General features: G+C 29.5%; 3 protein-coding genes across 3 annotated transcripts; all 3 read left to right on the top strand.

Annotated features, from left to right (window-relative positions):
* The first annotated feature begins 39,392 nt into the window (after positions 1-39,392).
* LOC118067009 (zinc finger protein Elbow-like) lies at positions 39,393-42,923 on the top strand. Its single transcript, XM_035083516.1, has 2 exons — positions 39,393-40,082; positions 41,291-42,923. Exons 1-2 carry the CDS (start codon positions 40,020-40,022, stop codon positions 42,779-42,781), a joined length of 1,554 nt encoding a protein of 517 aa, XP_034939407.1. The 5' UTR covers positions 39,393-40,019; the 3' UTR covers positions 42,782-42,923.
* Positions 42,924-61,698: 18,775 nt separating this feature from the next.
* On the top strand, positions 61,699-66,332 carry LOC118067016 (structural maintenance of chromosomes protein 4-like). The gene is made up of 2 exons (XM_035083523.1): positions 61,699-61,869; positions 61,986-66,332. Exon 2 carries the CDS (start codon positions 61,987-61,989, stop codon positions 66,208-66,210), a length of 4,224 nt encoding a protein of 1,407 aa, XP_034939414.1. The 5' UTR covers positions 61,699-61,869; position 61,986; the 3' UTR covers positions 66,211-66,332.
* Positions 66,333-66,685: 353 nt separating this feature from the next.
* On the top strand, positions 66,686-71,699 carry Sec31 (secretory 31). Its single transcript, XM_035083521.1, has 7 exons — positions 66,686-66,808; positions 67,001-67,210; positions 67,304-70,124; positions 70,625-70,693; positions 70,758-71,015; positions 71,129-71,200; positions 71,288-71,699. Exons 2-7 carry the CDS (start codon positions 67,008-67,010, stop codon positions 71,474-71,476), a joined length of 3,612 nt encoding a protein of 1,203 aa, XP_034939412.1. The 5' UTR covers positions 66,686-66,808; positions 67,001-67,007; the 3' UTR covers positions 71,477-71,699.
* Positions 71,700-72,089: the final 390 nt, after the last annotated feature.

The following is a 72,089-nucleotide window of genomic DNA, read 5'->3' as shown; positions in this document are numbered from 1 at the left end:
GTCAGCTTATACTCTTTTGCGCACTATTTTGGTTCGCGCGGTATTCGCTCGTAAAAGTCGCCTGAGGCGCGGGCATCCATCCTAATTAACAACCGTACAACCAGCCACGGGACTGCATCTGATAACAACGTCGAGGAGTATAATCCGCTCGTTACCAACACGAAGCTCGACGGGCGCCAGAGGCCAGTTGAGATAGTGTAGCTTTACCTCCATGGAGGATGCATTTCCTCCTCAATATACTGCTTGAGCAACTTGTTTCTTTTCTCTTCTGCACCATGCGATAGCACTGCAGTGGCGCCTTTACCAGACCCAAGAGACAGAGCCCACCAAGATTTACCAGTGTCTAACAGTGTATAGACACGTTATATCTCGTTGTAATCACCATTTTATTGTTATGGCAGTCAAGTAAATGCTTTAAATAATTCATATTTGCTCCATGTAAGGCATTGGCTTGATTGAAATTATGTTGTGCTAAGCTTGAAAAGTGAACTTAAAGTCATGATTGGTGATAAACAATAATATATTATTATGTCTACATGTGTTGACAATTTTTAAGAGCACTAAATTTCTCTAACATTTTGTTATTGCGTTTAGATATTTATTTTTTTAATACTTTTTCCATTTTACGTTTTTTATCGCTATGAGAAAACATGATATTATCGTAAAATAGATTTATTTATTTTGTTATTATATTCCATATGCTACTGATAAATAATTTAGAAAATGGTAATTTTATCATCTTGGCTAAAAAATTGTTACATCAGAGAAAAGAAATTTTTCACTCGAATTCTTTATTCAAATAAATAAACTTATTATTTAAAAATATTCTATGTACCATTCGATTTTTTATTAATCACTCTTAAAATTTCCCATAAAAAATGACTTGAAAAAATCATTTTACATAATTTTTGGTCTACTAATTTTTTAATTCTATAGGATCAAACGCTCGTTAGCAAAATTAATGAAGAAAAATTATCACATAAAAGCGTTTGAATCAAAATAAACGAGTGAAGGGTTTACATATGTAAACTTAATAATTTAAAAAAAGAATACTTGTAACCTCATCAGACATTTTCTACCCTTGCAATTGGGGTTTTTTTTAAGTATTTTCTTCGTCCCTGTGAGATGTATACGTCCCTCCTTCTCTTGCCACATCTTTGAAGCACATTTATCTGCTCGAGTTTTCGGTAGAGACGTTACAGTTATTTATGGGCTCGTTTATCAAGGCAGCACTCCTTTCCCCTATACTGGGTTTAATGCAGACTATCCACCACTGGAAAGCCAATCCCGAGATACATCACTCGTGTGATACTGATTCACGAGTCACGAAAGCCGTTCCCGTTCGCTCTCTACAACTGCTATTCAACAAACGTGTCGATTTTTTCCCTAGTAACAAAGTTTGTCAATATACAAATTGCCCTTCAAACTTTGACGATAAGTGATGACCGTTATGACTTAATATAAAGTGAAAATCAATATTTGTAATAAAAAAATATGCCTTAGGTAATTCAGGAAGCTCATGCTACTGAAAAATAATACTTTCATATCATATTTTGAAGCTGAAAATGTGTTAAAATACATCTTTTGATAAATAAACATCAATTTTCAACAAAAACAATTTTTTAAAAAATTGATCAATATTTAATGATTTTATCGTAATGAAAATTTATTTAAACTTTTTTTTTATCGATTGAAATGTAAATCGTTAAGGTAATTTATTGTTTTAATTTAAATTGAAGCCATTAGTTGATGGTAATCCTTGACCTAAAATAAGTTCTGATTTTAAAGAGTACTCTGTCTCATCCGTAATTGTAATTAAATTCAGTTGATTTAAGTATTTTTTCATCGACTCGATCGATTCGTTTCACAAGAAAGGAATTACCTGATTTCAAGATTTATTACTTGTCCTCCAGATCTCTCTTATTTGCTCTAGAGACTGAACGACAAATGAATGGTTGATCAATTTACAGCTTGTAAGGTCAGGTCACTTGGGATAAGATAGTTCTCGATTCACTCTCCAATTCGGATGGGATTTAAACCCGTCTATGTCTATGTCTTTATCGTCGTATTCTTTTGTGTTTTACTTTGCCTTTGAAAAGGGTATCAAAAGAGATTCATCAGATTTATATTGCAATATAAAAGATTGTTTTTCTCAGAAGATGCTCGTTCATGTAGACTATTATATACGATTTTATATCGCGTTTTTAGATTTTTTGATACTACTACAACGATAATATATTTATTCAAAGCAATAAAAATAATAAAAAAAAGATTATGTTCCCTTTTTTCAGTAAAAAATATTTGTTTTAGTACTTTTTTCTTGGTGAGATATTCTCACTACTCCATTTTTTATGTAATGACTTTATTTTAATAAATTCGAATTTAGTTTTTAAAATACATGTCTTGTTAATTCAAAAATCCTTCATTTAATGATGAAGGTTTTTAATGGACTCATAAATTTTTTAATAATTCAACATTTTTCATTTCTAATATCAAATTAAATATTTCTAGTGCACTTAAAGATTCCATTTTTATAATAAAATGCTAATTAAAATTGACTTATTGATTAATCGTTTATTTCTATTTCTATTTGTTTCACTGTCAAACTGTGATAAAAAAAAGCTAAAAATATTTTGAAGAAGAAATATGCACACCAGAAAAAGCTATTAAACTTACAATATCAAAAAAGAAAAACAAATATTAACAGAAGTGGGAAAATTAAAAATAGTGTGAAAACTCTTAGTGTCATCAGGATTTATGCAACTAAATCATTCCATGATTTTTGATGTAGTGATATTTATAGGTGAACATGTCTCTTGGTGTTCTGTCTACTTTTCGAATAGAAGCCACATCAAATCGTTTGGTGGCAATGTAAACCATCCCACAGCTAAGAATAATAGAAGCACGACCAGGAAAGACATGCGGTGTGTAGATGCTGTAAAGACAAAGATAAATAAATGTAGGAAACGGCGTGTTTGCTCACAAAGGCAAGCAATATCTTCTTGATGTAGCCACCCCACGTTGAACCTACTGGCAACCAAGAAAATAAGAGAAACGAAGGAAGACAGCTAATAGCGATAGTACAGGTATAAACAAGTCGTTTTACTGTGGAAATATATATGTATGGGCACCATTTACGTGTTTCCATACTTACACATTTGCATTTATACATATACATATTTATGAAAGTTATCGTTTATTTTCACACTTTTTCACTTTTATACCTCCCCTTTCCGCTTGATCACGAATATTGTACCGACATTCACTGATACTTCTATTGTTTTTACAGTCTGCAGATCTAAAATATACCCTTGCTTTTAATCACCTCTTATCACTTTGTGGAGATAATTAAGGACTTTCCGAATATTTTTTTTTTAGTTTCCTTTCATTTATGTTCTCCATAATACCACTAACAGCGGATCTGTCAATTTTCGATGTCTTTAATCTTAGTTTTACCATTTACTTTTGTGTCTATTGATTAACGAAAGTTTTACTTGTTTATCTTTTACTGAAAAAAATTATATAAAATATGAAAATAATAAAAAATAAAATTTGCTTTTCTATTGATATAACTATAATAATTTATTGTTTTTTATCTGTCACTTATCCTCTATTTACTTGATCTTATTGAGTTTACTTTGTTGTCATTTCGCAACGATAAAATTATTTGGGCTATAAAATCTAAAGATTTGAAAAAATGTTATAAAGGTTTTTTAGTTTTATGGTTTAAAAAATATTGACACAAGTTTATGAAATATTTATTATTATATATATATTTATTATCAAGATAAAAAAATATGTTGAGGTATCATAATATTTAAAGAATGATTGAAGAGCTATGATGACAACAGAATATATATACGAATTAATTAGAAATTCTAGGCATGGAATTCAGTAGTAGAATAGTTAGTGAATTAACGGCAAACAAACCAAAAAAATTTCTGATTAAGTTACTTCATTCGAAGAAAAAACCTCCTTCTTCTTGTACTGGAATTATACCATAGTTAAAAAATTAATCATTTTGTTCTTAATTTTTTTTTAAAACGTGCTTGTGTCTCCAATCAATGAATTTTGATATCAGTGGAAGAAATCAGATGAAAAAATTACCTTGGATGGTAAAAATTTTAGGACAAGATAACAGAAAATGTATGTAAACTTATCCAATGCTTTTTCATTTTTTGCAGTAATTGATAACAACTTATTTCATTACAGATCATACTACTTTGACTTCCAAGTTTTTGCTAAACGTTACAACAATTTAGAATGTTCGTTGACGTATCACTGTGGTGAAGAAAAAATGTTAAAAAATACCATGTGATTGAAAATATCAAGCCTTTCTAGTCTAGTACCAAGACAATTTAGTGATTTTGATCCTCAAATTAATCAAAGAATTCTCAAGCAAGTAAAAAATATTACGAATAAGCTCAACAATCATCATAAACAATATATCAATGAAAACATAAATTTTTTGTTAACTTAGAAGCTACATTGTTTACTCCAATTTTTGTAAAAAATATCCATCGACATGACAAGATATATCATAATTTTTATCGCCTTTCAATAAACAGTAGTAACGGTTTCAAATTGGCCAATGATCATAATCAAATAGAGAAATTTACTGGAGACGATTTCAATGGACAAACTTTAGTAATAATTTTTTTCCTTAAAATTGTGTTTTTTTACTGCCTCTCGATTATTTAATATCACATGGGCAAGAGGCGTCGCTGTGGCAACAGTCCAGAGACCATTTTCTGCAACATTCAGGGTAAACCATACGGTGGATAGGGTAAAGTCTAGACTTTATTTTCCCATTTACAATATATACTTTACAAAAAAAAACTTTCTGTCATAAATGTCATAGAATACATTATAATTAATATTTTTAATGTAAGATTAATAGTTGTTTCATAAAATATACAATTTTTATAAATCACTTATACTGTGAACATAACAAAAATTGAAATTGTAGCAGTAACAGAATATTTTTCTTTACATAATTATTTAGAGTAATAATACTTTATCACACTGATACCTTGTCTGGTTTATTAGGATTATGTTGGAATCCCGTAGGTTTGTAAATCCAAACAGGACAAAGACCGTTGGCTTTTAGTTGGAGAGACAGATTTTAGAATAACATTCGCCAAATATGAACAATTTTTTATGGCTATTTTTACTTTATTTTTCTCTTTTTTTTTTTTAAGTTACTGCCTTGTCAACATGAATAAAAACGGAGTCTTTTTTCTCAACAATCATATTGTTGTAAACGAGCAGAAATGGAATCTCACAATAAAATTCAGGTCTTTTTCGTTTATTATCAATACGCACGAATTGTTTTCATTTGATACTATCATAAAGGATAGGTATCCGAAATTGGTTCATTTATGCTACAAAATTTACACTCAAAAGGTTTTTTGATAAATCTATTATTTTGTAACGTAATCATGCACATTACGCAGACGAAGTCGCCCGAATCTGCTTGTTATATCTAAAAATAAAACAATTTTTCTCAACAAATACTTTATTACTGAAAACAAAAAAATAAATAAAATTTTGGGTAATTATTTAGTTTAGGTTGCATACGCCCGATTACCTTGAAATTTTAGTATGTTGTAGAGAAAATTATGCTGATTAATTTGATATACATATATGGGGCGCGGAAAACATTCCTTCACATACTTTTTCAAGGTATGCAACCTAAACTAAATAATTACCAAATTTTGCATATGATAACTCAAACAACAAGTAAACAACGAAATGGAGTACTATGAAAATGATAATTTTTTGGAGCGTAACGAAAATTTTTCATTTGTTTGTCATTTAAATAATCAATGATGCGTTATGTACAACATTTAATGTTTTATCAAGTTTTTTTCAAATTTATATTAAACGATAAAAAGAATTAAGACTTAATTAGAGCAAATAATTTGAATAAATAAAAATTAAACAAAAGAGATGCGTGTTTTTAATTCAATGATCAGTATTTATTAAAAACCTTGTTGAAGTTATTTGATTTTCAATTTGTTCAAACGTTTACTGATAAGAATGTCTATTTTCCTGTCACTAAAATATATTCACCAATTTAAAATGTACATAAATTAATTTAAAAAATAGCATGAATAAATATAGTGAGACGTGACTAAAGATGATAGTTGTTTCCTCGAGTTATCAAATGAATCATGAGGTTTCAAGCAGTATTATCGCGATGGTAGACGCGCGCGAGTAAACCCAGAGAAGGAAGATAGGGTTGGTGGAGCTAAACTAGCGGGCAAGAACTCGAGTGATTTAGTGTAGGGTGGCCACTCGACGACTGACCGAGATAACCTGCCTGTCTACGGAACAACCCCATTTGTCCAATGTCTTCCGCTACAAAACTATCTCGTGCCCTATGCCAGAGCGTCATTCCTCTTTGTTCACAGCAAATACAACACTATAAAACAATATGTGTTTTCACCAATTATCTTGACATTTGTCATGTTAACCAAGATCTTTGAATTAAGATTGAATTGACCATTAAAAAATATTTGTCATTTTTTATGTGCTTTACTATCATGTAATCAAATTCTAGTTTCGGTTTATTTCACCAAATTTACAAATACATTTACTCTAAAAAAATTTTTATTTATTAAAAAATGAGTAATAACGAATAATAAAGTAGATTTCATTGTAACGTTTTTTTTTGTTGAAGAATAAACAATTGTATAGGGTGCATTTTTGTAAACAGTTATCTAAAATATTGAAATTAACAATTCTATTAAAAATAATAGTTGGAGAGTAAGTAATCTCCAACTTATTGATGTTTTTATGCAACGAATTAATTAAAAGAATCCAGACTTTAGCAATAAACAAAATGAAATTAATAATAGGTATGTTAAAAATGATGTTTGCATGTTTCTAACAAGCTAATTATACATGGCAAAAGAGAAAGGGCTAAAAAAAACTTATGTAATAAAAATAACAGTATAAGATCCGGTAGTGGCAGGCAACATGTGGAAGAATCTATATCAAAAGATACCTACAGAGTACCTTTGTATGATATTCCTCTCTAGAGTCGAATATACAACAGCGAAAACGCGGTCTACCCGAGGTAGGACTTAGGATTTATATCCCAGACAGGCACTTTGAACCATCAGCGGCTCGTTTGAAGTGCGTTGCGGCCACGTAGACGTTATAAAGACAAACTATGCCTACGGTACCGTCATTTTATAGCCCACCACTTTATACCATAACTCGCGGTGGTGATTCTCCCGAGAAAGATAACAAGAGGAGAATGAAGAAGATGGGACTTTCAACTTTGTATTTGTATTGCATTGTTCTTTGTCTACATATTCAACATACAGACAAACTTACATGTACGCAAGGTACGTGTTTAGATACACAGAAAGACTCTCTTTCTCTCTTATTGTTGGATCGCCGACTCATCCGTTGTCCACACAATCCTCACGAGAAACATCCAACGAGTGTGTCAGTATATGCGAGCTCACGGTCACCTCACGAGCTCTCTGGTCTCGCGCGCTCTCTTTACGGTTAGTGCCCGCGGGTAATAAAGATGGTTCTGCTTATATACGCGATGCAGCAAGCAATGACGGGAGGCGGAGCCAGTCTGTCCGCCGTGGGCAGGACTAACCCAAATGATTCTTCCGCGCAAGATGGCGTGCACGAGCGAAAGAGAAGCGTGCCCGCGAGGTAGGGCTTTTATATTTAGCATGCGTCGTTGCTCTTCGAGTAAGATCCTTGCGCGTCAAGAATGCGCTGCTCAAAACACACTCCGGGATTCACACATGCACTTACGAGTAATTGCCCAGCTCCAAATTACTACAGTTTTTTTACCTCATTTCCCAATACTATATTGTACCCTTTGAACGCGCGATTTATCAAAGCCCCTTATTGTTTTTAATGCATTCGCTAAACAACTCTTGTAAATATTATTCCAACCAAAACGGTACCTTTTCAATTATCCGCTTCATTATTTACATTCACTGATTCTTTGCTGTTTGTTTGTTTTAGTTTCTTGCTAAAGATTTCAAGTAATGTTGTGTATTTTGGAGCTTTTGTACTCTCGTCTTCTTATTTTTTACCTAGTGATCACGGCATTAGTAGAATAGCTCTCATTTGGTGTTACTTTGACTTCATAGAGAACTCAGGTTTGTAAAAAACCCAAATATTTTTGGAGCCAAAATGCGAAAGCTTATTTTGTTTTTTCATTTCACATATTGTTTTTGAGTTGAGTTATTACTCTAAAAACAGAAATTTATCTTCAAGCCTTCGTTTTACTGTAATTGAAAAATAGTTAAATTTTAAAAATTGCCGAAAATTTACAATAATTTTTTTTGGAGCAAATGAACATAATAAATATTTAAGCGTCTGCTACAAATTGTTAGATTCTACTGAAATTCTAATAAAATATTTCGAGAATCTTTTGAAAAAATGCCAATTATTTTTCCGGAGTATTATTTAATGTCAGCTTAATTAATACCCAAATTTCAAAATATTACCGACCACTCTGATACCAACTAACAACGTCTCATTAACAAACGTCAATCAGTCTGCAAATTGTTATCATCGTCATGTGATTGTCGTAAAGTTATGGTCATCTTCTGAGATTGTATATGTATGCAGTCAAGTTGATTCTTGATGGTCAGAATCAGAAACCAAGAGGAAGACGAAGACGACAAGGGTGAGGCTCAGAGACGTCGGCTGCTTTGTCGGGGACCACGGCTGTTCGTCTACGTCTTACAAGGATTGATGGCACGCCAGGAGTTATACGTGCTCTCCCGTCCACCAGCGCGGCACTTGGGTTCTCTTCCATCGTGAATCTAACATTTATGGAATATCTTGAAATCTCCGCTCTGAAGTAGACTAACGGGAGCAGTTGGCAATCGAACGATTGTCTTCAGCAAGCTCATTCGTTATGTTTTTTTCTTTTTTTACCTGCATTCTACTTTGTATTATTTTACAAAATACCAGGCCGAGAAACTGAGAAATTCAGGCTAACTCTTGAAGATATGATTAAAACTTCAACCAAGTTATAAATCTTCACTAACTTCTAGCTCAAGAAAATCAAGTGAAATATGTGATAAATTGACAACCAACTATCATATTTACTTAATGTTTTTTTTTAGAAGTACTTCAGTGATGGAAATTAATTCAGAATATTCTTAAGCGGTTTCAAAATTAATCTGATATTAAAAATGATAAATGAATAAAAAAGCTGAAAATCAATCGGACGTATTCATGTCAAATAACCAGAATTGTGTTTAAAAATAAATGTAGACAATTCCAGAATATCAGATGAAAAATGGAACATTTTGGAGTGATAAATAAATAAGTAGAAATTTAAACAATTGAGTCGGGAAATCAATCTTTCAGAAGAGTTTTTCAGATACCACCTTCAATTAAAGATATTTCTTAATTTGATGTAGCATCCATTTCTATCTAATAAATATGTGATTATTACCAATTTATGAAACACAAGTCTTATTTGGAAAACAGAATATTGAAATTAAAATTCATGTTTCTTGATTGCATTATAATTTTACCAGATAGCATATATTTAACATGAACAACTACTCAATTTGACGATTATTGTAACTTTATTAACCGAAGTTAATGTTCATTATTGATCACACAATTTATAGATCAAGTTTTTTCGAATCTCATGTGATCATTATTTTTAATTAAATTAATGATAATCAATATTTAAATAAAATTAAATCGAATACTGTTACTGGTAAATTTATTGATGGATAATATTTTTACAGCTTCATATTTGTTCCAAATGGAGCAGAATTCAGCTATTATTTTTAACCAAATTCCAGAGTGTTATATTTAGTAATAAATTATTCAATATAGCTGTTTTATTTACAATTAACTTGCATTTGATTTCACGTAATTAATCCTAATATTTCTCTTTTTTAAAATGAGGATTGCAAAATGGTGAATAATAAATGGAAAAATTAGTTTGAGCTTACACGATAATTCCCGTTTTATTCCAAACATTAAATATATTTATGATGATTCACAAATACAACATTTATATTATCCACCAAAAATCATTAATCAAGAATTAAAGCATTAAAAATGAAAATGATTCCATGGCTATAGCCAATATATTGTTTCAAGATCACACAACACGAAAATTTATCTTAACTATTAAACACATTTATGATGATTCATGAGTGCAAAATACTCGTGTTATATCCTCATCATGTTGAGAAGCATCATTCATCAAAAAATTCATTACAGCCGAAATGTTTTTATGACTGTTTTATCCACAGGGCTTTCGGGAACGATGTAAGAATACTAAGCAGTTTCCATTGGAAGCTGTGAAGACGTATAGACGTAGATCGATTGTCAGTCGAAGTATAGATGGAAGGCTGTCGAAACCTTGACCTTAGCTTTTATTTCTTGAGTTTTCTTTGGTTCTGTTGACTTCAGAGGCATGTTGCTTGTGCAGCTTTAACACCAGACCGCGCTGTCGTCGTCTGTGAGATCTGGCTCGACTGTCTGCTCAGATAGGAATCTTGCCAAGCTTTAATGACGGGCTCGTGACGGACGTGGAACAGGTAGAGAAGGGTAGGAACGGGTTAAGACGGGCATTGAGAATTGCGGCGGAAGACATAAGAAACTAAAAGAGTCGTGTCACATCAACGGCGCCGCGAAATCTACGACTTGCGTTCCACCGTCGTCCGATTCTTTTCGTTTTGGTGCGTCCCTTTATGTTGCAGGTCGATGCCAATCCAGTCTGCGGATTGCCGAGAGACGACAACGCCGAGAAATGTCGTTGCCCAGCCAATCACCACTGTATATCGGACTTATTCATGTGAATTATTTTTTGGGGCATTCATTCCGTTCTCTTTCGTGTTTTTCATTCAGATCTTTATACTTAAACTATACTCTCTTACATCTCTTTGCTCCACGTTACTTTTTTACCCGCACGGAAATATATATAACACACTGAGCTTATTCAATCATAATAATTTATTACACAGCTGCTTTATTTATATTCTTACTTTCTTTAATTTAATCCGTTAACTCTGTATGGAAGCTATATCATTATTCAACCCATATACGTCTTGCTTCTTAATTAATGGCACTTGAGAGTTAAATAAATCAGTAAAAAATTTCTCACATTCGCGATTACTTTTATTTTATGGCAGTGATTATTATGTTTGTGCATTTTTCAGCATTTAATATTTATTATTATTGTACTGACTGAAGTATTTCAATTTTTAGTTTCTATTTTATTATTTGTGAATCAAGAAAATACTTCTGATAAAAATATTTTATTAATTAACTTTGGTTCATCTGTTAATTTTAAACATTTCTCTAAAACTTTATGCAGTGAATCTTTTTTTGTATAGAATGGAACTAACGAGATAAATATAATGCTTTACTGAATTGAAAAACTGAAGTTATTTTTATCATTGACTTGATAATATTCTTTCATTATTTTGGCACCAAAAAATAAGGCATATGTTTTATCCAAAATCCTTCATCATGATTTCTGCTTAATTTTTCTTCATTTCAAATTCAACATATCTTGCAATTTAATAATTCAGAGCATTTGTATTCTGCAAATAAAATTTTCGGTCTCAACCTCATTAAACTTCCTTTAAAATAATTAATAAGTTTCTTCAACCAAATGTCAAAGAGTTAAGAATGATTTAATAAAAATCTTTAACATAAAAATGATAAAAGTAGTTCTAGTTGTTGCTAAAATAGGATTACAAAATTATTCAAATGACTGTCAATATATGTACCATTCTAGAGACATTTAACTACTGTGATCTAATTATAAGATATTTCTACTTGTACATAGAACTGTATAGTTGTGACGCTAGATTACTAATAGACATGTAAATGATGATAGATGCAGTCTATTTCTCGATCTTGAAAGTAAGTACTAAATAACAAACATCTACTTTCCGTTCATTTTGTACTTTTAATTATACTGCTGATTCATAGATATTGGTTCAATGCTGATAGAATTAAAACTGTCAGTACTAAGGAGTAAATTAGTAATAAACTGTAATGTATATGAATTCAATAACAAAATTAATAAAATATTAAAAAAAATAAAATATAAATTATCAGTGCTCTCCAGTAGTCTAAGTGCGACCCAAAAAGTCCACACGACTAACTTCCTAGTGGAAAGAATGATGAGATTTAGCTAGTTTATAATTTCTTTCAGTTTAATTCTTCGTAAAAAATGACTGAACCGACTTGACTGAAAACTTAATCAGTTCTAAGTTATGTAATTATGCGTCGAATGCAGTTGGTCCCACGTCGATATCATTTTTTGTTTTCGAGATAATTGAGGCGAAAAAGAATTCCAAACACACATTCGAACATGCACACACAGACATCCACTGGAAAACTGTCACATTCAACTCTGAGGATCTTAAAACGTGGAGACATGTTAAAATTCGGGATTTGCAAAATCGGATCCATTACAATAACCTCCCAATGGGAGGTTAACAAGCGGAGAAAAAAAGATGGAGATGAGGAAAAAATCTGATTAATTTCGGAGTAAAACAGGTTAAATTATCAATTTTAGATTTAAAACCGAGAAAATTTGGTGACTCGGGTATATTTATATTAAATGGTATACTTGTTTTAATGTAGATATTTTTTAATGATTTTTTTCTACAACATATCGTGATGATGATTAGAAAAATAATTAATTTATTCATAGCTGCTGTGTTGATATCAAATTAACACTTCGTCATTAATCGCATGCAGCTTTTAACTCTTATTATCTCTACCTTCTCTTTCTTCATATCTCGCTCTCTCTTTCTTTCTCTTGAGCCGTCTCGTAAATCCTTATATATATACTAACGATCGGAACGCTTGGTGCAACTTGCACCTATCTTTGGAAACTAGGTCTCATTTATTACTCGCCAGCAACGACTCATTCTATTCGCACTCACTTACGAGTCATTAATTTTCAATTGTGATAATTTAATATAATTCCTTTCTTCTTTGATCTATGGCAAATGTATTTTATTTGTGAACAACCTTATTTCTAATGATGATTGATGATTTGTCAAATGATATATTGAATACTATGAGATTTCAAAAAATAGAAAAATATAAAATGTGTTAGATACTTTGTTAAATTTGGAGTCATTTGATAAATAAGCTTTTGATATTGTTGAAATATTGTTATAAGTATCATTCTGAGAATTTTTATTATTACTTTTATCTTAAAAAAAACTATGAGTAACTTGAAAGAAATTAAGTTGAATAATATTTAAAAAATATAACTTGTTACAAATATTTAGAAAATGAATAGAAAATTATTAAATTAAAGTCAAAATAAAGATCCAATGATTTTAACTCATGAGCCAATAACTGAAAAGAAAAAGAAAATAAATGATTTTGAAAAAATATAGATAAAAATTAATCATAGAATAATTTTTTCCATTAATTCCAATGACATTTTAATTCAGCAATAAATCTCACAAAGTGAGAAATAATTCATTGCATTATTGTGTAAATGTATTTAATATCTAAACAACATCATTCTTAATGATGATTGATGATACTCAGCAATATTTAATTCTATCAAACCCCTGAGAAAAAAAAGAACAAAAATATCTCGCTAATTTCTAAGATGAAAATAAATAATCTGAAATATCCCACTCAGTTGATTATTTATATAGAGCTGTCGTAGACCTTTGTAGCCCTCATATTTGTAAATGATCTTTATGAAATATGAAATATGTTTTTTTTCGAGGGGAATAAATCAATAAAATTCGTTAAAAATATCAGCTAGTAAAGTCATGGCTTCTATATATGTTAACTTAGTAAGAAAGTAAAGTGGCGAGAGCAAAAGAAGTAGGAAAGAATGACGTTCAAACAGGCTGCAGAGCCATCCTTAGGGTAGAGAAAAGGTAAAGAATGGGATGAACAGGGTCGACCATTGTGCGTTGATAGATGTGTCAAATCCGGGCCGCATTGTGCCCGCAGAGATAAATGAGGCTAGAGTGAAGAAGCAAAACACACGCCTTTGTTGTCGGACCTACTCATCGAAGGTAATTTAGAACGCTGCGCCCACAGCAACATCCGTCCAACAGCTTTCTCACGTCTACACCACGATTCTGTTAGCGTTTGTTCTTTATATTCTTTGCCTTAACAATTAATCGATAATTCTGATATTGCAGTTTTTATATACATCTAATATACTTCTACCTTAATTACTTTTTATTCTCGTTTTAATCGCTTTTTTCAATCTAATCGTTATTCAAGTTGTGCTCGTAAAAACCTTGAGCCGATAACTGATTCGACAAGACTAGAATAATTAATTAAATGTTAATTGTTTCAATGATTTTTACCACCACTTCAAAGTAAAGTATACTTTAGTTTTATTGCATTTTCCAACAGCAATTTAGCTTGATAATTTTTAAATAATTCATGTATAGAAGATTGAAAAAAACAATTTCCAAGTTATAACATTTTTTTAGTGCTGTCAAATTTGAGCTGAAATGTTTTAAATCGTAAAACAATTTAGTAAATTCTATTTTTGTTTATAATAGCCAAAAAATTTCGCGAGTTTATATTATCTGCAGAATATTGACAACAAGCAGATATTTTCAATTTTACAAGAGTAGTCTTGCATTATAAACATAATATTATTTTTTTTCAATATCACTTTTATTTTATTGTGATTTATAAATTGTTAAATGCATGAATAAGACAATTAAAAATACATCAAATGTGATTTCGGTAATTTATTGCTCATAAAAGAGCATCACGTAAGAATTTCAAGAATTAAATCAGCATAAAATTTATTGTCAACTTTTTAAACTGATTTTTCTTCTTAAAAACCTTTTATAAAAATTTAACATGCATTCCTATCTTTATTGCTTGTCTTTCTTTCCGAAAACCTAAGTAAATAAAAGACAAAACACTTTCAGGTTTTTTTAATTAAATAAAAAGATCGTCATATCTTAGAAAGCATTGATACCAATGATTAAGATAGAAATTGATACATTTAATTTTTTATTTATTTCAGCATATGCCTAGGAACCCGTAGAGAAATAATATTATGTTCGTGTGTACAATATATCCACAAAGATATGGATACAGTTATGTATTTACGAGTAATTCTGAGAGGCTATACGATGAAAGCATATAGAAAAGCAAGAGTTGCAGCAAGATATATCCATCAATTTATTTCAAAGCGCTCGTTTGGCGTCCAACAACAAAATCGCCGCGGCCAAGTTCACTTTATGAAGCTCGAATAGATTAATGCTCTCGTTTGTTCAGTAATAGCCGCGGTAAATTATCTTAATAGTCGTATCCCGACTATAAATATATTCAACGGCGTTGAGCTTCTCTTATATATGTTTGTTTTTCTTTCACTCGGCAATTTTTATTTCCCTTTCTATATAGCAATATAGGTATAAGGTAATCGACTAGCTCTTGACACTTATGTAACGTCTAAGTACATAAGAATGTATTTTTATGACGATATTCTTTGCAATTTGGTCCTGCTATTCAATCTGATAAGAGATATTGCAGAGAAAATTTTGGCAAACAAGACCATCATGAAGAAAGATATTACTCTGGGTTATTTCAACAAGAATTAGCTCCAAAAATCGTAATGTATGTGCATAGATTCCTGAAGATATTATATTTAATGTAATAAAATTGTTTGATGATGCCGCTATCACCCCCTCAACCACTTCTAACAGTCACGATTTGGAGGCGCACACCCAGACATACACTCACTTCACCCCCAACTTCACCAGACTCGACACTATATAACCGTGAATTATTCACTTAATACACCCATTACGAGTTTCTCGATGGAGTTTCATCCTGATTTACTCGACAGGCATTTATTACACTTATTTGTGATATTAAATGACTTGTATTGGGTCGCTTCATTTCAATTTATATGCAATGCATAAGAATATAAGCCGTAAAGAGAATCATTAGAAATCTTTCGCAATAAATTTTATTGGATCATAAATTTCTTTTGTTCAAAAATTGATTGTAAATTATTTTTTATTTTATTATTATCATTACAGTAGGGTATTAAATTTCGTTTGATGATATTTAAATTTAATACTGTACTACGTTCAATTTTTTTTATTGGCTGAATTCCACTATTGTTAAAAATAGTAAAATAAGTATATGATTGATTAAACAGTTATTTATAAATAATAGGTTGTAGTGAAAGTTGTTCGAATGATATTTAACGTTTTTTATTTGTGTAATAAATGAGTTGAAAACAATTTAAAATCAAATTAATTGACACACTGCATAGCTGCGTTACATTTCAATTTAATCATCTGCTTAGTAACAACTTTACTGGTTGACAGAAGCACAAAGGAAAAATAAACACACGATCTGTATATAGGTTAACCGCCCGCAGACGGACCGCATTGTTTGTCGCGAAATAACATTCCCTTCTGCCGGCTGTCACCGGAAACATTCATTACAGCACGTCGCCTACAAGAAATCGCTAACATATATGGCTATGCAGAATGGGGGCTGAACTAAAACGAGAAGGGTCCAGAATCGGCCCTTCGGAGAATTGGGAATTCATATCGACAAAAAAGCGGCGACACGCCTCATTGTTACACAACCAGATGGAATATAGTCACCGTATTGTCTATTTATTTATCGTCAACTTTTTATGCAACATATACTTAGCCATATTAAATTGTTACTCTGGAAAATTTACAAATTACTGGAAAAATATCTCGTTCGAGTGAACCTTGTATTTTTTTTTTTCAAAAAGCCTCTTCTTTTCTTTCATCTTCAAGGAAAACATCTTTACACTATTTCGAAATACTATTTAAGAAATGCTCAAGAGCTATTTTTTGTGATAATTTATGGGTATCAATAAAAATTTATATTTAATTTAAATCGATAAAAATGATTATGAATATTTTAAAAATAAATTTTAAGTTGCTTTTTCTCGCTCGTTGAATTTTTATTTAATTTAAAAATAAGTATTCTTTAGTTTAAAAAAGTATAAATTGATAAAAAAAACAACAAATCAAAGGATTGGAAGATAATAAAATCTGACATAGTTGGAGTATTAATTTATCGATAAGTTACTTGGAATAGTAATGAAAATGTACGAAAATCGAAATGTCACAAGGATTCAACGATACGTAGATCTTGCTAAATTACAATTGGCATAGAGTCGTCTGGCTTTTATGGAATGCCAATAGATTCAAAGGTTAGATATCACACTGCGAGTTAGGTGTCGACATGTCGTTTCCTCTTCGCATGCGATCTACTGCAGTGAATGAGGACAATTCAGTATCGGAATGCACCAACTCCATTTCTATCGCGACAACGACATGCCACTTCTTCATGTATCAGGTTCATGCCACACATATACGTACATTATAGCTTTTACAAATTCCATATAAGATCAAACTCTAATGTTATTCTCTGCTTCATACCAATACAAACTCTCATGCCATGTATCATAGCTATTTTGAATTTTTTGAATTGTTTATTTGTCTATATATATCTACTTTTTTATAACAGCACATATGTCATGTTAATCTTTTTATTTACGACCTGATAACTAATCTCATTTAATACTACACTGCTAATTTACAAATAAATTAGTAACTAAAATTTGTACAATTGTCAAAAAAATTATACTAGATATTTAACTTGTCGAATAATATTTAAAATAATGTAAAAGATAGAAAAAATTTTTTTATATAATGTAAAGGATAGATAAACTCTGATTATTACATCTTTATTATCACATAACTTCATTTCGCACATACTTTTTTTTTCTTAAATATTCATAGTAAATATTATTTATTATAAAGTTAAAACTCTATTATATTTTCAACCTGGTCTTTTTTTCTAGAGAATATATTTTTTTAGCCTACAGTAATAGTTGTAAAAAACAGATACCAATGGATGAACTTTATTCTTTTTTAGAAAAAAGAGCAAGAATTTTTTGAAAGCTATCATACTCTTTATAGAAGCAATTGCCAATATGGCAGCTTTCATAAAATCCTCTTTTTTTTATAAAAAAAAAAGCACAAAGTAGTCGACCATATATTCATGTCTTCATTTTTTGAAGCTGTTATCCTATCTGGGCGTTGCTATTCAACCTCATAGAGAATGTGGACTATTAATAGAATGATCCATTTAACATAACTGTCGTGATAATGGAGCATTATCCTGATAGATATATCTGTCAATACATTATCATATTAGGTCAATTACATTCTTCGATGCTTTGGAGCAGAATTAGCTGCTCCAAAATTAGAAAACTTCATATTAATTTCCTGAAAGCTTAAATAATCAATAAACATTTTTATATTTTAATTAATTTTCTCCTTTTTCAAATGATAGATATATTTTTGTTTTGAAATTATTGCAAAGTTGAGTAATTTTTTACCCACAAATCTTGAAAATAAATGTCGATGTATATTATAAGATAATTATGTATTATAAATTATATAAGTTTCAAATTATATGTTTTAAATGCTAATAATCGTATGGTTTTAACTAAAAACTTTCTAACATGAATCATTTCATTGATTTATAACTTAAATAATGAAAAATATCGAACTGATATCTTGATTTTCAAGTTTTGCGGCTTAAAAAAATATATCATGCTGAAAATTTTTAATTATAATTTCTAGAATTAAATGTAATATAAATGATAAAAGTTAATAAAATTATCAATCGCCATTAATAACTATTTTTATTTGTCTAATGATAAATTATAAAAATTTAAGGGAAAAAAATCAGGGGATTATGAATCATGATCCTCTTCAATATAAAAGCAATAAATTTATAATATGTACGAAATTAAATTTGCATAATACCTAGTCTATTGAAGGAAAGAAATTATAATAAGGTACCAGTAGAACATATGTATTAAAATTATTAATGTAGCAATTTGTAACCTAATAAATTGCATTTCCTTTCAGGTGTATTATTATCCTACATTGGAGAAATTTTAGTAGTCAAATCGACAGACACGAAATAAGTGCTATTAAGATTAAGTCCATATATAATAATTACATAGAAATAGTTTTAACGATATACGATGTACTGCTATTAATAAATATTATTATTAAAAAGCATTTATTAACTATCGCAAAACATAGATAGTACAGTTATAATGTTAATACTTTAGGAGTTATATCATTGGACGTAAATGAGTAATTACATAGAATAATGAATACATATATCGACTAAAAATGTACAAAAAATCAAAAACTGTAGTAGCTTTTGCAATATACATTAATTGCACTTAAGTATCATAATCGTATAGAGTGAAGCAAAAGAAGCAGAACAAGGCTAACGAGACGAGAGAAAAAGAAGAATATAAGTATAGGTAAAGATGGAAACAAGATCGCGGACTTAAGACATTAATTTGCTCTTATCCGTATGAACAAAATGTCAGAGTGTCAGTTGATAATACGCGGCAGATAAATCAAGCGCGCTGAAAAGATGACGGTGATAAATGTAAACACGCCTGCCAGGCGGTTACGCTGGAGATAGTTACCACGATACACGGGGACCCCGCGGGTCATGAGTGATGGCGATGTCATGAAATGGCGGTATCATAATAATTCATGAGTACCACGGTCCCAGCTTAATCGTTGATTAATGAAGCAACGGCTTCTTTTTGATTTGGCCTTTACTTATGAACTTTTTATTTATTTTTATGTACAGCTTGGATAGCCACTTATTATTTTTCTTTCTGTATCAAAGACCAAGCGAATCACGTCTAATTAGTGTCGATAAAATGTTATTATAGAAAAAATATTTTTTTTTTCATTCAACCGTGACAAGAGGAATGACTTTTAAGGATTGCACAAAAAATTTAAGAGTAAAAAACTGCATGGTAATGATAATGATGAAATGTGAGACATAATGACATCCTGGAGCAAATGAGCCCTTTAGAAATTTTATTAAGTGGTAATCAAGTTTAAAATAAATTACTAAGCTTTAAAAAATTCGATTTAAAGATTAAGATAAGAATATATTTTGATTCTTAATGTATGTAGACGTATTTTTCAGTAATACAGAAATGTATTAATTCTTTTCTCATAAGCTTGACATCACGCCAATGATACAAAAAATTTTGTTCAATTTATTTTATATATTCTTTTCCTTCAAAATAATGTATAATTAATTTTTTTATAATTTTAATGTTACTTTAAATATTTTATAAATTATAAAACAAAATGTTGATAATGATTTAAAATGATTTCTGTTTAAATATAAATAATTTTCTGAAATTAATCCATTAATCATTCTCGTCAGGATCATTTACAACTGAATATTTGTGTCAACTATAATCTAGTTCACGATAAACCTCAATATTCATAAATTTGAAAAAGCATTTTTTACTTAAAAAAATGATTGAAAACTTGATAATACTTTGCTTCATCTTCACGTATTTTCAACTAAAAATTTCTATTCTCAATTCTTCTAAGAATTTTACCGCTCTTAAGTTAATATGTATTATTATGCCTAAACCACTGTAATTTGAAAATACGAAAAATAGCTTCTTAATCAACGACAATCACATTAATTGAAGAGATAGAAGTTCACAGTCATCATCTCATTACCATGAAATAATGATTAACGAGCTAAAAAAATTTTTCATCATAGATAATTTCATCTTCGTGTCGAATACAAATAGTTTTCAATATAAGTACATATTATTCAGTATACAATATAAAATGTATACAAGATTATATGGATATACAAATAGGTATACGTATAAGTATTACATATTACATACAGCTGCTAAAACTCAGAAAGCACATCAGAGCAACTGCGTGCCTACCGGTAATCACACCACAGAATAAAGTTATTCGAGAACATAAATAACCAGCGTGCCTGAAATAAGGCATTAATTTATGTTATTTATCACCCATTACGTGGTAAAGAAACATTCGTGCAAGGTAAACACTATATCATTCTCTGCACGCATCTATCCCTAACTGTCATTTTCCAAGCTCTTATAAATATTCAAATATCGACGCTAATTTGAGGATTATTCCTAATAGCATGTTAGCAATCTATCAAAAGCTATAAAAATAATGTTTAAATAGGGTGGGCTGGGCATCAAATGAACACCGAACATATATCCATTCTTCCTATCTGTATATAATTATTGGCATTCAAAATTCAACTTAAGTGCAGCTTTAGCATGGATCCGAACTCAAAGGTGTTGTTACATAGAATTTTCATATCTATAAATATAATTATGATACACTTAATTATTATGTTCATATGTATTACCATGAGGAAGATTAATCGACTTGACATGAATTATTTACTATAAACATTTTTATTTATTCATTAGATGCAATCAAAACATTTATATGATTTCTGTGATAACATCTAAAACAGTCTATTGACAGAGTAGCAAGAATGTTTCTCAAGGTGCTTAAAGAGCGCGAAAATTTAAATTGAATCATTAAAGAATATATGCCAAGAGAGTAGTAGCTGCGTATATAACACCAATTTTAATTTATTTATTCAATTTAATTATCTTGTAAAGTTGATAAAACAATTTCTATTCAATTATTCTGCTTTTTTTCAAGTGAAATGTATAGTAATAAGAACAAAATAATATTTTTTCATATGAATAAATGGCTAGAGTCATGAATAGAAGAATAAAGGGAAAATTCAGTCGTGAGAGGAGTGATTTCCATAATGATTTAGTTGAGTATAAAATTATTTGAGCCTTATTAATGATTTATCAAAGGATTAATAATTGTGATAATAAGTAATTTTAGAAACAAATTTTCCAACCCCCAAATTAATTGATAAGTCAGTATTAATTAATAACTGTATTATCGAGAGTACAAATTTGGTTGATATATTGACGTGAGGGCAATGTAGAATTGGGGCAGCATTCACCCTAAATATAGATGACAAACGATACGGTATATTAAAAAGAATGTGAAATGTTTGGGTGTTTTGAAAAAGCGTAATATGATTGTGACGTTGAATAGCTTGTCTAACTGTGTGACAGGTCGTAAATAAAAAAGTAACAAGTGATGACAAAGAACGAAAAATTTATAGTCGACAACCGCTAGTCGGTTAGCCGACGCTAATTGAGCATTGTTGAGCCGTTTTACAAGCGTTACCACAAAAGGAAAGTAAGTGAGTAAAGGAAGAGAAGAAGACTGGTACAGGGTGGTTGTGGTCCATGCGGACAGAGAATTTATAGTCCGGAAGGACGAGAGAAAAATAACGGTGATATATCCGAAGGTCTTTTCTTCTTCTCGTCGTTGCCTTTTTCCTCCTCGACAAGCAAGAATACCCAATTCACGCCACGCCACTGGAGCATATCGCAAAGCAGAGTCTAAAGGCAAAGCACCACACTGAGCCCGTCGGGTGTAACTTTCGACTCTGTGGGCAAACCAATATTTCAAGCTGAAACGGAACCAAGATTGAGGCTAGGAAGCAATGGAGGCTGCTGACCGCTGAGGAGATAAATTTGTTCCGCAATTGAGACGGGCGTGTGCAATAAATCTTTCTCTATTAACGATTAGTACGATATAGGCACTTTCTCACTCTGTAGATATATATTTTATTTTATCCTTATATATTATTATATACATCTCTTATTGCACTACTTTGCTTTTTACATTATTTTTGTATTTATCTACACCTATCTTACTTATTCATCTCCATAGTTGTATACTCCGTAAATTATACAAACTGTCTTATTTCAAAAAACACTTCGATATATCTCATACCTACATCTATATCCTGCTTTTGCGTTTTTACGATTTGGTACAAGTGTGACTTTCGATATCTCGTGCACTTAGTGCAGTGCATAAATTTAGATTAACTGATGATTAATGTCTTAAACATTAACATAGAAAAGTTGATATATTTCTTGAATCATTTTGCGTATTAATATTCATATCATTATTATCTCAAGAGTTGCAGAAAAGTTTAATTTTTCAGTTTAACTCATTATCATTATTCTTGTCAAATAGAAAATATCCATTTGAATATATAATTAGAATAATTCGTAAAGTCTTACAAAAATGGAAATTTTCAATACCATATCAGATCATTTGAAATATGAGAAATTTAATTTTTACTGAATTTAAATAATTATGAGTTTTAATTAATAAAGCATGCCACTAATTATATCCATTTGTCATTTATTCTAATGTAGAATATTAACTTTCAATAAAAATTTCATTACTCCAATCAACTACTACGTACTGATTGGTTTATTTATTTTTTGTGTCATAATATTGAAGAAGTTTGAGCGTTCCTACAGTTAAAACTTTAATTTTTTCTGGTATAATAGCGTAGTTTTAGACAAAAATTATGTGATTTCCATAAAAGCCTATGCATAAGGATTGATTTTAATTATTCATAATTTAAGAGCATTGCAATAAAATAGTCTCAAAAATACCACACTATTTTCAATCGTACTGATGAATATTTTTTCAAAATTTTCTTAAATTGATTTGACTTCTCACTCAACCACAGAAACTCTCGAACCTACTTAATAGGTAGTTTATCAATAAAATATACTCTAACAAAGAAGATGTTTAAATATCACTCATTTAAAGTATTGATCATCTTTTAAAAATCTCCCTTTATAAAATATATTTATAAACCTTCGTTGAAACGAACTCTAACATTTGTTAAAAAACTCAAACCTCTTTTAATCCCTTTTATTTTTTATGTATTTCCATTATAAGGAACAAATATACGTTCTAGATATTGATTAATTTCAATACTCTGAAAGCTACTATTTTTCAAAAAAGTTCTAAAACAATTTTACACAATTTGACCACAGCAAATTATCTGACAGATTCTGACAGCAACTCGTAGAGGCCGAGCTCTTTCTGGAGAAATGCACTACTGGGACTGAGGATCGAATCCAGATGTTCTACTGCTTAAGTTATCCCATCCACATGAATCTTTCCCTACTTTCTGTATTACAATCGTTATGTCATAGCTCCATCACTACACTCTCCCTCTTATGGCTTGCAATTTAACGTATGCTCATCAAATGATGATTCTCTGGACAAATAGACTGAACTCCTAAATGTACATTGTTGCCAACAACTAAATAAAAACCGATTCTTTTTAAGCTGAACAAACTTGATAAATAAATATAAATACCACATTTCATACCTTTTGTGACTTGATGTTAGAAATATGTTATTGTAAAGATAGAACGCGTTGCTTAAATGTCCTAAATGTCATTGGTATTATTGCAAAGACTGTCAAAGGCTGACTTGCTATTGTGAATTGTAGTTTTCTTTTTTGCACAAAACCGAACATGCAGGTCTCTAAATGTAGTATAATAGATTGCGGCGATAGAAAGTTGAATATTTTAAATGTTTAGACAGGCTGTCAGTTAAATAACAAAAGCAAAATAGAAGATTTTTAAGGCCAATAAATGCACTGTTGAAGTACAAGTCTCTCCTATGTATATACTATTTAGTGTGAGCTTCAAGTTTTCTGTTATAATATACCAGTTATACTTCATTTTAACAGCTAACATCACAACTCAAAGTCAGATGGAAAGAGCATAAGTAAACATCAAGTCTATACAATTTAGTATAATGTGGCACGGGACATCAGGTAGATTATATGGGTTTGTTCAATCGAGTCACTTTAATTGTCACCCTTAGCTCCTCCAAGCTGCTGTCACTAATTCAAATAAATTGTTATCTTTGTGAGAATTCAACATAAATAACACGATATCTATGGGTGATTTTTCTTTGTTAAATTATGAATTACATTCCATTAGTCACTATCTACCTCCAAATAATATACTATACATAACCGTGAAATTAACGACAGATGACTAAAAACTTTTTCTAAATTATTGTAGATATATTAAAAATATTTCGTTCCATAAAATATCTCTGTCTAATATGACAATGTCACTTTTCATTCATAAAAAAATTTGACTGTAAAAAATGATCAAACATTTTTACATCCATTATAATCATCTGAGTGGATATTAAACGCGTGAATCGGATATATTATTTAGACAAACTTTCGAATATGATATCTAAACTCTAAACAACAAATAATTTTTTAAAAATTAATCATTGAAAATATTTTAATCATTTTTCATTTTGATAGGTTCAATCTTTCTTGCCATTTCTTCACAGAAATTGGAGTACTTGAAATAAAAAATATTTTTTTGCTATGATTTCTATGGAAACCATAAATAAAAAATAGAAGAAAAATATGTCTTTTAATAGAATATGCAGAATACTACCACTACGTTATAATTAAAAAAATTCTATGTGAATAAGTTTAGTTTTCTGATCAATCAATCATCTTGAAAATATCATATAAAACTATTCAGCCTGAAAATTTTAAAAATATCAACAGGCCATGTCAATATATTTGGTTATATTCTGTTACGAAATTGATGAATTCGAAAACTATCCTAAACAATAATTAAATCACCAAAGAAGAAAAAAAAATATTCGCCTATTCAATAAACGTCACTCTTTTATTAACTATCCAGCATTTAACATCTCAATAATTATTATAAATAAAGTTATAAAGCAAATTTTTTCCATATACTATATTTTCAATCGCTCAATAATAAATAGGCAATTTTTACCCAGGCAGTTAATAAAATTCCCATAAATAATTTGAATTTTAATTATTTCTCCTATCCTCTAGTGGCACTCATTTAATCGGTTTATGATTAATGAACTGATCAAAAAGCTTATTTGTACAGTTTAAAAAATCTATTTAAAGCTAACATATTTATCAATAAATCATTATAGTATATAAATCAATGAAAAATAAATGATAATGAATATTATATTGCAAAGTGATAAAATAGTTCAATATGTTATGAGTGGTAATGCTGTCAAAACTTCCTGTATTTATATTAATAATTATGAATCCTCCCCAGATAATGCCGCATCGATCTAACACCCCAAGTTAATTAATCTAGCTATAAGATGTTTAATTTACTCTTCCTCCAGTTAGCGCTTCTTATTATCCCAAGTAATTGCGTATGGAAAGCCAGTATAAGAGATAATTAGCAATTGAAGATGATTATATGTTGAACAGCGGATGATATGCGGGAACAATTAACACTCGGGACTGTCGTTACGGGAATATAGGACGAGGCAGTCTGGTGAGTAAAATGGGAGAAAGACAGAGGAAGAGAAGAGCAAGTGAGTGAGTATGATGAATGAACGTGCGGCTGTCGAGCGGCCATCGCTGTTCTGATGATGGATGGTCACCATTCCTGTCTCTAATTATTTCATACTTTGCAATCGCAGCGATAATCCATCTGTGATGGCTACGACCCGTCACTGATAAATCATCAAGCGCTGTCACGATTACGACAGTCGTCACGTGCAAAACTTTCAATGCCACTCCCTCTTATGTTGTCTTTTATTTGAATTATTACTGTCATTCTTTTATTCTCCGTGACTCATCACTTCTCTTCTATACTTCGCGGTCGTTTGCTCAATAACCAATATTATAATTTTTCAACTGTCTATTCTAATCAGTTGCTTTATCGTTCTACTTTCAGTTCTTTTTATTTTTAACGTCATTTTGATTATTAAATTGATCAACTTTAAAACATTTATCGTTTTATCCATGAAATTGGAGTATGTTTCAATGAATTGTTAATTAATATCTCGATAAATAATTTTAATAGTTCCTCTTGAAATATTTCTTTTAATGAAATCTAAAATTTAATTGAGTTATAGTTAAAATATGAGTCATTTAATTGAAACCCCAGTAAGTATTTACTCCAATTAAATTATTTTTGCCATTAATTTTTAAATTTTTTTAAAAGCATAATTGTTATGAATGAGCAATGATCCAAACAACATGTATATTCGGCATGATACAAATCAACTGAAAAATTTTTTCCATTTCGGTATCTTTTTAGAATTTTCGGGAAGGAAGAAAAATTTATTAGACATCAGAAGAATTTTCTAAGAGGCTTAAATATAGTTTTTATCAATTAGAAAGTTTCTTAATCCATATTTTAAAAAATAATAAATAAAGAAACAATGTGTAAGATCATGCATAAACATTATGTAAATAAATTAAAGAGGAATTAAGAAGAAACAATCTTAGATAACTCCGAAAAATGTAACGTTTAAAAGCTATTAGAAAAATAGCTATCCATATCTCGTAAAAACCAATTAAAAACAATTTTTCATTCGATAAAATACCATTAGTTTTCCTATTCTAGTATTTCTATTTTTATTGCTTTCATCAGATTCTTCATAATGTAATAACTTTTTCCATAAATTGCCGACGCAATAGTTTTTATGGTGAAGATAAGTTACGCATAAAATTTATAATCCATTACTTATTATTTATTATTTATATTTGACCACGATCATTAATCAATCCCTGTAGGTTTCCAGTCCTAGTGACTCATCGGATTTCCACCTCCTGCTATGAACATTTATTTTTACTTCCTGTGTAAAGTTAGGTGGAGATGTAGAGTGAATATGTAAGGTTGTAGTGTTGGAGTTTACAGACGATGAAGCGGCACCATCAGCACCTAAAGCATGGGTGTCGACCCAATCTTCGACAGGTCAGTAATTTAGAGGATGAAACTAACGTACCGCCGTACAAACAATCGAGCCGACGTGTCTAATTGAACCTAAGATATGATGCTCATCTCTTCCGAACTTAATAAATAGACTTGGACTTTATGGACAACTTGAGTATAGTCTACGATTCATCAAAAACCACACCGCATTATTATTACCTGATGGAGAAACCTTGGTTTTTACGACACGGTTTTATTCATTTCTTTTTTTATGATCTCAAGCGCCATTAAGTGGTACTATGAACAATGAATGAGCATTTTTTTTATATTGCATTCATTTTAAGTAAAAAAAAATTATCTATGACTGAATCTATTACTGTGAGAGCCACTTTAAGAATTAATTTCATTGTGTGAATTTATTTTTTTTAATTATTACCTATATAAATGATACCCAATTTTTTTTGTATTTGTATGGCAATAATAAAAAAGATAAATTATGAAACTTTCAATAATAATAAATAACTTATAACCATTATCACTTTATTTGAAAAATGTTTCAATTATGTTTCAAGTTAGAATCATTTTTTATTTGTTTAAAAAAATTACTTCTGATTTATGATAGTTTTCTTAGTATAGAATCATGAAAATTTTACTACTCTCCAAATAATTCCCTCTCCAATGTATATATTCAATATGATAAAACATCGCGAAGAATATTTTTTCACCCTCCATATATATCCATCGGTTTTTATGTATCCCCATAAATAATATGAAATGTTCACTTTTCTACAGCTATAATGAAGCGAACGGCAAAGTACTTCAAGAATGTATAAGTCAATTTTTTATAGTTTACCTTTTTGATGTAAACATTTACTACCAACTGATGTAAACGAATCCCAGATGTCATGGACAATTCGAATAAAAGCAGAGTAATCAAATTTTTTTCTATTAATTTCAGTATAAGAAATAAAGTGATAACAAAATTTTGATTACAACTAAAATTTTTCGATTGCAATCTAACTTTTTTATTCTTTTAAAAATTAAAATAATGAGTATAAAATAGTAGATGAACTCCAATTAAAACTTAAGTTAATTATTTTATTGAAAAAAAGTTTTTAACGAAGAATCGTGAGCCTTCTAATTCTATTTAGCTCAGTGTTCCTTATGTTATCCTGATCAGAAGGTGACTTTTGCATCCAGGTATCGGTGTCATAGACAAGACTCTTTATACCTGAAAGAATAGCTGGGGCATAAACTGTAATAATTTGTGGCTTACAACAATTCGTAAGTCACTTTTAAAATAATTCAAAGGTTCAACTATACCTGGACTATTACCTGGACCCGCATGCAAAAGTAACTTTTGGATCAGGATATCATAAGGATGCAACAACTAGATACAATTAAGAAGTTGCTAATTTTTGTTACGTGTCAAACATTAATAATTTTAAAATCATTTACTATAAACTAAATTTTTTGCAATCAATAAATCAATAAAAGTAGCCAATGCCGAAATTAATATAGGGGAAAGGTGGGTAGAATGGAACGCGAGGGAAAAATGAAACACTCGAGAAAATGAACTGATTTATGAAAATAAGTTTAAAAACGCTTATTGCACTCTTTGTTTATCGATTTTTCAATCCATTGATGCTTTAGAAATGATTAAAATTTGTTAATATAATGCTTAATTTGTTGATTTAAATTTTTTCGTGATGTTCCACTTCACCCCCTATTCTCCTACACAGAAATAAGAAAAAAATTTTTCATAATCATTTCATTGTACTAAAGAGTCTCACTTTCATGAGGCAAGGGAAACGATAAATTTGCATGCATTGAAATATTCGACCGTATAAATTTTTTTCGACTACAAGAGTATGAATCGTCAAACGAGCAATAGGTGTGAAAGCAGCATCGGACTAAGTTGTTGAAGCCAACTACGGTGGGAGGATTGAAACGGTTAAAAGAACGTTCAGAAATTATGGGCTCGTAACTCCCAGTAAGCGTAAGAGAGCGTATGTGACAGCGGGCGGACAGGCAGGACGATGTGTGGCGCATAGCACTCTTCTTTCAAGCTATAAACTGTACAACAAGTACGGTTTATAGCCTCCGGACGTCTATTTTCCAGGCTATTCCTCACTTATCCTAGCCTGTTTTTAAGGACACGCCTGCTCTCACATCTTCGCGTTACCATCCGAGGTTACACGATTTTTACATTCACCTTAGCAATTTAAAATATTATTATCCTCAATCTGACAATGTGCCTTCCACACATAAATTGATATTTTATCTTATTTAATTTAATTGCATACACATTATAGAATTTATGTCTTTGAATAACACATCTCAGTAGGTCTTTATATAATCTTCACACTTTTACTAGACTGTCATAAAAAATTTTATTTACAACTAATACCTGCTCCGAAATCTATTAAAATATTTTTAGGATCTTATTCTATGAAATACTAGAGAAAATAAAATTTTATATTGTAAATCGACAAATAAGATAACATTCTTTACATAAAAACTTGATAAAAATGTCAATTTCTTAACAAGTAGTATTATGATGCTGCGGTAAATGGAAAATTTAATTTTTGAGAGCTGTGCAGTTTTGGAGCTTGAATAGTGATGTTACAGACACTAGTTTCCCAAGTAGCAATAAAATATAGTCGTATATGGGCCTCATGACGTTTTGCTACAGTAAACTGTATAAGTATATTTTGACTAGTCTCCAAGTGTTCTCTTGATCTCTTCCAACCTTTTTCTTGCTTTTCTCTAACTATTGACTAATAATTATTAACTGTTAAATTGATACAAGATTGAAAATCCAATTTAGTGTTTTTTTACTCGAGACCTTACAAGTTGTAATTTTATGTTTAAAAATATACATGTATTAAGAAACTCAATTTCAATAACTTTGATAAAAATATTAACTTCTAGTAAGACACACATTAAGTTCATTTTCCTGAGTTCGTTCATTTTACACGGTATTTTATTTCGATACAAAACCATTAGTCAGAAATCTGCTTGCCAATTATATTAAGCTACAATACTACACTTTGTATATAAGGTAAAGCATCCCTTTGAAGCTTCTACGCCCATCAAAGTTAAATGCAATTAATTACTTAGTTGCTCTCTGCTCTCTCTGTATGTATACACTTTCTCACAATAAATTACATATTCCATTACATTCCCCATATTTTTGTCCATTAATTCTGCAAGTGGTCTATATTACATCTAAATAACTTTTCAATAATGATCAATACTATTAATTGCATTATAGTTATTAAATCTGCCGTGAATTTTATCCATGTCAATATTATTTATTGACCAATCTATTTGTCTCATCTCTCAATAAAGCTAATAATTTATTAGTTTCCTGTGGATGGTGATATTATATTGAAAAAATGTTCATCAAGTATTTCCTCTGCAATGTTGAATCAAAAATTTATTAAATCAATCCTTTTATAGATGTGAACTAGATGATTGATTTTCATACTTAATTCACTTTAATATTGCTCACTATTAATAATTTGTGAAATTGATGTTAAAAAGAAAATTCATTAATTAGGTTCTTTTAACTCGATTTATTTTTCTAATCTTGTATGTATGTCATTTAGATCTCGTCTATCAATTTATGTATTGAAATTTATCTAATTAATGATTTTAATAATATTTTTATTTCAGTGAATCGTTCTAAATTGACAATTAAATAGTCCACTATGAAACATTTTTATAGTAATTTAAATGTATATTTTACAAAAGTTTTTTGCATGTACAATTGTATAGTAATTTTACTAAATATTTGAAAACTAAATTGAATATACTCAGCATTGAAACTTACTTCTGTACATCCTATACGTACATTGAAATTTACTCAACATCTATTGAAAATTACCCTATGCAAGAGATGAAAGTTTTAAGTTAAAAGTAACCCTGATATTTATTTATTAAAAATAAAATAAAAAATTATTTAGATTATTTTAAGATTTGTTTATTGTTGACATATTATAGAGTGGACAACATTACACGGAGAAAAATGAAGGAGTACTTTTTACTCTACGGAGGGAGTAAAATTTTTCTAGTACTTCGTACTTCGTTTCTAGTAAGATTTACTACTTGAATAGTAAATATTACTCCACATATTAGTAAACAATACTCCTAAATCATAGTAAATCATTTTTAGTATTTTTTACTTCGAATTTGATAGATTTTACTTCCTTGAGTAGTATTATTTACTCCTACTAGAAGTAATTTTGAAACTATCGACGATTCCTTTTCTTTCGTCAAACATTCTACTTTTTTATCTAGTAAAATATACTCCATCAAGGAGTATATTTTACTTCCTGATGGACGAATTTTTACTCCACCGCTTGGTAGCCTAACTTTGTTATTGTTATGTGTACATAAAAATTTAAATTATATTCAATTGTTTTGGATAGCCGAGCGGGCTAAAGAGTCGTTTCAGTTGCGTGCGTTAAGCAGTCATAGGTTCGAATCTCCCCAATAGAAGAATATTCTTTACTTAGGTCTTAAATCAGCATTTCCCGCAATCTTTAAACTGCGTACACGTAAAATTGGTATTTAACATATTTATCATCTAAAATAAATAATTTTTCAACTATTCAAATTATTTTTATTAGTTAGTTTTTAGCCATTACTGTTTTTTCTGTCTACCCATCGAAAGACCCGCTAAACCCTATACATCTTATCTATGGAGTTAAAGCTATTATATGTATATTATAATTAAGTAATTAATTTGTAGTAAATTCTACTTGCTCTATAAGTAAAATTAGGAGTATATACTACTCCTTAAGAAGTAAAAATTACTCCATACTCTAGTATGGTTTACTTCCCAGACTAGTATTATTGTTACCACGGAGTAGTAGTAGCTTTTACTCCGAAGAATAGTCATTCATATATTGACCAGGCACTGGAGTAGAAGCTACCACGCTAGAAGTAAAATTTACTCCTCATTTTTCTCCGTGTAGCTTGTGAAAATACTGCGACAAATCCATATTGTAGTGAATTTTATCCTGGGGGAGATTCGAACCTACGACCGTCAACTCGTGTGCACTAAATTCAGTGCTTTAACCTACTCGGTTATCGACTTATCTAGAAAATTATTTTAATTATATATGACATATAAACATATGTCAAATGAACATATCAGAAAATATTTTGGTGACTATAAGAATTCATTGTTGGGATTCAAAGAATACAATTACCTCTATTATTGTGTTAGTTGTTAAAATAGAAATATTTTATTTTTATTCAGGATTGCGCAGAAATATTAACGAAAAACTTTTAAGGTTTTCAACTCACCGGCATTAAGCGTGTTTCAATTTGCACATTGAAAAATACTTAATACATATGTTGTAATTTTCAGTCAATATAGATGAATTTTAAATTTTATGAGTAAATTTCAATAACATTTATTAAAATTCAACTAAAATATCGAATTTTACTCTACATCATTGAATATCTGTATAGGACATAGAATTATTCTACAGTTGTTTATGAAATAAAAAGTTATTGACAGTGTTTAGGAAATTTCATGTACAGTTGTAAGTTAAAATCGTAGAATTTTCAATTTACTTTTTACAGTGGTACGTTTCACACCTAGGGAGGATAATTAGACTGGACCACGGCTAAAATTACAACCTGAGTCGAAGGCGAGGGTGTAAACGAGTGGTCTAATTTTCTTCCCTCAGTGTGCCATGTACTATTTTCTACTTTAGTTCTCACTTATTGGATTCAAATTTTCTTGAGTCAATATATATATTTTTTTTATTATTGATAAATGTATATTTTTTTTTGAATATCTGTGACATCATTAATATTTTTCTTTAGCAAGAATCTTTTTTATCTAACTATTAACCTTATGTAAGGGGGGTAATTTAGAACACATCTTCAGACACTCCTTATGCTCAAACTATCAATTTCAGAGTAGAACACTTGTAACTTGTCTTCTACAAAAAAGGTTATATGCACTTTCGTTCCATCTATCATAGTTTTCGCTATGTAAGCGATGAAAGACTGGAGTGAATAGCTCCACCCGAGGGATTATAAGTTTGCTTATTTGACATATGTACTTTTTTGAAATCATTTTACAAACGATAAATACTTTATTAAAATGTTTTCACGATAATTCTTTATGTGGAAAATTAACTTAAATGCAAAATGTTCATGAAAGTTTGAATTCAATAATTAATTAACTTTACATTAAATCTTTCCCAAGTAGATAATTAACTTGGTTTAACTTACGTTTTAATTAAAAATTTTAGTTTATTAAATTTTAATGAAAATATTTTTTTTGATCTTTCATAAAAATTTGGATCGAAGAAAAATTGACATTGCGAAATATTGGTTGTGGAGTAGAGAATTGTTTTCGATTAAAAGCAGTAATATTATTGTTTTTCTCTAGATTATTTTTCATTTTATTGATTCGCCGTAAATAAATATGAATAAAAGGTTTTATTACCATCATACAATAGGTAGACATGTGCAGAAGTAAGATTCACTGCAATATAATTTTCAGTGACAATAATATACATCAAGATATATCGACAATATATTTTGTGTTTTACGTCATGAATAACAAACACTAAACTTTTTTCGGATATTGTCTTTAGAATGACAAAAGATGTATGCACCAAATCCCATAAATAAGTGAGCTGAAATATCAGTCGAATAAATTTATACTGCAGCATCGCATACATAGTGAGATTTAGCCCGCTTGGAAATCTTCAAACACGCTCTTTGCGTGGCTATGCATCGACATATCGTACACAGAAAGCCCTCGAGTACAGACGTCAACATATCGTACACTCTGCCCGCATTGAGACCCATTTCGACAAACGCGACGTTGACTCGTTTCAGTGTGCAGTAAATCAGCTTGGCCAACTCTCGGTCGAGACAAACAATGCACACCATGATGAAGGTATTGTTGAGTTTACGCCCTACAGGATGCTCCAGCTAACATCAGAACTGAGCGGTTCCGTTCGCTAACTATTATGCAACGGACCATCAATTACATGGAAAATTGCTTGTACATTATTTATGATTATATGTATTATACAAACCTACCAGTGACTTAAGAGTGACAACAAAAGAACAAGAAAATATATTTGCTCTTTCTGACCATTCAATAATTAGTTTTGTTTTATTATTCCATTCTCAGAAGCACTAGAATTGATGGAAAAATCATTTACATACTTCTTTTATAACTTTGACAGAAGTTCTAAATAAAAATTTACCATGAAAATGAGCAAGAAATCATCTGTTGATAAAGCCTTTTCTAAATTTTAGTATATTTTTATATTTGCCGGCTTTGAATATGTGAGGAAAGTAATAAATTTGAAAAGAGAAAGACTTTACGATGAAATGGAATAAAGGAAATTATTCTTACGATGAAATTTTTACTTTTTAATTTAAATTTCTTTTGTACATTTTTGGATTTGATGTAAAAAATTTAATTCAATGGTTTCCAAAATGATCTACAGACCGTAGAAAATTATTTACCAAAATATAAAACATGCACATAAATTATTGATCTGTATAATACGACATAATTACATTTAAACTTATATGCTTTATGTTCTTTCTTTCTCATTACCAAATGAATAAATAACAGATAATGCAAACCCTAGAATTAGACACAATGAAAAAAAAATTTTTAAGACTTATAGAACATTTCAAAATGATAAATAACTTCGAAGAAATAATAATCAAGTATTAGTAAAAGTTGTGAGCGAAGTACATGAAATAAATAAAAGGTCATTTAAAAAAGCAATAAAGTAAAGCTAGTAGTTATAGGCGTGCGAAAGAGGCACATGCATTAGTCCTTGTATGAAACTATAATAACATATAAAATATATATGTTGGATACCCACGACAGAACGAACATTCATAGTGGCATTTATCAACATCATCACATAAAGCATGTCTATAAATTAATTTTTATCACCACCGATATCATCAGAGTAAATATCCTACAATTGTGGTCTCGGGGGTGCATTACAATCTGCATGGATTAAGGGATGATTGTTGAGTAATATCCATATTTCAACTTTCAATGTTATAGTGACTTTATACGTCAATGGATCTCATCATATAAACACGTCTGAATGCGGCATCAAAATGGTACGTCAGTGATCTCATCCCTTAATAGTCTCTTTTGGTAAGACAAACTTTATATGTGTGGCACTTTCACAAGCTATAAATAATTCCGAGGGTTAACCGACAGCGGGTCTATAGATTACATCCCCCTGAGCTAATAAATACGTTATTGTCTGGCGCAAATGATCTATAGCACGCTAAGACTTTTATATATAGACGTATGTACAAAAATATATTCTTTATACATAACAATATTCTCAATACACACGTGTACTTTTTGTGCTCAGTATTACTCAAGATCTGTATCAGTATTTCTATTGGTGTAACTAATTTATTTATTTTATTCTCCCTTGAGGCTTTAATTAATCATAAACAAAACGACACTATTAAATTTGATGTAAAAAAACATAAATAGATATTGATAAATTTTTATATTAAATAAATATGGTTTTAAGTTTATTTTTAAAATTTGAATTAATTAAAAATTTTTTACAAAATCATCAATCAATAATAATCAAGTTATTTGTTGCTATAAAAATAAAAACCAATTTCTAAAGAGCTATTCGTTATCAAAGACTATTTTTTCCAGAGGAAAAAATATTTTGACTGTTAAAAAATGTTGAAGCCAATGTTAATGAATATTTAAAACCACCCGAGGGCTATTTAAAAAATTTAAAAAATACCATTCAACGATATTGTTAATAAATTATTCTCTAAAAATATATGTATAAGACTGTCTGGATAAATATTGACCAAAAAAAAAGATGAAAAACCATTTTTGATGTGGCTCGTCAACAGACCTTGATTGGAAGTGGCAATCAATCAATTCCACCCCTGTCAATTGTCATATATATTTTTTCATTCTTGGGCAAGTAAAGTATCATTGACATCCCACAAAATGGTCGATTTTCACCCCTCCTCTAAATGCACTATATAGTAAAACTATCACATGCATCATATATCAAGTTTTATTTTTCATTCTTCCTCGAATAATGTGATATTGTTATACTTTACGATCAAAATTCATAATATAAATCCATTTATCATTGTTGACGCAGAGAATATAAACTTGTGCATCGTTGACAGGATTTGACTTAGCTTGTAATATATAACATGTGGTAAAAAATACATGAATAATTATTCGCAATCAACTGTAGTGTGTCCTGAGTGACAATTCAACATTTTATCCTGTTTCATCGATTTTTTCTGTTTACTCTTTAATAAGTGTAATCATTTGTTGTTATTTCTGTTATCATCAAAATCATTATTATTGTCATCAATAAATATATATTATACCTACTGATTAATGTTTCGTGAATTCATATTAATTCATTTTTTAGAATTTTTATAATTAAATATTGTTAAATGATGTTTATTACCATGAAAACAATTCCGCTCCAATTTCAGAAATTAATTCTTAATAAACGATAGTTTAAATAACAATTTTTCAAATTCGTTTGTAAGAATATTAATATATCACTAAATATCTTTTATTTCTTATAATATTTTTAACGACATAAATTTTATTAATTCATTAGAAAAAAAATTAATTTTTTGGTACTAATATAAAGGCCAATCATCAAACATAACTCATTATTTTACTGCTCTAATAACAGTAAATGATAGTAAATCTAAAAAAATATATATTTCACTTGATAAAGAGAACAAAGTTCAGATCTGTTTTTATTTTATTATACATTACCAAATACAGTGTATCAACTATTATAAAAAAGAGCTACTTAATAGAAGGTATAAAGTAATAGAAGGTTGTTACTTACATGTCGCATATGTACACTTGCACATATAAACGTTAAAAATAAATCTCTATATGTAGTTCTAACTTAAAGATACAAGATTATTATATCATTTTGATTTTCCACTTTATTACTATGCCGGTGAACATAAAAGAGATTACAATTTAATTAACATCGTAAAGAATTACTTTTTTTTACAACCGTGCTATAAATGATCAACGTCAAGACAGTATGATGATGAAGAAGAAGACAAGAATTTTTTTTATTACCATTTTTATTTATTATCATTCATGTAACTGTCCCAGATTTATCTATGTATTCTCCGGTCATATCTTTATGACCTATTTATTTTTCATAATTCTTTATATTGACTATGACCATGCTCTGGAAAAACTATATGAATGATATTTTATGTCTGTTATTCTAAAAAAAATTGTTTAAACTCTGTACATTTCCTGTTCCTTTTTCAAGTAAATAGCGGAAGTTATTTGTTTGAGTTTTCAACCAAGGTGTATTATTTAAATACGAAAAATATGTAGGCTTCATGTAGTTTTCAGAAAGTTGTAATTCATCATAACTTATATACAATAGATTTTTGCAAATAGAATATTCATCTATAAATCAATTCAAGTTAGATAAATACAGCTTTAATAACTACAAAATCTACACTTTGATGAATGATTGAAAATTTTAAAAAATAATTTGCAGCTTAATAGCTGTTGGTTACAAAGCTTTGATTCTGTGCTTATTGAATAAAAAGTGCATTTTAGATTTCTTTTAACCACATTATTCGCGTAGTAGTGAAAAGGATGAAATAACAGAGAAACTGAAAAATTTGTACCAATAAATTGATAAAACAATTGTAAATCACTCTGAATGACAAATTTTTTTGTTACACTTTTTTTTTATCAATAAAACTTTTATTATTCGAGCTTTTAATGTAAATATACACATTAAAATCATTTTTTTTCAACTATCATACTTAAAATAGTATTTTTCTAACCATCCAATAATATATTCAAATCGAATTAGATATAGCCCTATGGGGTTAAAATTATGATTAAAGTTTTAAATTTAGAAAACTCATTATTTTCCCTAGTTTAGATTAAATTTTAATATAATCAATACCGGATGTAGTCCATTGGTTTTTAAATGACTATTTAATAATTAATTAATCCATCAATTAAATTTCACCTTAATAGCGAGTGTTAATGAGAGAATATTAAGATATTCTGTGCTCCCAATAAAAGAAGAATTTCAAAATTTTTCTTATTCTTTAATAAAGTTAAATATTCAAGGGGGTTTTATTAATGGCCTTTAGAAACTTTCAAAATTAATTACAATTACTAATAAATAATAAATAAATTCGTTAATAAAGTTTTAATAAAAAAAAAGTATAAATGAAGACATCAACATTGGCTGCATTCTCGATAATGATCCATTATTCTATAAATTAAGGCAACTTATTTAGTTTCAATGTAAAATATTTAATAAAATTTTATGGATACTTGGTGAAGTCTTAAACTCGATGACTGTGTCTTAATAATTCAGAAACTGTTAAGTACAATCAAACTTTAATCGCAAAAACTTTTTAGTAAACAACGTATAAATAAATAGATAATGAGTATATTGTAAAGATGATAGTAATAACTATAAGATTGAAGGTGATACAAAGGGTGAGCAAAAAAATAGGTGAAGGAGAGATTGAAGATGAAGGGAGGTGAAGAGAAAGAGACTAGGGGTTCCATGCAAGTTGACACGTCGTTGGCCGGGTCGGTTGTGCTCGGTAAAAGTGTCGGCAGGGCGCGAACCAACAACGACCGCCGGGACACGACCGACACCGTGTCGTGGTGGCCGTAGGGGAAAGAACTCATGGTGCGCAGTGGGGGAGGTTTCCCTGGGGACTCGTTGGGGAAGGAGAAGCATCAGCAGTGGAGTCACAGTACACTAGAGTAGTGGGGTGAAACGAGAAAGCTTGACTTCCAACTGGAGAACAGTCACGGCTTGGAGTCCGCATTGACAAGTTTGTTGGTGGATTGTTGTAGGTTCTTATAATTAGTCGCTAACAGTTTTACTACTTTTCATCGCCGTCAAACATCATAGAAGTGTAAATTAACTACTTTTTGTGTTTTTTCATGTAAAAAAAAATTAATTAAAATAAATGAAACTCTGTTTAAAATTGTTTATTAAATTTAGTAATAAATGAGTATTTATTTATTCCACTGTTTAAACATTTAATAATTAAAAGAACCAATTATGCAGTGAATGGAGTTTAACTAATTAAAGGATTAAAAAAAAATAAAACAAACAATAATTGAAGCGAAAATCAGTTGGATATGAAATAAATAATTCAGTTTAAGTAATTATTTATAAATATTGCAGATGGAAAATAAAAGAATTAGTGAAAAGTCCGGATTTATATGTTTGTTGTCAGATAATCTGAAAATAAAAAAAAACACCACAATTAATTCATTTACTTTATCTTTATATAATATATGCATACAGTGAACAGTGTTGGTTGGAATGTAGTGATTAGTTTGAAAAGTTTGTAGAGATATAATCGAATGGGTAACTTGTGTATGACAAATGTGTCAATAAATCATTGATGAATTGATTAATTGAGTTTTCTTTGTAAAATGTTAATGTCCAATGCAAATCAGTATCTCCGTCCGGAATACCTCACGCCACTACCAACCACGGTTAGTTAACTATTTTAATATTTAGTATGAAAATTTAATTATGTAGTAGATTATTATTGTGCCTATAGAACATTCATTATTTATTCTTTGAAATGATTATCTTCTATTAGCTAACATTATCATATCTCTTCTGCTTTAATCATTAATTATACACATTATCTATAACGAGTAATTTGTTTATTTAAATCAAACTAATTGCTAAGAAATTTTTTTAACATTTATTTTAATTGTAAACGAGCTACTTTATAGAATTACTTTTTTAAGAGAGTTCGTTAATTCATTCATCTATACTCCATTTTGCGAGAAAAATACGTTAACTGAAAAATTAAATGAAAATTAATATCAATATTTTCTGAAGATAATTATGTCGATTAAATTGTAGTTAAATAAATTAAGTATTTTCAATAGAATTGTTGATTGATTCAGTAGAATACTTACTATAAATCATTAAAAATGTAATGATAAATTGATGTTCATATTGAATTATATTCTAGTATTTCAAAAATAATAAATTATAAAATAGCACTGGTAAAAGGTTAAAAGTAATACATAAAATTATTTCATATCGCGACGTTTGCATGATCGTATTATTTGAATTGTAAAAACTCATAAATGCATATGACATATTGTAACATACAATTTACTTTAATGACTTTTTGTTTAAAATACGTTGTAAAGAAGAGAAAAAACTCCATAAACTCCATATCTAAATACCAGGAAAATTATGACAAAGTTGTGCATCCTGCATCACGTAAATGAATGAATTGTTAATAAATGTGATTTTTTAGTAGTACAAAAAAATAACTAGGTTATTCAAATAAGATGTATCATCAGATAGATTACTGAAATTTTCGTTACAAATTATACTTTGCTCTACAAAATGTATATTTTGTTAATGTATACCCGAAAATACCTCTTTGAGGGAATACATGAATAATTTGTAAAACACTATTATATACATATATGCATTTTAAACACAATATATGAATATATAATTTTTGAATTAATGTTCTGTAAACTAACTTATACACATAGCATCAACAAAAACCACAAAGTACGCCTGGTATGAATATTTTTCAATAAATTATTATTATCATTTTATAAATGATGGTGAATAGATATCTCACTATTTTACTCCATTCAATAAATCCAAAAATATAGACGGAAATATTTTGCAATAATAGTAATTAAACCTGTTATCTTTCTAGTTGGATGCTAAAAAGAGTCCATTGGCTCTACTAGCTCAAACATGCAGTCAAATCGGAGCAGATACATCATCAAAACCTTTGCTGACATCATTGGACAAATCAAATTTAAACAAACCATCAAAAACTGGAGAAAAATTTGAGTCGAAAGACAAATCGTCCCCTCATGCTAATATTAATGCATCAGAGACTGTGAAATCCAGCTTTAAACCATATGAGTCATGTGTCACCAGAGACAAAACATCCAGTCCTGAAGAACCTGTACGAGCACCTTCAAGTCAATCAACGTCAGGTCGATCAAGAACACCAGGAAATAGCAGTAAACGATGTTCGAGTAATCAGAGTGCTTCATCAGCAAGGGCGACTACTCCTCAGGGTCGTAAAACTGCTACGCCAAATGGAAATGAACAAACTCGTGAATCACCGGCATCAAGAACCAGCAGTTCAGACATTTCATCATCGCAAATCTACCAAGTTCCACGAAGTGATAGTTCTCCTTATCTAAAACCAACATTCAGCCCCTCGCTGACAATTACTGATCCGTCGATCAAGGATTTCCCTCTAGGGACGTTTAAACCTGGTTCAAGTGTCAGTTCAAGTATACCAACAGCAGCTGCAGTTTCTTCAGCTTATCTCAGTTACCCACCCCAACTGCCTATTGATGTAATGGCAAGCTCATTAGTCTCTCAGCATCACGCTACATTGAAAAATGGGTTGGGAAATTCATTTCTAAGCTATGCACGTGTAAAAAACTCATCTGGAACAGAAAGCCTCGTTCCTGTTTGTAGAGATCCCTACTGCACCGGCTGTCAGCTTAACTCTCATCTACTTGCGGCAAGTTCAACCGCTACGACAACGACAGCGTCTACAAACAGCAAATTAGTGAACACAACAACTAGTGTCGGTATTGGTAATGTTAACAACCCCAACCCATCCTGTCTTGCTGGTTGTGTTCAATGTGATCACAAACCCGTTACAAATCTGTACGGATCAGTGGGTTCTGCTGCTCATGTCAATGCAATGGCTGCCTATGCACATGCACAATTAGCCGCTTTAGCAGCAGCATCACAACTACCCTACATTTGCAACTGGATTGCTGGAGATACTTCATACTGTGGCAAGAGATTTTCCACTTCCGAAGAATTGCTTCAACATTTGAGAAGTCACACCAGTGTATCAAGTGATCCATCTATCAATACTGCTGCTGCTCTATCCTTTTTCAACCCAACAGCTGCTGGACTACCTCCAAATCACCCTTTATTTTCTAGGACGTATCCCACTCCACCTTTAAGTCCACTAGCGACAGCCCGTTATCACCCTTATGGAAAAGCTTCCCCTTTATTACCACCCTCGTTATCCTCTCTTGGACTAACAATACCTCCAACTCCTCCACATCCTGTGGCTGTTGCTGCATCATTACCTCCATACTTATCACCCTACTCCCTCTACAGTACTGGTCCACGACTTGGCGCTACTTCCAGCCTTCATCACTGAGTGCTACTTGACTTTTAACATCCAATTGCACTGGGTTCAAATGTCTAACTGTGATTTTACCGGGTTCGTGCTTGTAATAATAGCGATCCTGTCTGTTGTATTTTTTTTCTAGTAAAAACTTGTCTGTGAAATATGAGATAAAAATAACATATGTATATTATGTCATATTTTGCTTACTTTTTTTTAATAATCCTGAAGTATTTTAATAAATTCATTCAGTAATATTAGTTTATAAAGAAAATAAATACTTTTAATTATCAAATATTATAATTTTTCAATTGTTTAAATTATTTGATGCTATTACTTAACAAGTATCGATTGATTTGTTGATAAAAAAAAATGCTTAAACATTTTTTCATAAAGTATTAATACAATAAATCTACAATCGATGTCAGATAAACAAAGATGTTAAAATATTTAGCATTCAGAATATAAATGAATAATATTAATAATAATGTTATTTTTATTGATTAACTTTTGACAAATTGTTAAAAGCTAGTAATAATTATTTTTCTATCCAAACACTCAAATAATTAAGAATCAGTTTAGTCAAACGAATTTTTAAAAATTAACAAAATGATATGTCATAAAGAATTGGGTCATCATTATTACTATTAAGTTCATAAACACAATCAACAAATAAAATATTTATCTTCTTCAATTTAAATATTTTTTAAACGAAAATCGTTCGACATAATTGGAGCGTATCATTTTGCTCTAAAAAATAATTTGGCTCAATTTAGTATACAACTAGAAAATTATTAAATTGATTCAATATCCAATCATAACTCAAGTTAATTATGGTGAATTTGTTCATAAAAACTTTGAGTTTGTATGTACAAACTCTTTAAAAACCAATAAAATATGTGGTTATTTCAAATATAACTACAATCATATGACAGTTATTCAATGTCTATTTTTTCGTAACCAAAGTTTCAAAAATGAAATTGTTACATTTAAAATAATAATACAACATTGTGTATCATCAGCATATTCTGTATCAAAAAAATGTGAATAATAATTTATCATGCACATAGGAAAAAATTTTTGAAATTATGCCATGTAAATAAATCAATCATTCTGAATATAATGGATGATGATTAATGATTATATTTAATAAAAATAATATTAAATAACTAATAAATATGTACATTTCATAAATCTTAGGCATTTTTTCCATGCCTTCGACACTTGCTCACAAAGCCTAACTATCTTTTAATGTTACATAAACGGCATTATATTTCATCAATAATAACGAAAATTTATAATAAATTTTTGTCTCATCCAACCCGAAGTTATATTATATAAAAAAATAAATAAATGTCATTATGTAATTTTTTATTGCATCTAATTGATTCTCTATTTGTGTTATGTTGATTTGTTTATAAATACAAAGATTTTTCTCATTAAATTGAGTCTTCCGTTATTTCATTTTCAATCCCTCCAAAATTAATATCTAAATACAAATTAATTATTAATCTTTCACACTTTTTCACTTTTAAGTAAAAAAAAAAACTAATTTCATTTAACAAATTATAGCTGAAAACAGATGGTAAAGTAAAAAATCTAAAAAAAATAATCACTTGCCGACCACGGCAAAGATACTAAGCATATGTTCCATTAACTATATAAATTTGACTCAGTGATTCGCTTAGCTCAATTATCATAGCTGTTTGCACACACATTTTCTCATTAATTTTTTTACAATCGTAATTAATATCTGTTGGAAGATCCATGGAGAGAAAAAAAATAAATTCGACAAGAGAAGTCGTAAAACAGAAAAATGACTCGCAACTTTTTAGTTTGACCCTTTTTTGCACATTAAAAAATCACTAAAAGTACCTTTTCGCACATAAAAGACTAAAAAAAAACCAACTACTCCATCAAACATCAAATAATAATAATAGACTTCACCCTTTTTTATAGCAGCAACCAAAGATTTATTATTTAATGGCTAAATTTACTTGCTTTTTATGAGATTTGCAATTTTAAAAAAAATAATGAATTCTTTCATTTATGCTTAAAATAATATTTTTGATTACTTGTTAAAACATAGATCAGTATAAAAGTTTAATAATGAAACACTGAAAAAAAATGTTTTTTGTTTTAAAAGTAGAATTACTTTGTGGGTGATTTGAAATATTTCCTCTTCACTATTTGATTTTCATTACTATTTAAGAAATATTCATTAAAAACAGAGTATTAATGTAGAATGGCTTTTTTATTTTAATTGCTTGAATAATATTCCATAGAAAAGCCATCAGGATAAAATAAAATCATTATGATGGTATAATAAAGTGTAATCATGAAAAAGAAATTACAGAAAATTACTGTCATAAACTCAATACTGCAACTACATCTGCAAGTAATACAAAAACGATTTATTATTTATTATTCATATATTCTGTGTAAAAAGTATTATAATGATTTGTTAAGCAATTCCCTTGTTTCTCACATATCATTTATATATAAAATACCGTGATGTGAGAGAGTCGATCCAGCAACTGGACGTTCCATGAAGAGACCAACCATCAATTATATCTGTTGAATTATACAAATGTCTCATACTATGTCAGTTATTACAACCTATTACTTATTATCATCCCCTTATTTTCCTTCTTCTTTACTCCGTGTATATCTACACTCCATCATGTAAATATAGACATTAGTATTTTTTCCGGTTACATTATTTCTCGTTAAAATAATTATGATTACAATAAAAAGTTGAACTAAAATGCCCTGATGAGTTTGATGCTGATAACTTTATTCAAGAGAATTATTTCTTATCGAGATTAAGTTAGTTTGTTGCATGATATATATTTCCTCGTTTATATGTAATTCTACGAAGAACGATGTACTTGAAGTTTCAATGGTAACTAAACTGTAAATCGAAAGTGTGTTAAAATAACACACCGTGACCATGTTCAATGTTATATTGCTACACACAAACTATAGATCTTTATAGTCACTTCTGACACACTTCAAGGCGTATTAAAATCTATAGTTTATTTATGGAGTTTAACATTCAACATGTGTAGATAAGTTTACTGTAACACACCTTGGATTTACAGTGATTGTCATCAACTCTAGGACATTTTTAAACTTCAAAATATTTTTAACTTCCCAGTGGGAAGTTATAGTAATGGGTCCGATTTTGCGAATCGCTAATTTTGACATATCTCCACGTTTTAAGGTCCCCAGAGTTGAATACGATAGTTTTTACGTGGATGTCTATGTGTGTGTATGTACGTATGTGCGTACGTGCGTTCGGAATTATTTTTCGCCTCGATTATCTCGAGAACAAAAAATGATATCGATGTGGGACCAATTGCATTCGACGCGTAATTACGTAACTTAGAACTGAAAAAGTTTTCACGAAAATCGGTAAAGCCATTTTTTTGGCAGGATTGAGAAAACAGCATTAAAGACGCTATAATAGTCAATAATATGGAATTGTGTTCATAACAATTGAACATTGTTACTAACAAGTGATTATTGATCATGGTAATATTTGAATAATAAGATTTAAATTGTTATAAACAATAAAAATCGGGGCCCTTTCTATATATATGAGTACTTTTAACGCATAATTTTTTCGTTTACTAAAAAAATGTTACCAACCGTATGCCATAAATGAACACATACTTTTTTCGTGTATAACAATGAAATTTGTTGTAAATAATGAAAAAAAGGATCTATGAGGTATATTTGAATTCTTCTAACGCACAATTTTTTATTTTACTGAAATAAAGTAACTAACCATATCAAATGAATAAAAACAGACTCATTTCGTTTATAACAATTCCATTTGTTATAAAAAATGGAAACGGGTTCTATTCAAATTGTTTTTTGATTTTTTCCACTGGGAAGTTGGTCGTGTGGACCTTTCGGGTCGCACCCAGACCACTGCAGAGCACTCATATTTCATGATGATTTTTACTAAAAGTAATTGAAGAACGGATTATTTAAGTGCAGAAATAAGGTTTGCTGCAAATCGTAGGGTTGATATTTTCGTAAAGACTTTTAGGCATCTTCAGAATGTTTATATAAAATTTCAGTCCGGTCGACAATTAACAACTGTCTTTTATAAATTGATGTCAATTGTCAAATTTATGAAATATATTCAAGGATTATTTCAATTAATAAGAATATAAATGAATAATTAAATTGAAATATTTTTGATTATTTAAGACATTTGTGACAGAAATAGTGAAAAATATTTTTCCTAAATTTTAAACAAACTTTAAGATGGTCTCATACTGGATATTTTTTTTTGCAATGTTATTTATGGATATTAGTTGGTTAAATAATTAGAAAAAAAAATAATCTATGTAAGTAATGTTTCATAAATAATAAACCGTAAATAATTGAGTTATCGTATTAAAAAGTACTCGATTAACGAATATATTTTGTTCAGCTATAAGGTATTTTGTTTATTTTCCATTTCCACGATTTTCCACCAGAGAATACAATAATGTATATCCAATGTGTAAATCCACTGACTAATTTTCTACTAGATAATAATTAGCAACACGCATCATTCATTGTTTGCGTGTTAAAACGTCAAATAAAATTATTGGGAAAGTTCTTATTACGTTGACGGTAAAATATAACTTGAAACTAATTTAGACCATCATACAGATCGTGACGAGAATTGATGTTAGTGGTTATAAATTATGTATTTCAATTATCATAATTAAATTCATTACTTTATGATTTTTATCAAATTTTTTTCTGTTTAATTCTATCTTATAGAATCATATCCTATTCTTTTATATTACATGATATTAAATATTTTCAAGTGATAATATGTTGTTAGTAAAAAAAAATAATAATAAGAAAGTGACAAGATTGTCATCATTTAATTATAATACATGTTGAATAAAAATTATCACTTCACAAATCTTTTCATTATTCAGAAAAATAACTTGCTCGTAGAAATGAGTAATAAAAAAAATTGTATAAATAATAATCGATTATCCTTACAATTTATCAGAAAGATTTTTGCTATATAAAATATTGTCGGATTGATTTTCCAGTGCAATTGAAAAAACGCATAATTTGTTGATTAAGATCAAATAAAGTAATTCAATAATTGAATGAAGATTTTTTTGAAACACAAAATAAATAAAATTAACAATTATTTGAATTAATTGGTCTTTCTAATTACTTAAAATACTCTGAATAATTTAAAAATGACTCCAAGAGTACTGTTTCTTAATGATTAAAATTTATATCCATAAAAATGAGCAATAAACGATTACATAAATTAATAGTTTATTAATATAAAAAATAATAATGTAACTCATACAATAATTTTTCTGTTTATTTCACTGGCACCCGTTGAAATTATTCGTCGTTGAAATTATTCGTCGTTGAAATTTTATGGAAGACTATAACTAAACGTTACGACTATAGAATCTATTTAGATGTGTAAATCAATTTACAATAAAATTGGAAACAGGCTATAGGAGAGTTAAGAATATATGTATACATTGCTATACGTTTGACCATCTTTTTTAAAGTCGAATGCAACGTTGCTTTAGATTTACATTTATACTTTACGACAGAGATATGTATTCCGATTTATGACTGCAGTGTCCGTAATGCCTCCAGCCAAATTACTGACTAAACGATCTTTGTATTTATCGACTAAATCATTTATCTCTTTTCCGTGATTGAAGTCTACTCTGCAATCATTCTTTTTCGCACTCAAGTTTGTCGATTTTATTAGTAGGTGTATCATTATGTTCCATGAAAAGTATGTTAGTTAGTTCAGACAATGGTTTCACAGACAAGTCATCATTTTTTTCTTCCGTGACATTTCATAGGAATAATTTATGTAATTTTACTTTTTACTATCTTTGTATTGTATTTATGTAATTAAATGAAATAACAGAAAATAATTATTTGTCATTAGAGAAAAAAACGTTTCTAAACCATTTACTTGGTTTTCTATTTTAGTTTCAAGTCAAATAGCTGAAAAAACAAACTACTAACAACAAAAATGCCATTATTACTTTTTTTCTCACGTTAGAATACTTTTTTATTCAAAAATATAAATGAAAAATCTCTTCTCTCGACAAAATATTTATTCTTATCTTAAATGATGATCGACAGCAGAGAAAAATTTTTTAGAATTGATTAGGACTGCACTTTCATTTATTAATATAAAATAAATATGTTATAGAAATTTATTTTATTTGATATAAACAATTGTTTCAAAATTATTTTTCAGTTTTTCTGAAAAAAAAATCAATGTTTTATATCAGAGAAGCTTTTTTAATACTTCCATCAATACTCTCATTAAGAAATCAGTTTTTTAATTAATTAACGTTCCATTTTTGATAAATTTACTGGTCTCCATGAGAAAGATTATTTTATTGTACACAGATAACAGATTTCTTTTCCCCTTTTTTATGAGATGTACTAAAAAATATCTAATTTCATCAAAATGTCAAGCTTTTACTAATGAATTTTTTCTACCCACTTATTTAGTACAACATAAATAACAATATAATTTTATTATCTGAAGCCGATGTATATACAAGGCGTTAACATTAATAATGTACCTCAAACCATATCAACAGCTGAGACCCAGTAATTTAAATCAATTTTATATTTTGAGTGACCTATTGCTTACAAAACCATCATCATATCTATTAAATATATTCTTTGAGTCCAGTGGGTTCAAGTCATTAAAGTTGTTTTTTTTCGCTAAACCCACTGAATACAAGCCATTTAAATTGATTTTTTTTCTTTGGACCCCCCTGAGTCTGCCATAAACTCTGGGTATGAATCTGAATTATGGAATTATATGACGCAGTAACTCATATTCTTGAAACGTATAGAGTGGGCTCTAACGTGACCTACCCCTGTCTCCGCCATTTAAATCACATACGCTACATTCACTTGCCGGATCTCGCTTTTATTCTCTTTCTTTTTCTATTGTGAATGTTTCTGCTCCTTTTTCCTTCTTTGTCTTTTTTACTTGACGCATTTAAATCTTTTTTTTCATTTTTGCATGCACATTGCAGTTTTCGGGAGAGATTAAAATTTTTTATGCCATGTATCATCAGTATTTTCACCGTAACAAATATTCCTGAATTGGTGTTGTCATCTAATCAACATAATTATAATCACAAGAGAGTCAGATAATAGTTCCACCATAATCGAATTATAGTCGAACAATAATAAAAAAGTTTTTCTCTTTTTTGTCTTTATTCTGCCTATAATCTACTCGTAATTTGCTTCTATTTAATGCTATTTTCATAAAAATATTGTAATGCTACAATTGTGAAATAAAATGTTGCATGTTATAAAACAATATTTTTTATAGCATCTGAATTGTTTAGAATCAATTCAATATCATAATTATCAGTTTAAATCAAAGAAAACAATACAAATATACAATGTTAATATTAATTTAGAGTTATAATCACAATTTGCTAGTTGAAAATTGTTTTCGTTGATGTAATGATAATTAGTATGAGTCTTTAGAGTCACACTGATTTTCCCTCCATTTTTATGGAGTGCCATGTAACCCACAGTTTCTTTTTTTCTGCAATTCAAAAGGATTTTTATGTGTGTATGTAAGGATCTAGGGCAGATTTACGGGGAAAAAAGCAGTTACGAAAAAAGTCAAAAGACGAAATGAGAGAACAAAGGTGGCCAACAATTGCCGGTGATAGATGATCGACCTCCACTCTCTGACAGCTAGCCATTAGTTGTAATCCCAAGTTTCTACCGCCTATATCTTCCTAAGGATCTCAGGGGAGGACAACGATTGGTTGCTCTTTTCTTATATGTATACCTATTACCCTATACCCATCACCTCTTTTCACTGCTCTGATAGCCTAGTTCACATATTTCCGCACGTATTCGTTGTTAAACTATCACAAAAGTCATGAATCATACGAGATATATTCAAATATTTATGAGAGTCATTTTTCATTTTCATTAGAAATTTATCTTTGAAATATTTTTTTTTCGAGAACTCTGTCTGTTAATTTACATGATTTAGGAGTACATGTAATATCATCATTTTTACAATACTTTATGATTAATATGCTTAATACTATTATGAAGAATAAGAAATATGATAAACGTTAACGTTTATCGTATCGAATAATAAAGTGTCTGAGGTTCATGTGGATTTATCGAATTTTTTCCTCTTTTAGAAATGCCATTATAACGATGGACTCAGCGATATTACGTGCAGAGATAGACAGATAGGTACATACATATTGTGAGTTGACTATGACCAATACTGTGTACATTCAGTATCCGGAGCTGTCCAGTTCATGAGTCGACGAGTGTCACAAGATAAACTTGAATGTCAATCGACGTACAGTCACCAGACTGTACAGTTTCTACACCTATATTACTTCTGCAACTTTAGTAGCCCGTAGGTTGATAAATTTACTTTAACAACTTCAACTATTTAAATATCTATTCCAACAATATAACCATTACCTATCATTCTTTTAACCCAATAATTTTTTTTACACACCAATATGTTAAGGCCTACGAACAATTTTCATGACTGAAAAATGATTTATTGCTTCAAGTATTTCTTAATTCATATAATAAAACTTAATCATTTCGATTGTAAATCTACTCCAAACGACAGCACAGTTGCAGAGAATTGTAATTTATTATCATTAAAGTCGTAAGATATACATGAAGAATAAAAATAAAAAATTGTCAAGGTTGACAAGTGTAAAAGCGTGAGTGCAGATTAGAGAAATGTTAGAACGTACAGGAGAGGAGTCAATGGGATTAGAAGGGATAAAAAAATGAATGCGAACACCTAAGAGAATGAATAAAAAAAATACAAAAGATCGTTGAGGAGGAAGTATGGCGGTACAGGCCAAAAGTCAAGAAGATGAACAGAGAGGATAACGCGGGGTTAACGGGGAGACGTGAACGAAGAGATTAGAGAGGCGGTGGCCCGAGGGCAACTGGAATAAATCACCCTCTACCATCAGCAACGACGCCGGCACTGACACCAGCTCCTGAACTAGGCATACAGTACTTCTGCAAGCAAACTATCCGAGCTACTATTGTAGACTCTCTGTATACTATATTGTGTATACGAAGAGAGGATTCACAGCAGAATATACGCTGAGGGACGAGAGATATACTGCATCCATGTACACCATCGCGATTAATAGCCAAACAAATGTGCTTCGACATTCAGCTATCCTAAACCATGAATAGCAACATTCAGCTTTGTTGTATCCTGTTCTAAATGACAATCAATGATAACTGTACATGTTGTTTCAGAACACCTTGTAGGGTAATTCTAACAATGATAAATTAATGTTTGCAAATCAATTGTCTAAAATCAATTAGAGTGATTGTTTGAAAAATCATTGAAGAATTATGTTTGTTGATTAAAGTTTAAAAATAAACACGTGAGTGATTTGATTAAAGAGTAATTTGTGAACAGTTGTAAACAGGATGAGAGGCTGGTAGCTACTGATTAATATCTTGTTTACACTTTGATATTTAGGCTAGATTTAATTGGTAGTACATTGCAAATCCAAGTTGTAGACACTTTTAAAATGCTAAGCCTCTTCAATATTAAATACCGTAAACAAACTATAAATTTTTCACACACTACGAAACTCATAAAAAGTGTCTACAAATCATGCATAGTTTGTTAACGGGTATTTTACATTGAACACACTTTACGCGTGTTATTTTAACACGTATGTGAAATCCTGAGATTTACAGTGTATCAACCAATTATTGATGATTCATTTCTAAACATCAACTATTTGAAATTTTTCCAAATCATTTAGCGAATTAATTTTGCTTTGTACAGTATTAAAAAAAGAATGAATTATTTTACATAAATTAACTAATTGAGTTGAGTTTATTGAAAGCATTACTTTATTAATTTATTGATTTTTAATCTCAAGTCTGTGTTAAATCTTACAAGTAATAAATGTACAGCTAATTTTATTTAAATACCTCATTATTACTATCACAATTTCGAGAGTGAATGAATAATATAATTCCATCTGAATGTTTCTTAGTCCAACTAACAAATGACTTCTTACCATTATATTCAATATTAACATTCAATTCCATAGATTATGCGTACACAAAACAAGTAGCTTCTCTTTTCACTACAACGTTATCACTCTTCATCTTGAGCAGTGATATATGCCTATTTGCTGATGCACAACGCGCAATAACTAGTTTGTATCGGCGAGGCTATATAATATCTTAATCTAACGATCTTATCATACGCATTAAGAAGGAAATATATGGAAGTGACTTTAGTGTCTCATATATTAAGATTAGTCAGTCGGCACTTGCCATTAACATTTGCTATTACGGCCATTAGCATTAATTATAGCCGGGTTTCTACACTACGAACCATAACTTATTCGTTTATCTTATTTCAAATTTTTTCGTATATATTATAGCATTTCTCTTTCTCATACACATCTCTGATTTCATCTCCTTATATCCAATCAAAACTCCATATGTGCTACTTTTTTTTCTCTTTTTATTTCTCAACATTCACAGCTGTTATCATCGAACCAAATGATATCGTTTCTGTCCCGCCTTTGAAAATTATACTTTATTTAACGTGTTTACGATTACTACTGTTGTTATTGTTATTATTCGTTGAACAATAATCGAGAATGAATGCAATAGTAGATATTAGTATCAAGAAATGTACAATTGAATAATCGAAGCTATGAGATTAAGATGATGAATATCGATTAAGTTTGCATGATTAATTATCCTAGTTGGCATTCAAACGTCATCACTATCTTCGGGTCCTGATGTATACCCGAAAATTTATTACTACTCTACCTCCGCACATCATTAGCATATATTCAAAATACATGTTAATTTTACAATCATGTTTGAGTCGTGAAAGTCAAATTATGGTTGTTATTTCATATCATTTTCCATATATAGAAACTCGTTGATAACTCGATTATTATTAAATTAATATAAAATGCATTATCGAGTACAATCAATAAACACTTTCAATAAATATTACATTTATTCATCCGGAAATTAATTTAAGTTTGATCACATATTTGAAAGTAAAATCATTTTTACGATTATATTGATTTCTAGATATAAACAATGTACTTTATGGACCATTTTAATCTTAATTTAAACATGAAAGTATCTTTTTGAGGAAGTTGTTTATTTTATGTGATGAGTCATTCGAGAATCTATATGTCAAATAAAAAAAGTAATTGAACTTTAATGAGTAAAATTTTTCTCCAAAAGTTAATATATTCAAACATATTAAAGCCTTATAAATTTTTTAATCTCACTGGAATAGTTTTTCCTATTGATTATTGAGTAAAGGAGTGTAATAAAAATTTTATCGATTGAATCAACGATATTTTAAATAATGAATAACAGTAAAAATAATATTCGAAAAAACATTTTGTTATACTCTCAAAAATTGTTATTTGATGATTTTTAATTCCTAAATTTGTTTTAGTTATTTATAAAATTTTAGCTATTATTTTTATTTTTTCATAAATTTCAAGCTTTACTTACATTTAACCACCTAACATCAGGTTTTGGAACTCACTGTTACTGGAAGACGTCCACTAACAAGAATTTAACCAACAGGTGTTGGTACGAATAATTCTTTTTCGATTTTCATGAAAAAAAAATTTTCCACGATGTCAACTTGAGTATTAGAGCATGAAAAATAAAAAGACTGAAGTCACCCACTCAACTTTTCACGCCTTCTTAGCATAATCATTAAAAGATTGAAAACTGATTAAATATTCACTTGACTATAATTTACTGATAAAAATATTTTATCATCAATAAATTGACTACTTATAAAGTTATTTTTTGCATAGCTTTCTCTACAACACATCTAGCTGTCAACGTGTCATTAAAATATTATGAGAATCATTGAATTTGCACCTTCCGGTGAGTCATACGTGCAAGTGTATATTGATGAAGTATAGAAGATAAAATAACAGGATCAGTATAGTAGCATATATAATGTAAGGCACAGAGACAAAGTGACGACGCACTCACCATTCATCTTCTTAGAGTCCGCACTCATCGGATATACTAGAGTCCCGATCAAGTCGCTAATTCATTGCACGATTCACGTTCAAAGGCGGCTCCGCTTCAGTCAGCATGTCCGACAAAGGACGTTGTTTATTCTTATACACGACGAGCCACAAGATGGTTGCCCATTTAACCAGCCGTCTATCAATCAACGTACAAGGATAGACAAGTCCTCTCAATATAAAAAGAGCCGCGTTTGCCGGTAGCTTTTTTCCATTAAAAACTCCAGATTCTATTAAATTATACACAGTTCTACTATTTTTAATCTAACAACAATTTTGCAATGCTTTAAGCTTACCGTTTCTATCTCCTTACATTAACAATAGGTTCTCGTACTTTTATTATTATTATTGTCGCATAAATAATTCATTACAAGTGAGTTGTTACATGAAACTTATCTTCAATTCGTTTAATACTTAATATCTAATTCATTTCAATCGTTATTGGTTGATTGAAACTTTGATTTATTGCACATATTTTCAACTATTTCATTGCTTTAATTATTAATAAAAATCTTAAGATATAAATGTTTGTTTAATTAGTAATTTTCTGTATATTTCCAAAAACAATTAACGAATATTTTTCTTATATTTTTTTTCTAACTAAAAAAAACATGAATGAATAGAATATTTACTTAGTCAATAAATTAAAAAATAAGCGAGATAGCTAGCATCTAATTTTAAATTTTTATTCCACACATAAATATCTTTTTCAATGATTAAAAATTATTTTGATTCACAATTGATGTTTAGATGAATGTTAAAAACCCTTGAGAAACTTTTAACGAAGACGATTAAGCAGAGATTATTTATCGACTTCTATCATTGACCTCCTAACCTTAATTCCAATAAAAATATTAAAAAATATTATTGAACAATAAATTAAATTATTTTGGGAATAATTAGGTTTTATGACTAATGGTGCTGTCATAAAGAGCTCACCGAAAGCGAGAACGACGCAATATGCCAAGCTATTTCATGATTGAACGTGGAGTGATAAATCAGACAATGTCTATAGCTACTTTGTGATGTCTAACTTGACGCGGAATGTAAGCTCGGGGAGAATATCAGTCGAGTCAGATGTACAGTGGAGTAATCAGCGCACACGAACATCAGTCTCTGTCAAAAAACCCAGCCCTGTCCGGTGGTTCTACTTTACGAAGATGGATGTCGATGAAAATAAAACACCATCAGTTTAATACTGATTTCTGTTATAAAATAAAACAATAATAATGATAAATATAATAATAATAATAAACAAAAGGCTCATAATGATAATTACAATCACAGTCAATATCGAAAATTGTGCTAATATGTATATACGGGTTATATATTACGGTAATCTAATAAGAAATAGTACGCTACTTCGGTAATTAATTTTCTGCAGGTCAATTAACTGACCACTAATGGAACTCAGCTGTGGATAGTCATCATTCTGCTTCATTACTCATCAATTATCCATCCATTTCTATTTTATTTTTTCTTTCCTCTTTTTTCACTAATATTATTTATTGACTTTTCCGGAAAGAATATTAAGAATATAAATTTGAAAAAAATAAAAATACTTTAAATTCTCAATCAATTTTGATTGATTAATAAATATAACATAATCAATAATAATTTGATGTTAGTAAATTTTTTTGTAAAGATGGAATATAATATAAATAAATTACCATTGATGATAATCAATGGTTAAAAAAAGAATAAATAAGTAAATAATTATTTATCAAAAATTTTTTGTTAAAATTTTTATTTGACAGAATTAGTGTAAAAATAGTTGAAAAATCCAAGAAATAGGTAGAGGATGAAATGTGTTTCAAGATTTATCAATACAATAAACAAGGCATTGGAATAATAATGCTTGACGGATCATTTGTTTTGTGGTTGGATGAGATTTTCTTGAGCTAAAAGCAAATGGAAAGGAAAAAACAAAGCCTTTTGAGATCTCAGAGCCAATTTGCACGGAAGAAATGCTATGCTTCACTCGTCAAAGAGCCAATATGAAAAGTGCTTAGGGCCAGACGACATAAATCCCACACAATGGCCGAACCAATATTTAGAAATAACTATTTGCTGTTACATCCTCTTATCACTGCTGATTCAATTTTCAGTTTTCACTTCCTTTTTGTTACCTCACTCTTCTTAACTTTATATATATAACGACTTCCTTTGATCTAAATTCAAATTTCATCAGTCACTACTAGTTTATATTGACATATATTAATTATTAAATCTTATCAATAATTTTATAGTAGAAGCTATAAACAAGACCTTATAGTCAAATTCTTGCTAAAAATAATTCTTTTACTGAACAATGCGAGTACTCCATTTTTATTTTAAATAAGTATTTTTTATATGATTATTTAAGTAACTATTCAGTTTAGACATTACCTCCACTTTAAAAATATTAAATAAAATGATTTTTTTTCTATTAGAATATATTCAAAATGTTACCAAAGCCATACAAAGTCTCAAGAGATCGTATATATATATATATAGGCATCGGAAAGAATTGATAAGCAGTGCACCATCATGAGCACTTTAGGGAACTCAATGCATCCTTGTAGTAATATTGTCCCATATCTTTTTTAATACACATGTCTTCAAGCTGGCACTATATGTCGCTGAGAAAAGAACATCAAGCTTGACGATAGGTGAACAACGAAAAAGCAAGTCAAATAAAGTAGTATATACAGCGGTAGTATATATCGACTAAAAGTAAAATGATACTTGCCTTGGGACTCTACTCTCTACACTCAGAGTACTTGAGAGTATATCAATATAACATATCATATAAAATATCAAACTGTATGTCAGTAAAATTCCCTAAAGAATATACCTGATAAAGAAAACACCGTTAAGATAGTTTGGTGAAGGTAAGGAATGAAATTTGACGCTTTTTTTTATCAACAATATCAAAAATTGTGACTCTTATAGTATCATTTAGTGCTCATGATCTAAAATTTTCTGGTTGCAATATTTTTATTTATTTTATTTTGAATAAAATAATTCTAGTGTTGGATAAAAATAAATAATTTTCCCTTCATAAAAATAATAATTGTGCATTCTGATATTTACACAAATCGAATAAGCACATTTCCTTCAGGTATATATAATTCAAATCGCATTATCTTTGCTTGGCCACGAGAGAGCCCTAAAATAATACCACTAAACTTTGCAGCATCTCACACCCTTTCAGTTTCTCGCATCTTTCTCTCTGCATATTTAAGCCATAAGCTTAACTACTTATATACATAATAGTAATATTAACACAAAATACTATTGTATGTGTACATTGCGACGTACTGAGTAACTGGGATTCCTTTTGTTAACGGATTTTGTAAGGTTTTGGTCAATTAATCCTCAAGGCGAAAGCTTGTGTAGGAATATAAGCTTTTACATCGAGCTGTTTTTATCACAAAAAATTTTATGTGTACTTATTGTTATCATGAAGGAAATAAAAGTAACAAAATGTATTTAAAAATCTATTTTCTGAAAAAAATGTTAAACTTATGAGAGAAAAAAATGACTGATGATAACGGTTTATTAACTATTTCATTCCAAACGATTTCTTTTCATAAACATGAATAATAATTTATCAAAAATAATGGATGTCAATTTCATGTACAGTTTCAGTGAGCATTTTTCAGTCACTTTGATAAATACTTGATATAATCAAAGTTTAATAAGATTTTTGTAATTAAAATTTATCTTGAGACTAATGAAAATGACTTTAAACATAAAACTTGAAAAAAATATTTTGATGATGGAAAAAAAGTTTTTGAAGCTTCTTAAGAATATATATTACTTGATCATTTCAGGAATAATTACATAAATAATTTTCTTTCTTAGCAAATAATTATTAATTATAATTACAGTATTTATACTCTTTTTTATTTTTCGAAAAAATATATTCACAACCTGACAAAATTAAATACCGTAAAAACAAGGGCTGTTAATTTCAAAAACATATTTCTTTGCAATTATTTAACACCTTAAGGACAATTACAGCCTTTCAAATTTAATAGCCGTACGATAAGTACAGCCACGAAAGTTCAAAAATAACAAAATTATTAAACCAAAAACGAAGACGTTAGAAAAACTTTCTCAGATGCATAATGTATTATTTCTCTTTATATCGAAGAGTACACACCACATGAGTGCAAAGTATAAAGTGGTGGGTATGTCAGGCAGTGTAGTAAGCCAGTCAGCTACCACGATCACCCTTGCCACCGGTCGTAGCCGTCACGGCTTCCGCTGGCGCGCGATGATAAATTACGTACTCACAGTAATTGCCTCCTAAGTTATGGCTTATAGCGCGTATGAAATATGGTATCGCTCCGCACGCAATTACTGCTCGGTTATTTATCTCGGGTGCCATGACTTGCTTCTTCTCTTGTGGCGGTACTAGGTTGGCTATATATCCATACGTATGTACTACATATTATTTTTTCCCAATAAATAACTAAGTAAAATATTTTTCTAATAGTAAAAATATCATACCAACTGCCTATACTGAACCAAGTCTATAAACATTGTTTTATAATATTCTTATATTAAATGTAAATTTAATATATATGCTAATGCTTTATTTTACCTCTGGCGCGAGAAGTAAACGTATTATGAATATATTATTGCTGTAACTATTTTTGTTATATATTATCAGGATATTCTGTACCTGGTTATAGACTAAAAATATGTCAACTCAACTGATAACTTAATAGTTATGCAATAAAAGTATTGATAAAACCATTCAAATAAATCATTGTTTCATTATAGGTATACGAGAGCTATTAGGCATTTACGTAATATTTCTAATGATAGTTTAGAATTTAAATAATAAATTATATTATGAGATAATTCTTTTATCATCATTATGTACTCACTATTTTCATAATTAAATTAAAATTTATAAAACGACAGGTAAAATGTTTACAGTTCATAAAAATATATCATCAAGATAATAGTCTTATTAAAATTCAATAGATAAGTTAATAAATGTCAACGTTATTTGAATTTGATAATATATATTCAAATAATTCTGTCATTTTTTTATATAATTTTTATATAGTTATTGTACAAATACTGATTTATTATTACAAATACTATATAAACATGAATGTTTTTTATTCATTTAGAATTATTATAAAGCTGAAAAGGTATGTAAATAATAAAATGCAAATAATTTTATAAAAATTAAAAAATAATTCTAAGGTTTAAATATTTTTAACTAACTAATTTCAAATATCGGAAAAAGATGAATGCAGGAGAAAAATCACACTAAAGACGAATGATTCTTAAACTTTGCAAAATATATTTTGCAGTCGATATTAATATCGATAAAATAAATTTCAAACATAAACTTACCATTGCCGATGGTAAAGAAGATATCCGAGGTCCTCGCCATCCAATAAAAAGTTAATCTAAGGGTAATTTAACTTGAACTTTAATTTTAACGGACACTCCACAAAAAAAAAACAAAAAATAACACCAACACAAACAAATGTTTTTTTTCAAAGATGTAACACTATTAAAATAATAAATACAATGAATAAAAACTTTAAATAATTCTCGAAAGCACAAATTATTTTTCTTTAGGATTAATTTTCCTTTTAAATTCTAAGAAATTAAAATTTTAGTAATTGCACACAAAATTCGAACGAAATTTTTTTGGTATGTAATCCTTCATTCTGTTTACGATTCTGTGAATCAAAACTCTATGCTATAGGTCTGTTGTGATATAAATAATACGCTACACGTATGAATTTTGAGCAAATTCTTTTTGTGTTTTAATGGTTCAATCCCGAGCAAAAATAAATAGGCTCAAAAGAAGCCCAAAACACGCCCAAAATGAAAAATAAGCCGAATACAGGCCCGATTGAAGCCCAATCTTGACTTAGAGAAATTTTCAGTGCCCAAAACAAGCCCATTACAGGTCTAAATTTTGAAGGAGCCCAATTGAAGCATAAAAACATTTTCTAGGCCCACAACACGCCCAATTCGAGCCCAAAAATATTGTCCAGGCCCATAACGCGTCCAAATCAGGCCTAAAACTATTTTGCAGGTCTAAAACACGCCCAATTGAAGCCCAAAAATATTTTAAAAATCTAGAAAAAAAAAAAATTGTCATAAAAACTTATCATCAAATTAACTTTGGTGCTACAAATTTACATTTGTAATAATTTATTGTCATCACTGTCGAATATGATCTTAGAAAATGGGAAAAGAATTGATATGTTACCTGTTCTTGATCTTCTTGATCAATCTCTTTAGATAACTTATAGTCCAGTCAAATGAGGGAAATGGGATAATTTTGGTTTGCTGCGGCCAAATTAATGATTTATAGATGACTGGATCGGAAATTTCGCGAGAAACACAATGGTGTAGGTTAAAATTGTTTGGCACGCATGGGGGGGGGGTAAATCGCGAAAACCGCCCCCCCTCGCGAATTTCTCGATTTCTATGATAGATATGAAAAAATGTTTTAAATAAAAGTTGTTCAGAATTGAATTTTAATAAAAAAAGTACTGAACACTTTTTTTCATATCTATGATAGATAAAAAGTTATTCGCGACTGAAGCTTCACTATTGACAAAAGCTTCAGTCGCGTCTAAGAAAATTAATAAAAAATACTTAATGTTAGAAATATTACTTTTTGGCGATTTATTTCGAAAAATTATCCCATTTCCCTCATTTGACTGGACTATTACTGCTAAATTTATAATGGTAAGAGATCAAAAAATTACCGACTGTACGTACGTTTCACCAAATGTTAAGAAGTTATACAAAAATCCTAATGGTGTCACTATTTATATTTTCTATAATAATCAAGAATCAGCAATGTATTTTATTTGTTTAAAAAATACATAAAAGATTAAATATTTACTCTATCGTAATAATGTACAAGTGAATTATTACATTTTTTTTATAAAAAAAAATATATGTTTATGTGTATATATCAATACATAATATTCCAATTCATTTGCTGGTTGCCATCTGATTCAAGTAAATGCGTTTTTTTTAATGATTTACAATAAAATCATACCAAAATATTTTACCTAACCTTATATCAACGCATGTTTAATTATTATGATGAATGTATTTTGTGTCATTTCTTTTAGGATGCCCGATAACAATGGAGACATTACACAAAATACTTCTGACAATAATGTAGAAGTTAACACTTCTAGAATTATCTGTGATTATCCATCTACAACTGATCATGAAAAAGGTTGTATAATTGATGGAGACATTCACATTCCACCGCCTCCTATTAAATATAATTATAATAATAAGCAATTTAATAACCAACGTTTAGTTATAAAACAAATTGTTTGTAACAATTTTAAAAGTTATGCAGGTGAAGTAATCATTGGACCATTTAATGAACGTTTTTCATCAATAGTTGGCCCTAATGGTAGTGGAAAAAGCAATGTCATTGATTCTATGCTCTTTGTTTTTGGTTTTAGAGCAAATAAAATTAGAACCAAGCATATCTCAGAGCTCATTCATCATTCTAGTGAATATCCTAATGTAAACAGCTGCACAGTGGCTGTTTGTTTTCATAAAATTATTGATAATAAAAATGAGTGCAAAAATAATATTGAAACTGTTTTAGGCAGTGAATTTGTTATATCAAGAACTGCATTTAAAAATAATACATCATTCTATCAATTAAATGGAAAAAAAGTGCAATATAAAGACATAATAAATTTATTTAAGCATAATGAAATTGATCTTGACTATAATAGATTTTTAATTCTTCAAGGAGAAATTGAACAAATTGCTTTGATGAAACCTAAAGCTCAAAATGAACATGATAGTGGTATGCTGGAATTCCTTGACGACATCATTGGCACTTCTAGATATAAAATACCATTGGAACAACTATCACAAAGGGTAGAACTATTGTCTGAAAATTTGAATGATAAAATTAATCGACTTCATGTAATAGAACATGAAAGAGAACAGTTAAAAGAATCTATGGAGAAGGCTGTAGATTATCTAAAAATTGAAAATGATATTGCCATTTCAAAGCATAAGTTATATTGTTATAAAAAAGCAACGCTAATCATAAAATTAAAAGATAAAGAAAGGAGTGAAAAAGAAATAGCTGATGATTTAAAAAAATTAAAAGAAAAAATAGAATCAATATCTAAGGAAAAAAAAATGAAAAATGACGATTTAAATAAAAAATCTGAAGCTTGGAAGGTTGTGCAAATGAAATCAGATTCAATTCGTGCTCAATTCGATAAAATACGCAATAAAGATGAAGTACTTTTTGCTGAACTTAAAGAAATAAATAAACGTCGAAAGGAAAATATAGAAGTCGTTAATAATGAATCATTCAAGTTACAACAATTAAATATGGTGCCAGAAAAAAATGTAAATATGATTAAAGAATGTGAAATATTGATAGAAAAAAAAACAATCAATCTCCACAAAGAAGAAAATATTCTTGAACATCTCATGAGTAATTTAAAAGAAAAAACTAAACCGTTACTGAAAAAACGAGCAGAATTTGAAAATCAACTGATAATCCATCATAAAGGTGTCGATCAAGCTAAGGCAACGTTAGAATTGGTGCAATCTGAATATCAGTTCTATACATCGACTCAGAATGAAGAGAAGAAAAAATTAGAGGAACTTCACAGAATAATTAATGTAACAGATGGAAATTTAAAAAATCGCAAATCACAAATTACTTCTCTTGAAACGAAAATCCCAGTATCCAAAAAAAATTTAATACTAGCTCAAGATAAGCTAGAAGAAATAAAAACGAAAGTCATGAAAGTATCAGTTAAAATAAAAAAAATTAAAATACAGATCGAAGAAAAAAAATATACTTTGACCAGAAATACATCCAGCAATAGAGTACTAAATACTTTAATGCGTGAAAAAAAAGAAAAAAACATTTCTGGAATTTTTGGTCGACTTGGAGATTTAGGAGCTATTGATCTTAAATATGATATTGCAGTCTCTACTGCTTGTGGACCTTTAGATAACATTGTTGTAGATACAGCGAATACAGCTCAATCATGTATAGAATTTCTTCGCATTAATAATGTAGGAAGAGCAACTTTTATAGCTTTAGATAAAATGAATCGTCTGTTGCCTTATTGTAAACAAAAAATATCAACTCCTGAAAATGTTCCTCGGTTATTTGATCTTATACGAGTTGAGGATGAACGAGTACTTCCAGCATTTTATTACGGTCTACGAGATACTTTAGTTGCTAATGATTTAGATCAAGCTACAAGAATAGCTTATGGAAGTAGGCGATACCGAGTGGTTACGCTGAAAGGTGAATTAATTGAAATGTCTGGGACAATGAGTGGTGGAGGTTCTACATCTTTCAGAGGAAGAATGGGACAATCTGTTGCAGATAATAATTCATCATTAGAAAATATTGCTAACATGGAAGAAACCTTAGAAACTTTAAATAAAGAATATCAAGATTTAAAGTTTAAGCAAAGATCGTCAGAATCAGAAGTTGAAAAATTAAATATAGAGTTAAGAGATATGAATGTTGAAAAAGATAAATTCAATATCGAAATTAAAACTCTTAGTGATCAGTTGGCTTTATCGAAGTCGCAAATAAAAGTTCAAGAAAAGAAAACAGCTAATTCGGTTCTTAATCCAGTAAAAATAAAAGAATATACTAATGCAATTGAAGCAGCAAAGACAAAATATGATAAAGTAAAAAATGAATCTCAAAGTATTGAAGAAGAAGTTGTTAAAATGAATAAAGAAATTGATAAAATATTGGGAGGCTCTTTGAAATTTCAGCGAAAAAAAATAACAGAGTTAAAAAATTCTATCGATAAAGCCAAAAGTGAAATTTGTAAACTTCAAGTCGCCATAAAAATATCTAAACGAGACGTAATAAAAACAGAAAAAAAAATAGAAACTTTACAAAATGAAATTCAGGAATGTGAAAACAAGTTACATGATATTCAAGAGCAAAAAAAACAGTGTGAAATAGATGCTAAACATTTATTGACTATTTTAGATGAATGTACAGAATTATTGAAAGAAAGGGATAAAATAACAAAGTTATTGGTAGATGAATTGAAAGTTTTACAAGAAAAAGAAGATAAAATAAAAGCTCTACGAATTGATATAGAACATAGGCATCAAGATATTATCCAAGTATTAAAAAATTTACAGTCAACGCTTGAAAGCTATAGAACGAATATAAATAGAATAAAATTAAATAAAATTCCTGGACAATGTGAAATAATTTTGAAAGACTTAGATGAAAATGAAATTACTACTTTAGATGAAGAAGTTTTAGTTGAAAATCTTACATTAGCTAAAAAAAAATTACCAGAATCTATTCCTAATATGCAAGTTATTGATGAATTTTTTGCAAAAGATGCAATTTACATGCAAAAATCTGAAGAAGTTCTAGAAGCTACCACGAAAAGAAACAAGTTACGTAAAAGCTATGATATGATAAAAAAAAGAAGATATGATGAATTCTACGCTGGATTTATGGAAATAACTTCTAAGCTCAAAGAAATGTATCAGATGATAACATTAGGAGGTGCTGCTGAGCTTGAACTCGTTGATTCGATGGATCCATTTACTGAAGGAATAGTATTCAGTGTACGTCCACCAAAAAAATCATGGAAAAATATAAGTAATTTAAGTGGTGGAGAAAAAACATTGAGTTCTTTAGCTTTAGTATTTGCTCTTCATTATTATAAACCAACTCCATTATATTTTATGGATGAAATAGATGCCGCTTTAGACTATAAAAATGTTGCTATTGTTGGAACTTACATTAAAGAACGAACTAAAAATGCTCAATTTATTGTGATAAGCTTGCGATCAGAAATGTTTGAGCTTTCAGATACCTTAATAGGAATTTATAAAACTTACAATGCTACTAAATGTGTACCTTTCAATATAATTGATTTCTTCAAAAGACATCCAAGTTTGGAGTCACGAGAAAATCAACGTCTAGCAACATTGGAAGAGAAGTGTAAGAAGAGACGTTCACAACTCATAACGAAAAAATCTGGAATAAGTAAATCGATGAGCTTATCTAATACTGATTTTGAGAGTTCTCATGATAATAATGGTAAAAGTCTTAATAATGAAGGAATATGCAGAAAAAAGAATAGACAAATTGATTATAATAGTAGAGTATATTCAACTTCTCCACCAACAAAAAAACAACGTCGTTTAGCTTATCGGAGAAAAATTTCTAGTTCTTCTGATAATTTAAGTTCTACATCATCAATCTCTTCAACATTGAATAGGGACGAAGCAATAGCAATGAAGGCAACTTCAAAGATTTTAATGAAAAAAAGAAGAATAGATTCTATTAGAAAATAAATATATTGTAACAATAAAATTGCAATTTTTTAATGTGATTATTTATAGAAACAAGTTGATGTTATTTCTATTTTTGAAATCAATCGTACTTAATGTAGCTTTATAATGAATTTTTGTACATTTAGGTAAAATTATATCTACAAAAAACACAATTATTGTCAAAAAAATTGAAGTACATTTGATGTAAAAAATTATATATAATTAAATATACAATTATATTTACAATTAATTGAATATATTTATAATAATAATTAATATCCAATGTAATTGAAAATTTTGATACAGTTATGATACAGTTATTTAAATAAAGTTTATATTAATAATCATAATGTTTTTTATTTTCCTTATAAAATAAAAATTTTAATTTTTATAAATCATTATTTAAATAGAGTTATTGACAAGTGCTACCATCTGGCCATAATTTTACAACTTCTGGATGCTTTAGTCTTTAACGGTCAATAGATGTCACATATAGCTTTGAACCACTGTTGTATCGTTCGCCACGTTGGAAGAGTTGAGTTGGGTTGCCGAAATACTTGTGACATTATTTTTGTTTAGTACATTTTATTGTGTAATTATTTGACGTCTAGTAAAATACGTAAGTTTTGCATAGTAAAATATTTCTACAGGCACACCTGAGTTGTATAATGATATCTTTCTGTGTTTCTCTATTTATTATTATCTTATTAATAAATTATGAAAAATATCAGTCAATGGCTTTCATAGTATAAATGATATTATTGTCATCAATTTTGTTGTTGTTAATTCAAATTAATCAATTTTTCCATAGGCTCAAAATGAAGATCAAAGAATTGCTAAAAACTGTCAATGTGTCCTGGTCACCACCAGATCTCCATCCAATTTTATTAGCAGCAGGAACAGCTGCACAACAACTTGATGCTAGTTTTAATACATCTGCTTCAATAGAATTGTATTCATTAAATGTAAAACAGCCTGGATATGATATGGAACTGAAAACAAGTGTACAAAGTGATCATAGGTAAGAATCATTAAAAAAAAAAATTGAACTTTACAGCACTATCAACGTTGTTAGTTCTGCTATATCAATTTACTTCAACTTATACTTTTTTAGGTTTCACAAACTTATTTGGGGATCATACGGAAATAATCCTGCAGGAATACTAGTAGGTGGATGCGATTATGGGACAATAAAGATATATTCAGCATCTAAAATGATTGCAAATGAGTCTGATTGCTTGTTGAGTAGTCCTGATAGACACACTGGGCCAGTTAGAACTTTAGACTTTAATCCATTCCAATCGAACTTATTAGCTTCTGGCTCCACAGAGAGCGAAATATTCATTTGGGATATCGTTAATACTGGTACGCCAATGACTCCTGGAAGCAAAAGTCAACCAGCTGAAGATGTACAATATATTCAGTGGAATAAGCAAGTTCAACATATTCTTGCTTCAACATTTTCGCAAAGATGTGTCATATGGGATTTAAGAAAAAATGAGCCAATAATCAAATTAACTGATGCGAATTCTAAAATAAGATGGAAAGTATTACAGTGGCATCCAGAAATTGCTACACAATTATGTTTAGCATCTGAAGACGATCAAGCTCCAATTATCCAGTTATGGGACCTAAGATTCGCAACTTCACCTTTAAAAAGTTTTCAACATCACCAGCGAGGTGTTCTATCACTTGCTTGGAGTCCACATGATTCAGATTTGATGCTGAGTTGTGCCAAAGATAATACAATTGTTTGTTGGAATCCAAATGCAGATACTCCTGATCAACAATTACTTTGTGAATTAGCTCAAACTAATCAATGGAACTTTGATGTTTCTTGGTGTCCAAAAAGCCCGGGATTAATTGTTGGTAGCAGTTTTGATGGACATGCAACAGTTTATTCATTACTAGGTGGACAGCAAGAAGCGCCTGCTAATTCAATGAATAAATTGGTCGATTCGTTTCCAGGAATGGATCCATTCTCTCAACCACCACCAAAAGTTGAAAGAGAATCAGCTGTTGCTTTAAAAAAAGCTCCTAAGTGGTTAAAAAGACCGTGTGGTGTTTCATTTGGATTTGGTGGAAAATTAATTTCATTTGAAAAAGAATCTGGTGAATCAGAAGGTGCTCCGAAGAAAAGAGTAATTGTTTCTCAAGTTATTATCAATCCTGACATGGTTCAGTGTTCACATACGTTAGAGAACGCGTTAAAGAGTGAACAGTTTTTAGATTATTGTAAAAGTAAAGTTGATAACGCTGCTAATGATTATCAGAAAAAAATTTGGAATTTTGTTGGGGCCTATTTCAACGATAATGTAACTCAAACATTTTTAGACTTACTTGGATATAATATACCTATTTTGAATGATAAACTAAAACAATATATTCCATTAGATGATGTACATACAATTACAGAAGGTGTTTCTAAATTAGATAGTTTACAAAATGGGACTGCATTTGACGGAAGTGCGGCTTTTGATGCAATTGCCCAGCAAGAACAAAAAAAGAAAGTATCTCCAAAAGCTGTAAATATTAATTTGAAACTCAACACATCTGATGATGAAGATGGTTTAATCACCCAAGCAATATTAGTGGGAAATATTGAAGCAGCAGTATCGTTATGTTTTGCTAGTAAACGTTATGCTGATGCTGTGATTCTTTCAATGACGGGAGGACCAGATTTACTTGCCAAAACCCAATACAGGTATTTTTCTGAGCGAACTGGTGCATTGAATTCTCTCATCAATTCTCTTGTTAGCGAAAATTGGAGTGAATTAGTAAATAGTTGTGATATTAATTGTTGGAAAGAAATAATAGTTGGAATATTTACTCATTTGAATGGTTCAGAATGCTCTGTATTATGCGATGCTCTTGGAGATCGTCTAGCAGCTTCAGAAGATCCATCTTTACAAAAAAGTGCTCAAATTTGTTATATTTGTTCAGGAAATTTAAATAAAATGATTCGTGTTTCTGAGACTGAGCTTCAAGAAACTGTCGAATTAGTAATGATAATGAAAAAAGCACTTGAGCGTCAAAATATTCAGGTAACAATTGATGGAAATATTTCTGAAATTTTGTCACAGTATGCTGAGTCGTTAGCATCAGAAGGTGAGTTAGAAGCTGCACTAAATTACATTGGCAATGGCCAAGATGCACGTATAACATCGTTAAGAGATCGTTTGCATAAAGCTTTATCTTATGAACAGCCTAGTGTTCAGGCTAATATTCAAAAGCCTTCGATTAAGCAAACGCCACAAAATTATTATGATCCAACGCCAAAACCACAACCAAATGTTTATCCTCAAACAACACCCGTTCATGCTTGGAATACTAATCCTCTTCAAAATTCTTATGTGATGGGAGGACAAGCAACAAATTCATCAGCTACTCCAACTCAAGTAATGCAGCCTACACCACAAATTCTTCAATCTATGAATACTTATCCACAACAACCGATGCGTAATTCGCAAGCACCGCCACCGCCAATACAAACCACAGGATCAAGTCTTGGAGGATCAAGACCTCCTAGTGTTGGACCACAAACTCGACCAAAGTATATGATCGATCCTTCTGTCAAATCTGGACCTACTTATAGCTATTCTCAACAGCAGATTTATAATCCACAATCACAAGGATTTTCTAGCCAAAATACTTATCAACCACAGCCTCCGACTTTTGGAAGTTATCAAAATCCATCTGTACAAAATCCAATTCCAGGTCCTCTGGAACACGATGAATATAAACCACTACAACCGAATATAATGACTCCATCGTTTCCAGCTAATCCTCCCCCAACAAACGTTTATGATCCTGCAGCGATGCAATCTGGTATTCAGCAAAGCCAAGGCTTCAGTAATGAAGTACCAATTTATCAACCAACTTCACAATCTTCTGGATGGAATGATCCTCCCATCGCAAAATCTCTTCGTGCACAAGTAAGACAAATTTTGAAACTTTATTAGAATATATCAATTACATAAAAAATAATTAAACATTAGTTGTTTTTGAATGAATTATTTTAAAAGTTATGTAAAAATGAAATTAGCATTTCTTATTTGACAATTATATTTCTTTATATTCCCAATTTATTCAGCCAGTTCTGGCATTATACAACAATAATGAAATATCTGCGGAACATGCTGGTACAAGAAAGTGGAAGGCTAGGCATTTGAAGAATAAAAATCTTCAGGTAGTTTTATTGCGGCATTGTGCGTGATACATAATGAAAATTCATGTGTTAATAATTTTTTTTGAAAACGCTTTTTAACTACTTAGTTATAGTATCTAGATGGAATGTTTCGACTATTTCCCTCGAATTTAGATCATAAGAAAAATCCTTTATTCGTAGGAAATATTTTTGTGGCCATATTATATGGTTTTTAATTTTTTCATAAAATGAAACTAAAGTAAATCAATTATTATTGAATTTTTGCAGCCATCAGTTGACTATCAACAACCAACTCCAATATTACATCCATTGAGAGGAGTTTCACAAAATTATAATGTAAGTAGAAATAAAATTAAAAATTGATAGATAATTTATTATCAATTTATTAACTTGTTTAAAGACACCACCGGAAGAAAATTATCATCAAGACATGATGAACTATAATCATCCGCAGTATGCTAATAACATAATGAATAGTGAAAATCAATACAATAAACCATTAAGCCAAATAAAATCAATGCAACCTGCAGCATCTATCGAAGTTGCGAAAGAAGTACAACCGGAGAAGCCAAAAGTACCGATACCCGACCAATACAAACATCTTCAAACGATTTTCGATGAATTAAAAATACAGTGCTACGAATCATCGAAGAATCCGGTAAAATATTATACCTTATTGAATCGTATATCAAAAAATCCTTTTGATATCTCACACTTTGTGTGTCATTTTATGGATATTTTTTTTTTATTCATGAATTAAATTTTTTTCAGCAAATGAAACGAAAGATAGAAGATGTCGCAAGAAAACTAGAGTTTCTTTATGATTGTCTTAGAGAAAACTCTGTGAGTAATTTTATAATTGCAATGAATTTTTATTGAATTTTTAAATGAACTTTTACGATAATTAACTTGAATGTTTAATTGTTGTAGCTTTCTCAAAATACCCTACAAGGACTTGATCAGATCTCTCAAATGATTCAAGCTGGTAATTACACCAACGGATTAGCAGTGCATACACAGCTAGTATCCGGACCAGATTTTAGTCAAATAGCTTCATTTATGCCAGGAATTAAAGTGCTGCTACAAAGTGCTCTTCAACTGGGAGTCTATATCACGTAAAATTAAATACAATAAAATTGTATATTGAGTTCAATTAACGGATACGAATGAATTTACTGAATAGTCTTATTGAAAATAAGTGCAAATCAATGGTAAATCATTGTACAATTTTAATTGTCAGTTCAATTAGTATTAACATTATTATTCTGATTATCATCTTTTTATAATTCATTCAAATATATCAATACAATATTTATATTTATCTCTTACAGTCTAGAATCAATTATGGCTAAATTTTTTAAATTTATTATGTATTGTTTTCATAAAATTTTTATTAATTCGTTAATAATATTAATAAAATTGTTATAGTAAAAAAATGATACTATTGATTTCACCATGAATATCTATTATAATTCTAATATTTCTGAACTTATGGTAATTTATTGATAGATTCAATTCAATCATTCTTAATGATGAAATATATACATATATAATATAATATAAAAATTGAAAATATGTTCTTAACGTGATTTAACAGAACAATTGTTAAAATATCTTTATATTTTAACCAACGAAATTAATTGAAAATTATATCAATTTTTATTTGGAATACTTAGGAAAGTTCGACAAATTGTATAATTAATGCATCAAGATATGTTGCAATAGAATACAA

The sequence above is a fragment of the Chelonus insularis genome, unplaced genomic scaffold, assembly GCF_013357705.1.
Source record: "Chelonus insularis isolate UGA/USDA-ARS -01 unplaced genomic scaffold, ASM1335770v1 contig_359_pilon, whole genome shotgun sequence".
NCBI classification, from domain to species: Eukaryota; Metazoa; Arthropoda; class Insecta; order Hymenoptera; family Braconidae; genus Chelonus; species Chelonus insularis.
The sequence above is the reverse complement of the archived record's forward strand: the minus strand, read 5'-3'. Positions and strand labels throughout refer to the sequence as shown.

What these genes read in the sequence shown, in the direction of transcription:
- LOC118067009 (XM_035083516.1), top strand. Translation starts at nt 40,020, where the DNA reads ATGTTAATGTCCAATGCAAATCAGTATCTCCGTCCGGAATACCTCACG. An exon ending in TCACGCCACTACCAACCACG is followed by an intron (nt 40,083 to 41,290) that starts GTTAGTTAACTA and finishes TTATCTTTCTAG; the next exon opens with TTGGATGCTAAAAAGAGTCC.
- Sec31 (XM_035083521.1), top strand. Translation starts at nt 67,008, where the DNA reads ATGAAGATCAAAGAATTGCTAAAAACTGTCAATGTGTCCTGGTCACCA. An exon ending in AGTGTACAAAGTGATCATAG is followed by an intron (nt 67,211 to 67,303) that starts GTAAGAATCATT and finishes ATACTTTTTTAG; the next exon opens with GTTTCACAAACTTATTTGGG. An exon ending in ATTGTCTTAGAGAAAACTCT is followed by an intron (nt 71,201 to 71,287) that starts GTGAGTAATTTT and finishes TAATTGTTGTAG; the next exon opens with CTTTCTCAAAATACCCTACA.
- LOC118067016 (XM_035083523.1), top strand. Translation starts at nt 61,987, where the DNA reads ATGCCCGATAACAATGGAGACATTACACAAAATACTTCTGACAATAAT.